Raw genomic sequence first — 70,753 nt, 5'->3', positions numbered from 1 at the left:
TTGACAAAGCGTCGTTACCAGGATTGTTACTGCCGTACACGTTTACAGCTTATCGTAACCTGCTAAGCTAAATCTCGCTGTCCTGGTGGTGTCCGTGATCCTTCTAAAGAAAGAAGGTCTATCACTGGTCATCAGGCTAGAAATAAAAAAAAATATTATGAGTCTGTAGCTGGTGTCAGGAGACAAAGCATCAACAACCTACCAACTAATCGATTACATTTCACTAGCATAAGAATGCACTCAGAGGAGCTACTGCAGATTGTGAAGTACCTGTGATGTGCATATTGGAGGCCAAAGAAGCTAAACTGGCGAGGTAGCCAGACGTGGTTTTGATAGCAGCATCTTACATATATGTTGATTATGAATGATTGATTTATGGGCCTTAAGGTTAAAAAAAATCCACAAGGGCCATGAGTGGTAGAAGGCTCTTTGACCATGTGCGGTTTTTAACGTGTACCCAATGCTTGGTAGACGAGTGTCTTTGGGTTCTACTCGCACTGGAATGCGGCAGGCCACAACCAAGAACTGAACTCGAGACATTGCGCTCAGCAGCAGAACGCCATAACCACTGAGCCACGACAGCGGGCATATTGATAATACAGTAAGTGTAATGAAGCAGATGTGCATGCTTACGTTTACTCGCAAGTAATGTAGTAGACTGTTATTTCATAGACAAATAAATTGACAGAATCACAATCTACCTTGTGCAGGAGACCCCATTGTCCAGTTTGTAAACTCGTGCAAGCAAACCATCACCAAGGAGCGCTGGGCCATCCGGACAGGCCCAGAGGGTAGGTGCCATGTGCGACGACAGCTCCCGCTGCGCCATGCTTGGGCCATGTCCATTCATAAGTCTCAGGGCCTGACGCTTGACTTTGCTGAGCTGACACTAGGTCGTGTCTTTGAGGCGGGTCAAGCTTATGTCGCTCTCTCGAGGGTGGCCACGCTGGAAGGGTTGAGGGTTCTAGACTTCAGGAAAGACTGTGTCCGGGCTGATCCTCGCGTGCTTTCTTTCTATCGAGACCTTGGTGCTTGCTGATATTTTTAAAAAGCTTGTGGGTGAAAAGTGGTGTTGGGCCAGGTACTGGAAATTAGCATTATTGTTGCCTGAGCTACCGAATGTGTTGTCTCCACTTCAGGAATTTTTGATGAAAGTCGGAAATATTTGGTAGTTTTTATTGTAGTGTGCTGTACATGTGCCAGACATGCCATATCTTAGTCATTGCACACTTCTTGACCTTCTGTCTCGCCATCCTTCATCATCAGTCATAAAGAACTGGTCAGACTCTTAGCTAAACATGCAGTTTTCAGCCAAAAGGAGCAGCAACTGAAAGTTCACTCTAGTAAACATGGGAAAGTTCCACATTTGGTAGGCCATCTCATTTTTGTATAACTCATCTCAGTCTGAGGAAGTAACAATGTATGTAGCTTGCTATAGTAGTACGTTTCATTTCTACTGTGTTTGTGTCACTATACCAAATCTTGCCTCACTTTTGTGTTCTTTGTTCGCCGTTTATACTATTTATTATTATTCATGAACGAATAAGAACAAATTATGAATATGCCTTGCTCCAAGGCCTTGTCCATTTCACTCAGAATGAAATGCCTATCTGTGATGTCTGAATGTTACATCAGTAAGTGAGGGTAGATATTGTCCTGACCTTCAGCTTTGAAACAGCCAGGCCTGCAAGGCATTTGCATGCAAGTTGTAAGAGGCATCCTCATAACCAGACTGCGTGATGTTAAAGATTAAACCAGTTTGGTCACAGCCGATAATGGTGGAGTGGTCACAATGGTTAGTTTGTAAAAGTACATTGGACTGTTTTCTTATTAAACAATTTGCTGTTTGTTAATTTTGAAAAGCTGTTTCAAAGCAACTGTCGATGAAACAGTTATGACCCACTTGTATTCCCTTTTTGACCCAGTTGTGTTCATTTTTGGGTGTAAACTGAAAGCCTTGCTGTTGGCACAAGGTCGTTTTAATCTGCATCAAAGAATCGGGAAGGCCGGACATGAAAAGTATGCTAGAAGTATACTCTGCACTCTGGAGGCATCAGCATGAGCTCTGTTTCTGTTTTTATTATTATTATTATTATTGTGGTGTATAAAAGGGAGGTTAATTTTTCACATGAGAACCATCAATTTGTTAAACGCTTTTATTATAACTTTTTACATGAGGTGAGATCTCTGTGATGGTGAACATTGTCAAAAAATGGCTCTGCGAATGTGGGCATGCACGTGACCTTGTGTTGTTGGGTATTTATTTGTAGAAGGAAGTACGTTGGGCTGATAGATCATGTAGTCATGCATCTTTCAGTTTCCTAAATGATCTGATTTGTTCTAAAAAATAATTTTGTACTGTCATGATGACGAGTTCCTTAGCTCATGCCCTTATTGTGATTTTAGCTGAAGGGTGCTAACTGAATATTTCCTCTCGTGTGATTTTAGGCAGCTAGTTTCATCCTGAGCAGATTGTTTCTAAATAAAGATGTGCTTCAATGCTATTTGAGAGTTTTCCCATTTTTTTAGGCTACACTTGGGATACTGAACAACTTGTGGACTGTTACATTGCTCTGTCTAGGTTGGCATATACACTGCATGTTTAATAAGGGTTTTACAGGGTGCATTTTCGAAAAACTTGGTGCCAAATTTTTCAATCGCCATCGGCTTCTTAGCAAGAAATTTCTGTTAAGAAATTCGGTCCCAATTGGGCTTGATCATGATCAAGAACACACCGTGTGGACACCCGTATGTATGAGATAAAGTTGACTTACTATTGTTCAATAAATAATTAGCCGTTTGCCTTATGTTCATTGAGTGAGTGTTGTTTGTGTGCTACATTCTTTGTAGCCTGCAGTTTTGTTTTGTTGCTAACAACTACAATCGATGACAGACTAAGAATTTAACATGAGCTCCCCTAACAAAGCTACACGGCGTCCGCCTTTGTGCCTCCACGCTCTAAACTACAGTTCCCAAGAGGCACCGATACTGAAAGAAATTTACCTCCGCCGTGGCGTAGCTGAAATGAATCTACGTAATTGGCAGGCACATCTACACAAGTTAATTTGGAGTTCGACAATGGTGTATTCGCCACTGCATTCTTGGGTAGTCACCAACTATAGTAATGCTGCTAGCAGGACAGCAGTTTCTCCTGGTAAAAGTTGAGATGTCGTAACATTTTGTCTGAATTCCTTCAGACAAAATGTTACAACATCTGCATGCATGCATGCTTGGCCATTGCTGGGAAATATTTATGCTGACTTGCAGACCGTACTCGCTATATGCAGGCAGAGCGCCGTGTCGCTGCTATCCGTGCTATTTTGTGCACCATGTTCCAAAAGATGATGACACCAGTTCATTCGCGGCTCTAAAGCCTGTTTCACATGTTGAGATACAGCAATGCGAAACGCTCTGGCGAGTGGCGACACGCCGCTTTCGCGAAATGTTTGTTTTACGTGTTCTGTGTTTTACGTGTAGCCAGACACTCCTGGAACGACCAAGTCAGAGCCCCTAACCATGCCCAGTAGGGCATTTTTTTTGCACACTTGTAAGGTGCTGTCCAGCAGAGAGCGTTTTACTGCAAGAAGTTCCTAAAAGGGCTTTTAAAAAAATGGAATGCAAATGTTGTAAAGTTAGCTATTCTTCCTGCAGCAAATGCCCTCCCAAAGCAGCGGTTCCTCCGCTTTCTCCCATATATCGGAACCAGGAGCACGTCACGTTTATGTCATGAGCTCCGCCTCCATTATTCATTTTCTCTTCTTTGCTGCGACACGCATTTGCGACGGCGATTTTGCACTTGGGCAGTACCCCGAGTGCCCGTGTTCGCGTTGCAGCTGGCTTGCTGTGTGCTGCAATGCTCGCCCGTGTCTATTACTGTGTCCGTGTTTAGTTTGCGCATAACCATTTTCTTTTGCAAGTATGAACCAACTCGCCAAGCAGAAAGTTTTACTGCTGCGATGTGTCTGACGTTGGAAGCGGTACCTGTGATGTCTCTGCTGACGAGAAGACCGGCTGGGAGAACAAAGGCACACAGGTTTTCGTTCCAATTTTCGACTGTTTACGTGGAGTACGTAGGTTCAGCAGTTTGCAGACGATATCGTCGCCGCGTGATCTACGCAACTGACTTGATTGTTTGTTTGTTTGCAATGTCCAAACTTGGCACGAAGCCCTTTAGCAAAACGCGGCCATGATGACACGTAGCTTTCTTTTCTTTTTTTTTTGTGCAAGATGCTACAATGCTTATTGTTGTCTTTGATGTAGCTATGTTTGCAGTACATTCACAGTTCCTTTACCTAGCAGCAGCGGCGTCGCCAGGATATTGTGCCGGGGGGGGGGGGTGGCAGTGGGGGAACTCGTACTTGAGGGGGCTGGCAGGAAGGTGTCACACGAAATTTATGCCAGACATCCCTGGTGCACAATTTTTTTTTTTGGAGGGGGGGGGGGGGTCCGTGCGTTCTCCCGGTAATTTTTGTTTACACATTGAGCGGCCGCAGTCGTAATCGTTATGGAACGCGAACGGACTTCGCCGTCACAGACCACGTGCTTGCTGGTAGAGTGGCGTTACAATCAATTGTATAGAACAAAATATAATAAAAAAAAGTTACAGCCCTTCCACTAATTTGAAGATGGAAGCCAGCGAAGCTGTGACTATGGTGGGTCTGCAGTAGTGAATATTGCTATAGTAAATTTATGTATTATCATAATTGATTATATTCAGCGTCTTCGGCATGTTCCTCAAAGAGCAAGGACACCAGCGTCTTGTTTTCGCCCGGCGCGATGGCCAAGTAGTGCGTTTGCTGCGCCATGTCCGCCCCATCGTCATAGACTAGCGCATGAGCCACAGCGTTCATAGCCGCGGCACACTGCACGGCAGGGGTTTGTCCAGAATTTCGATTTTCGGGGGGGGGGGGGGGGGGAGAGGTTCAAGAGGCTCGCGCTCTGTTTACCATGTTTTATTTACTTACGGCTGAAAGCTTTTTATTGCGATATCAATTATATGGACACTCCAAAGCGGATTTCTGCCGTCGCCGTGAGGTTCCGTATGACGTCAACGGCGAAGAAATGGTCGCCGCGCTCCGGACGCTGTATGCGCGAGTGAAAGCGCGCGAGGGAGGGAACGAACGCACGTCGGAGAGCAAACGCGCGTTCTGCGCCGGGAGGCGACGTTTAGCTGCGGCACCAAATGCCTATTTATATAAAAACGTCACAGTTTCGCCCTAAGGGCGAAGCAATGAATGCCATAGCAACACAGCAATGTCATACGAAGTAAGGTGAGCGGCTTTGGTAGCAATATGAATTGTAGTAAACATGAGCTGATTAAGTAAGCAGGTGTGCTGCAGCGTAAGTAGACCGACATGAAGAGAGACTCGAGACTCGATGACCACCACAAGGCGCGTGTGAAACGGTGGTGTTGATGAGAAGCGCTTCCCGTGGGCAGCGCGTGCGAAGGGACACACCTGTAGCGCTGCACTGCCGATTCGGGCAGCATTGCATGTGTAGCGTGTGTTGGAAAATGTGGCCCGACTATTACTAACTGAATGAACAAGCGTGGTGTGAGCGCGCACAAACAAACATGAATAGATCACACTGAATGACTGCAGACAACGACTGTCAAAACGCTGGCAGCGAGCGCATACGCCGCCGCGGGCGAAGGTACGTGCGGTCTATCGCTTCAACGGAAACTGAGCGGCGAATGCATGGCGCATAAAGGTCAGAGCCGTGTGGAGATAAGAGACGGTGCGGGCGAGCGAGCGACGAGCGCGGTTGTTGGCAGAGTAGAAGTGCGCCCCCCCCCCCCCCCCCCCCCCCCCCGCGCGCTCCCTCCGGCGCTGGCTTCCCGCTTCCTTGCTTGCGCGTGGGTGATTGAGTGCGTTCGCTCTCCGTGATAGCGCGCGTCCCCGCACGCTTCCGCTCGGGCATACGGCGCGCGGCGAAGATTTTATCTATAGGGAACCTCACGGCGACGGCAGAAATCCGGTTGAAGTGTCCATATAATTGCTATCGCAATAAAACGTTGTGAGGCGAGAAGGTGGTAAAGACTTCCGACGCTGCTCGACGAGTGTCCCGTTCTGATCTCGTCGAAAACCTCCGAGTCGCCCCCAAAGGCTCCAGCAACAGTCCCCAACGCCGCGCGTGTTTTGTGCGAACGCGGGCAAAACGCCGACGGCGTCGACAACAGTTCTGTGTGTTGCCGGTGCTGCTGCATGTCCAAGTTTGTACAGCTGATAAAACTACTATACTTACTCCGTATAGCTCTTTACAAATTTGCTATCGCAATTGATGGTTCGCCTTTCGGATGAAACTGCGACATTTTTTTTAATATAAGTACGCCGCGCGCGTTCAGTGCGAACGCGGGCAAAACGCCGACGGCGTCCACAACAGTTCTGCGCGTTGCTGGTGCTGCTGAATGTCCAAGTTTATACAGCTGATAAAACTACTATCCTTACTCCGTATAGCTCTCTACTAATTTGCTATCGCAATTGGTGCTTCGACTTTCGGGTGAAACTGCGACAACTATTTTAAACAAATGGAGACGGGACAGCTGCTAATTAGAGAAGGGCACTAATTAACCATTTAAGCAAGCATATTCAACCACATGTTACAAGGGAGTTCGTCCTTGTCGCGCTGATGATGTTCCGCAAAAAAATATAACGAAGGTAAGGACAGGCGGGCACGAACAAACGCCGTATAGACGGCCAAAATGTGTGCCTCATTTTGTGGGATTATAAATTCAATACTATATTTAAACACCCACGGTATTCTGTCACCACGTTTGAAAAGAACGTATGGGCAACCGCAACCTAGCTTGCTTGCTTGTTCCTCACTTGTGGCACACTTACCCACTACGGGGGATTGGCCAAGAAGCCGGCGCTTAATTTGTGTTCTTCAAGGCACGTGACGGTGCTGCCGAAGAAAACGAAGCTCCACCGTCTCGCGTGTTGCTCGCGCGTCACGAGCTATCCCTTCGGCGGTTGGAGACTGGGCGGGCCTGACGTTCGTCTCCGCTGGCGTCCGAGTTGGCCCCGTGGGAGGCGGCGCCCGCAGCTGTCCCCCGTCGACGCATGAGCTAGGCCCGTCTCGAGGACGTCGGGAGGGCCGCCCAAATTGCCTGACGCGAGAGTGAGTCGGCCTCGCTGCACGTTCTCCTTCAGAGTCTCGGTTTTCTAGGCATAGCTGAACCTCGCCTGAGCGTCGCTACGGCGATCTCGCCGAAATCACCGTGGCCTCCAAGGCGTACGGGAGGGACCGCTTAGACAACAGTTAAACTGCAACGAAATTTCGCTTTGGCTAAATTGGTCATGCATGAGTAGTATGTGAATGCTACGGAAGCAATCTTGGCGTAACTGCGGAACTGGTGATTGTCTAGTGTTCTTATTAGCAGCTTTTGAATAACGCCTCAGATGACGAAGCGCGCACCTGATGGTTAAGGGATGTGACGTACAATCCCAGCACGTCGCCTCCGATATTTTTCGGCGCTTTGCTGGTTAGCCGTGGGCACCACGCCGTCTTAGAGTCTGGCGGCGCGCCATAGGCCGAGGAGCCACGCAAGCCTAGACAACGCCACCTAGACTTCTAGTCTAGGTGGTGTTGGCCTAGAGCGCGTTAGTTCTCTATGTTCTGAGTCATACGTCACATCCGGCGAGTGGTAATATAGACGTTTTTTTTCTTCTTTTCGTTTTATTTTTTTTTCAGTTGCGCTATTGAGGACTTTTACTTTCTCTCTTTTTTGCGCTCTTTTCGTGACGCATCCACACGTATTTCACACGTAAAAGTTCGCACTTGGACTGCTCTATATACGTATAACTAAACTATCTGCAACTAGGCCCTTTATGCGGTCTGAAATTCCATTGCACTTGACATTTAAAAGCGTTTGCAGACGGCGTTCAACCGGGATTTTTAGGCGTTGCGTGACGGCATCTGTATGGAAACTTTACGATATTGAAATTACTGTTGTATTTATCTTATGCTGTCCTAGATCTCTCTGCCATGCTACCACGGGACACAGTAGAAGCATGTGAAATATCGCATCGCGGCCCCATTCTTGCCTTCGTAGTGCGACAAGATTTTGGTGTATACTATACTAAACGCTGAAAATGTGTTGTTTGACGGCGCGAAGCATCTGGGCCAGTATCAAGAGCGTTGGCCAGTAAGCTAACGACCAGATTACGAGATCGCTAGCCAACTAGGCGAGCGGTTCGTGCACTCGACATATATCGCCCGATTCTCAGATCAGTCGTCCACCAGTCACGTGATGGGATGTCTTAGCGAATTCGGCGCTTTCAAGTCACGCCGGCTCCCCGAATCAGAGGCACCACAGAGGCGCCGAGCATACCGCAGCCTTTAGAAACGGGGGACCTAAAATTAGAGGAGGCTACAGGCTACCGGTTCTGCGTGCTGAACTTAAAGAAAAAAAAAAAGATAAGCTCGGCGCTGTGCCGCTAGCGCTATTTATTCGGTTGTGCAAGGTCGTTACGTATACGGCTGTTTCTAAAACTCTTTACTGATTGTGATGCACACTGGGCAACACCTCTGTCCAAGTGGTAAAGCGCCGCTTATGGACCCGTTGTGGTGTCCGCCAGCATTAAGTGGTTGGCATGGCATGGCGAAGTGGAAATGGTTCAACTCCGGTTCGGTACTCGTGGCATGGCGAAGTGGAAATTTTCCAACTCCGGTTCGATACTAATTCAATTACTGACTTGCGGACAATCCTTCTTGGACGGTACCACTGGTTCGGGGTGGCGAGGTTAACCCGTGTACTTAGATTTAGGTGCACGTTAAAGAACCCCAGGTGGTCAAAATTTCCGGAGTCCCCCACTACGGCGTGCCTCATAATCAGAAAGTGGTTTTGGCACGTAAAACCCCATAATTTTTTAACCTTTAATCTTACTGGCTTACATATTGCTCTGTCAATACGGCAAAGGAAGTAGTAGAGAATCCGCTGCTGACACTTAGTGGCTGGGGCTTTGTGCTCCAGTGATCGAGATCGCTGGTTCGATCCCGGCCGTGGCGGCCGCATTTTGGTAAGGTCGAAATGCAAAGAAAAAAAAAAAGCTCGTGTACTTTGGTTTAGGTTCACGTTAAAAACCCCAGGTGGTCAAAATTAATCTGGAGCCCCCACTATTGAGCGTGCCTCATAATGATATCGTGGTTTTGGCACGTGTATATATAGACTCCCAGAATTTAATTCAATTAATCACGAACAGACTGAACATTTATTATTTACTGCCGGAAGCGCGGCCTTTTTCCTCGGGACGGGGCGCTAACACACATCGCATACACGTCCGCTGTAGAGACACGGAGTCTGTTTCCCAGTGCTCGCACGGACATGAACAAGACGATTTAATAAATTTGAAAACCTCACTTGGTTCTTTCTCCATGTACATGGGCTTGAGCCTTTGAATACAAGCTGTTCCGTAGAAGCCCACACGAATGATAGAAATGCTTCTTTAACCGACGTGATCAACTGTGGTATAACAGGAAATGTGGCCGAAGCCAATGTTTCGACAGAAGGACTTGTCTTCGTCAGGACGAAAAGAAGTGGCCTTGTCGATGCTCGCCTCTAGAGGCATCCTTTCTTCAACCGCTGTTGATCGCTTCAAGCATTCATCTCCGTGTGTATATACTTCTGACTTGTTTTGTCGATGTATGACCAAATGCGGTCCTGAAAAACTTAGGAGACGCTTAAGCTTCGCCTTTAAGAGTAGAACGCGATATCATTCAAAAGTCCCTGACTGCTTGTCCCGCTTCCCGGCAACTGCAGCTTATGCAACCGTAATCTTGCTTATGCATTAGAAAGCTATGCACGAAAGCGAGCTTTCTGGTTGTTTTTTTTTCTTTCCCCCGCACGGCCGGCGCAGCGGATGCGCGGAGGCGGGCGCCATCTGGCGGTGCTGCAAGGAACCAAGCGGCGCGCGCCGCTCTGTGATTGGTAGAAATTTTTCGCTCACGGTCAACGCCAGATTTCTGCGTGACGGGGCCCTTAAAGCTGTCGCTTTAATATAAGGTGGCTCTATAGCGACTCCCGAGCGACGCCTGTCCGCTTGAAAACACGAATAATGGTGGCCAAATTCTTAAACACGAACGGAGTGCCCGGAGATTTGTGGCGAGGCCTCACTTGTCGTCAGGAAGTGAAGGCGTCTTCTAAACACTAGAGATCAAACGACGTCCATAAGCCCATCTTATTCTCTGTTGTCGAGTATACCGAGGAGCTCTGCTGGCAAGCGAGCCGTGGTGGTGGCTGGGAAGCCAGTTAAGCGCCGGTCGTTAACTACATTAATATAGCATATGTAATTGGGTGCGAGAATTTGAGTTGCCATGTTGAGTTGTCGAACTATCATAGAGACTACGTATGTACTTGTACATACTCCTGACACACCTTGTACATTATATTGCACATTGCCGTCAGTTTTTTTTCTTCAGAATTAACTGGGAAGAGATAACGTAAAATATTTAGCCCGGTTATAACGTCCAGCTCATACCAATCAATCAATAAATCAATCAATCAATTTTATTTACCAGAAACAAAAGGAACTGGAGGGACACCTGGGCAAAAAGCTGTCGTAGCAGCTTGACGGAGGCCCAGGGTCCCCTACATGGCAGTAGTACTCACATGACATATACAGAGAAGGCTTTATACACAACACTTTCATGAAAGGTTTCATACACAACAAGCATTACACATCGCAGGTATGCATAAACAATGACATTTTACACTTGAATGCAATATACTGATCGGTACGTCGCTATAAAGAAAGAAAGTAGTCACGCAAACCATCTTTGTTTAGCGTAGCTGTGTGCCTATATTTGTTTAGTACAGTCGGTATATTATGTGTTAAAGACTGTAGGCTGTAATTGTTTCGAGACCATGGTACCTTCCATACCTCGGGGTTTCGTGTAGCATGTTTTGTGTGAGTGCAGAGTTCTAGCTGAGCAAGGGATGTCAAATAATTCTTAACATATTCGGATGAGAAGTAAATCGTGTCTAGTAATCTATGTTCGTATAATTTATCTACGCGGTTTAGTCTGTATTTAAGAAATATATTTTCTGTTGGTGAAAGTCGATTAACGTTCTCTATATACCGAGCGATTTTCTTTTGAAGTATTACCAGCTTTTGCAAGTTAGATTTAGATGTTGTAGCCCAGACAAGGTAAGAGTAATTTATATACGATAAGAAGAGACTATAGTATATTTGAAGTTTTGCTCTCGTAGGTAGAAATGTGCGGCAAATGGCCTAATTTATAGTTCTGTTGAAATTCATGGAAACCAAGCTGTAAACAAGCTTGGCCAGACCCATAACAAGACTGGAGAGTAATGCAAACGTGTCGATAAATTGATTATCGATAGTATAGTTTTTGAAGTTATCTGTAGTGTAAAAAAGACTGTCGGGCAATACGTATACATTACTATCGTTAGTATTGCGGTAGTTCGCTACTGATATGCTGATGGTCGATAGTTTTGCAATTTCTGGCTAATATTCCGAGAAGTTTTGCGATAACTGACCCTCATCAGTAACTCAGTTCATACAGCTGGAAACAGGGAAACGATGTCAAGTTTGTTTCAACGTTTACGTGGGATACGTCGCGTGATTTTACATTATTGATAGTGTGCACGATAGTACTGTATATTATTACTGCGCTCTCGACGGTAGTCCTACAAATGACTCGGGCACGACTCCGCATGTGTTCAGAATAAACGAAAATGGCCACGAGGTCATCAGAATAATGGACAGTGAAATGCAAATCGTGTGCTGCATCGTGGGAACTCCCACAGGCGGACATCGCCACACACAAAAACTGCCACTATCGGTGATGGCCTGGTTCGCAGCGTAAGTGCTGTCAAACGTCTGTCTGTGTCACCATTGAAGTAGTCAATGTGGCTCTGATGCGCACGTTCGATCGCGCCATCGTGTCTGCCTCAAGCAAAAAGTCGGCCATCTTGTTTGTCGAACGAGACGTGCAACGCAGCCTGCATGCTTGGCGGGATTTCGCATTAAGTCAATTGGACGCACTCGCGCGGCACTGCAGGTGCCAAGCGTAAAACTCAATTTCTATTGCGGCAAGCAGATAGTATCACAAGAGACGCGTATATAGTGAAATCCAGGTTGGGACCTGTTGGAAGTTGGTAGCTCGAGCTTGACGTGTTTGATTTGGACAACCTGCAAAAGAGAGTAGAACGGCTGAAATTGAAGTTAGCAGGGTTCGTGTTACCGTAGACAGGCGTGCGCACACGAACCCAAGTAGGAACGAAAAGGACCACACAAACGCCGACTAGCCACATAGCTATCCAAAGCTTTGTGGCCGTCGCTTGGCAAGGAGCAGAGACGCTTTGCTAACAGATACCATTTACACGTTTCCAGTTTCTAGTCCTCCAATGAGCTTCCGCGTTATGCACCATCCTTTTATTCGCTCTCCTAGGTCGGTCGCTGCAAGCAAATTGGGAGGGGATCGTGCCAAGGACTGTCCCGAAACCTACGTGCCTCGGGCTTGCTATGTGTGGCGCTCCGACTCTGGAGCAGCAGAAACGACCTGAGTTCGCAACAGGCACCGCTCTCTGAGTGAGCAAAATCAGCCCGCCGCTCTTTCGACCACCGCCCAACCTTCAAGATGGCCGACGCTGCGCCCCCCGCGGCCGCTCCCGCCGAAGCCGGGAGCGCTACACCCCCTGAGGCCGCAGGCGCTGCGCCACCGCCTCCGCCCCCTCCCCCGGGTGACGCAGCTCCTCCCCCAGCCGACGCAGCTGGTGCCGAGCCAGCCCCACCAGCTGCCCCAACTGCACCTTCGCCCAGCCAAACCCCGCCGCAAGGTGTCGCACAACCAGCTGCTGCCCCACCAGCTGCTGCCCCACCAGCTGCACCAACTGCACCTTCGCCCAGCCAAACCCCGCCGCAAGGTATCGCCGCACCAGCTGCCGCCCCACCAGCTGCACCAACTGCACCTTTGCCCAGCCAAACCCCGCCGCAAGGTATCGCCCCGCCAGTTGCCGCCCCACCAGCTGCACCAATGCCGCCAGCCGCCGCACCGGCGCCTCCTGCACCGCAAGCTTTCACACCCCAGCCTGCCGCGCCGCCGAGGCCACCGCAACAGCCGCCTCCTGCGGCACCAAAGCAGTACACCGTCCAGACACCTTGCCAGGTGCCTGGGACGTGCGCCGTGGCGACGGTCAAGAGCGCACCTTCAGAATCGCTCAAGAGGGAGTACGTTACAGCAGTGAAGGCGTACGAGCAGCAAGTGGGCGCCAACATCGTGCGCGGCAAGATGTTTATTGAGAGCTTACCCACCTCGGACCGGGCAGCGAGCCGCAGCGTTTCCCCTACAGGAATGCTACCCGGGATGGTTCCGGGAATGGTTCCGGGCATGGCACCGGGCATGGTACCGGGCATGGTACCGGGCATGGCACAGCCGGGAATGGAGTGCGGCTACAACATGGCAATGGGCATGGGACCCGGTGGTCCCTGCGGATACGGCCAGCAGATGCCTATGGGTGGTGGCTACGGCGCCTCGCCGTTGGGCGTACAGCGAAGCCGCGATGAGTTCAAGAATATGATGAACACTGGCACGGGAGTGGATTTCGCCCGGTTGGCTGACATGGGACCCGAAGTTCGGAGGCTGCTGGATATGGGCACTCAGATTGACCAGATCATGGAAGTCGCCCGGAAGGCCGAAGGGTCCCCGATAATCATGACTTCGGGTCCCCCAGGAGGGTATGACGGCCCCGCACCGGGCTTCGGAGGGCCACAACCAATGATGGTGGGTGGCGGTTATGATAGGCCCATGCCTGGCGGCTTCGGTGGCCCTATGATGCCGCCCTACAACGCGCCGATGCCTGGCATGGCGAGCGCCTACAGCTCGGAACGTTTCCCGCGGGATTACGGCAGGCCTGACATGGGCCCGCGGATGGCGGGTTCCGCTGGATGGCCGAGGGATGACCCGAGGGACTACGGAAGGCGAGCCATGTCGAGAGAGAATACCAGATCTCACAGGGACGACTACACCGAGGACAGCAAACCGACGACCAAACGATCTATGAGCAGGGCTTCAGACCTGTTACATAAGATAAAGGAGGACATCGACGAACATTGCGCCGAGACAGTGTTGGAGAAGATTCGCCGAGACGTCGTGGCCATGGACGTCGACGATGACGGAGGCCGTCCGACAGCCAGGAGGAACAGTCTGCCGCCGGAGAGGAGGATGACGCCGTCGCGCACCATTCAAAGGCAGTACGACGACCACCACGACGGCGAGGAGAGGCGGTCGCCGAGGCCGAGGCGAAGACAGTCCCGACACCACAAGTCCTCGTCGTCTTCGTCTTCGTCCTCTTCCTCTCACGGCAAGCCTCACAAAAGGCGGTCGCACAAGTCCAAGGACAGCAAAGGCAAGCACCACAAGTCGAAAGGAAAGAAGAGGAGGGGATCTCTGCCAGCAAAGAACGGTTCGTCGTCGTCCTCTTCGTCTTCTTCTTCTTCGTCCTCGGGACGTCGCTCGCCCAGGAACAAAGGCGGCAAGTCTATAGAGTTCGTCAGGAATATCACCGAGCGGCTCAGCTCGGAGTCCGCCGAGGGAGACCCGACGGCGGGTCTGGACGAGTTTCGCCAGAAGTACATGATGATCGCGAGACCCGGAAGCCGCGTGATGATGAACGAGCCCGGTGTCGGCAGGTCGGGATGTCCCGTCCTCAATGCGATGGGCGTTGGCTCCCGAGAGAAAGGAGTGCTGCGGAGCCAGTCGAGGTCGTTCGGAGGCAGTGTCTACAAGTACGGCCCGCCGCCCGTAGATGAGGGCGTAAAGCATCGGATGTCGTCGGGTGGCGCGGTGTACCGATACGAGAGCCAGCCGTCGGGTTTCAAGCGGGAGTAAAAATGTTTGGACACTCGGACGATCCCCCAGATTTGTCCCGATTGGACGACAGAATCGCCAGCTGCCTCTGTGATCGTATCTTCCCTGACTCCAAGAACAAATTCAAAGGCGAGTATTTGTCTCTAGTTTAGTATGCACCATTACACGACTTTGTGTGGCAATGAAGCGAAGGCTACAGGGGTGCACCTCTCCTACACACGTGTTACTGCCTCAAGTAGGCCAGCAGAGTTTGACGGCGATATAGCAGCGTTTTCGGTTTCTTGGACGAGGCACTGAATCGGCGTAGCTCCCATGTGGGGCGGTTTCGCATTTGTCAAAACGCGGAAAAGAAAGCAAGGAAAAAAGAAAGGCAGCAACTCGTATTTCTAACTCCGTATGACCATACGGAGTTATATGACCATATAAGAAGCCAACAGACAGACACCAAGGACAACATAGGGGAAATAACTTGTACTGACTAATTGCATTAAAAATAATAAATTAATGGAAATGAAAGTGGATGAAAAAACTTGCCGCAGGTGGGGAACGATCCCACGTCTTCGCATTACGCGTGCGATGCTCTTATACCATTGAGCTACCGCGGCGCCGTTTTCCAATCCACTTTTTGGGCTATTTGTGTTTTTACTACTAGAACTAACTCTGGGAGTGTTAGCCAGCGCCACCACTCAAAAACCTTTGTTTGTTGGCTTCTTATGATTAATAAATATCGGGCCCCTCGGTTCCCTTTCTTCTAGCTCCGTATGGTGTGCGTTTTCTTATTTTATATAAATGCGCTTTAGTAAATAAGATGTTTCTTTTATGTTCCCCAGCTTAACCTTACGCGAATGAGACTTAAAAACTAATTTGACGTAATATTTAACTTATTTGCGGTTGCACGTTCGGTGAGCTTTGCCTGCGTAGCTTTCTTTTCATTGCCACAGGAAGTTGACCAGTACAGGTATACCTGTACTGGTATACTGGTACTGGTACTGGTATCATGGAGGAAGGAAAAAGATAGGAGGGAGCCTACCGCAACGCGATTGACGCCAACTGTGGTGGCCCAACACGTGGTGAAAACGTCAGAGCATGGAGGATACGTCAGAGCGCGCGGTAGGTTTTAGTACTACCGGTTGATCTTATTTTTCAATACCCATTCGAAACTATTTGAAACTCTTGAAATAAACAAAAGCAAAACCAAGGAACAAAATTCGAAACAAGGAAAAATATCTTTTTCCTTCCTGTATGTGAGCAGCTGCCGGCCGAGCGCGCACCGAATAACAAGTGCCGGTAACCAAACGTCTCGGCAAATTTCGATTCTCCGTGATCTCGACGCAAGATGTCATGTGTTGGGCCACCACTGCTGGCTACACGAAGCGTTCGCTTGCCAAAGCTGGCTGCGTGACGTAATGCTCCCTCCTATATTTTTCCTTCCTCCATGCGTTGTAGCATTTACAAATACGAGATGCCTAGCGTACGACAGCGGTCTCGCGGGTTCGCCACGGGTATCTTTAGCTGCAGTCCAGAGTGTTAACGCGTAGCGCAAGCAACCTTGCAAAGCGAAGACCGCTCTCAATTGCATTAATTTTGTTCATCGTAGGACTCATGCGGGCACAATGACAATGGCCGGGTGTCAGCAATGGAGCGAGACGGCGAGCGTCGGAGCCGACGCCATGCGTCCACCGTCTAGACGCGGATACCAGCGTCTACTTCCTCGTTGAAGTAGCGCATACTTGGGCAATACGGGTTTTTCGGCGCTTGCTGCTCACTTGAAACATGCATGTTGAAGAAAAAATACAAAATTTTCTCTCTCCTTACGGCTACTGCGTTGAGTGCCTATTGTTGGGGGGGGGGGGGGGGGGGGCAAAGCAGACTTCATGTACAGTTTTTATCAGATGGGTATTGATTTTACCAGAAATTAGTTTGCGCTCTTGACAGAGTGTGGACTGCATGTGGCCGGGCGTAACTTATAAGAAACTCCACTTTATAGAACAAGACAAGAGGAGGCGAAGTTTGCGAGGAGGCGTTATCGTCTCCACTTGTCCTGCGGAAAGGCACCGTTTCATCGCGCATGCTTCCTGTGTGACTTATCGTGGAAAACTCCAGCGACTTCGAAACCGCGCAGCGCCGCTTATTCATTTCGGTCACTTTCAAGCTTTTCGCTACAGCTTTTCGTAACAGCTTTTCGTAACAGCTTTTCGCCTTGCATGCTACGACCAACAAAGGGCCGGGAATGAACTTGACATGGTGGGTCTGGAGGATCTCGCCGCATTATTACTTTTTTTTTACCGGCTTTAACGTACCTCTGTGCGCGGACTCGTGGTGATGCAGGAGCGTGATTAGAACCTCGCTGTGCAGCAACATGGCGCTCTAATCGGGCTCCTGCATCGCCACGAGTCCTAGGGATCGAGGCTCTGCAGACAGCGGCCTGCACCCCCACCATTTCGCAAAAAGTCTTTATTTTGGCCACGAGAGTAAGAGGGAATGGAATACTAGCCATTTATATCGCGGTATAACGAGGAAAAGCTTACGTTGTTTAAACGTGGTGCACCTGCAGCACTTATCATGTTTTTCAAACCGCTATATTCGTTCATTTCACAGTAAAATTGTTATTAGAAGAGAAAATGAAGGTCCAAGTTCCATTTCCTTTTTTCTAATTTAGCGTCGAAACGCCACGAGCACTCGGGTTAACAAGCCCGGCGCTGGTCAGTGTGAAGTCGCGAATTCGCACGCAATTTGCCAAGTCCAGTCTCTGGCTGCTTATAGGCATGGCTACAATGCAGTCCATGCCGATAACTATAGGCCCTAGCAGACGCCGTCAAAATCGATGGCGATAAAACGAGCTGGCCACCCACCTTCGTCTCGGCGTCTTGGCCAAGCCTTTTCTCTCGGTAAGAGTGGCTTTGAAAGCGACAGCTTTCCTTAGCGACTTCGGACGCTTTAGATCTCACACTGTTAACAGGGCCACATACCTAGTGGCCCTTTCAACGCCCGATTAATGACCGATCCCCCAGAGTGGGTTGCGCCATTTCACCGAGGAACAAGCAGTGAACAAAGTTGTGTGTACTAGCTTGGCCCAATATGTATATTGGTATGTGGTGGCTGCTGTCTGGCTGCAAGAATCCCATCAAATCACGTGGACGCCGGGCCACGCGGGACTGGAGAGGAACGAAAGGGCGAACGGGGCCTTAGCTCGAGCGCTAATCAACCAAGTGGGGCAAAACCAATCGTCTCATCAATCCCCACCAGAGGCGTACCAACTATTTCTCGAGTTGGGGGGGCAAAGCGCAGATCTCTCTCTCTCTCTCTCTCTCTCTCTCTCTCTCTATATATATATATATATATATATATATATATATATATATATATATATATATTAACTACTATTATAATAAGTCACAAAGCGTGGAAATACATCTGTCAGGTATTTTTATTTGTAACAATAGACCTATTTCTCAATAACACATGGTGAGCCATCGAGGTTCGAAAAATTATATGAATTTGCACTTATTTCTTGTCGCTATAAAATCGAGTATGTGAAACAGGGACAAATGGCATTGAGTGCCTAGAGGTCCCTGGTCCAACCCAGTAGCAGCAGTGCAGCTCACAAAAAAATTTAAAAAATGCACATTTGTTGCAGTCAATTTTACTAATTAAACAAAGAATTTTACTTGGTGTTTAAGTCTACAGCATAAGTGTATCGCTAGTTAAGGTAATAGTACTGTCGAGGTTATACAGAACGAAGTACAATCAACATAAATTACTCTCAATACTAAAAAGAAAAAGACGGCAGAGGTGTGCGAACTTTGTGAATTACAACCCGATTTTTAGTGAAGCAGTTTTTTTTTTTCGGACAGTTGCACTAAATGTTTCAGTTTCCTGTAATTACATCGCATACTTTGAAAAGTTACCCGTATATTAGTGTTCCGTTTTAAACCTTGTCCCCATGTAATGCTTTGAAGCACTTCTTGCTAGAAATTTTAAAAAGCAGAAATTCATCAATACACATCTTACTTCGTCAGAAAATTTCATTATCCCCAGATATAAACAAGATGCCTTGTTTAGCTCATCGAGGACACCGGAGAAGCAACCTATACGCGTTCCGTATGGTGTACGGGAACAAATGGGAAAGCAAGAGTTTAGTAATTATCTGCAACACTTGCATTTAGAACAGAAAAGTGAGATTTTCGCAACGCATTGCGCTTAGAATTCTCCCTATTTTCATGGAATTTCAAGTCCATATTTCATGCAATTGTTTTAGGAGTCGGGGAAAGCGGTGGTATGGCACCCTGGAACACTTCAATATGTAACTTTCTACAAAGGCTTGCAATGAACCTACACTGAAGAAAACATTTATCGCTCGTCACTCAGGATATTGTTTCGTACTTCGAATAAATATTAACACCGTGCCCCGCATAGTTTACCGAGGATACCGGGATCAACAACTAAATGCCGTGTATAAAGCATAAAAACTGGGGGAGAGCGAGTATTCAGTATCGGTTTTTCGAGTATGTAAGCAACCACCGCAGTTCAAATTTTCGGAAAATGTCACAATATCTGCTGTTCTTGCTCCTGCCGGCAAACAAGTAGTAGGGTAGCCCTTATTCAAAAACGGCCTTAAAATGAAATCGATAAAAGCATAAGTGATACAGGCCTTTAGAAAAAATTCAGTCAAGTATACTATTGGCACTGAAATGGCTCTGCACGTTCGACCGAGTTCAATTTCACCAACATATCACCTCGCAGACCCTCATGTAATGTCCCGTTCTGGGACCTTTGAGGTATGAATAAATGAACTTGCATATAAAACCCTAATCCGTTCTAAACTAGAATATGCCAGTGCTATCTATGACAACCACCACGTTAAAAGGATTAATTCCATTGAATCGGTTCAGAACCGTGCTGCCAGGTTCATTCTCTCTGACTACTCCTATAATACAAGTGACTCAGCCTTAAAATCCGGGTTGTGTCTTCCCTCGCTCACCTCCCGCCGCAAAAGGGCTAGTCTTTCTTATTTTTTAGGTTCTTTCATTCGCTGCCCGCAGGTAACCAAATCATCATTCCAGCGCACCGTTTCTCCCGTTATACGCATCCCAATGCTGTGTATCTACCACTCCACCACGTATCAGCATTCTTTTTTTCTGCACACAGCCCGAGAATGGAATACCCTTCCTTCTGACATCGCCCTCATCACCGACATTTCCCGTTTCAAAGCTGCTATTGAAGACCATCTTTCAAGTCACGCCACCTAACCTTTCCCGCCATTTTTCTACGTGCCCACCCCTCATGTAATGTCCCGTTCTGGGACCTTTGAGGTATCATGAATAAATGAATAAATAAGTAAATATACGATAAGTCTTGAAGAAATTCGGCAGTTAGACCTGTAAGTGGTTTGATTAGATTTTTGATGGTGATAAGATATATATTTATACTGCAACGCTACGTAGACTATCTCTGGACGGAGATTCAGTAGTTCCGGCATTTGATAATCCAACCATTTCATGCAGTATGGCACACCCATCGTTGGGAGCGGCTGATTAAAATACTTTATCCAGACCTCTCCCCTCACCCGAAGGTAAAATATATCAAGCCGATTGTTTTGTTTTTTCAAGTATGGTTAGGCGGTAATTTGTAACTGCGGGAACTGTCCAGCGCCAGGACTTCTGCGCAATGCAAGCGTGTATGGCGAATCTCGCCCGTCGCCCGCTACAGCGCGTCACGAGGAGGCACAATACTCGCTGCCCACACCGGGGATACGTAATAAAGAAAAGCATTACTAACGCGGTGAGTCTATTACGCAAAAAAAAAAAAAATTAGCTTCAGCTGTAGTTTAGTTTGACTTTCCAGTGTGTAGCCGAAAGTGCCCGCTTTCGAAAGTGGGGGGAGGGGGGGGGGGCAAGTGCCCCCCATGCCCCCCCCGGTAGATACGCCTATGATCCCCACCCTTTACCTTCGTGCCCCTGCCATCCAGTTACTGCGACCGACTCGAGATCCAGCGACTCAGCCGCAGGATTTACCCTCCCCCTCATAATAAGCTCAGCACTGAAGAGGCAATAGCCCAACTGCCATAGAATCTAATGGGCACGCTCCCGAGTAAGCCGATGTGATTTTGACGTCACCGCTTTCGTCACGCCGGGCTTGGCAATGTAAATTTCGGTCCAAGTAGCATGACGTCATAAAGAAGAGTGCATAGGCCTGCTATCTATAGGAGGGCGAACGCCTTAGCGCGCCAGGTGTTGCGTGAGGAGAGAGGGAATCGCCGCGACGGCACGTCACCCTCGCTCTCTCTCTCGGAAGCCTGTCGGCGAAAGCTCTCGACTGCGTTTTGACTATAGGGTGCAGTGACTATACGACAAATACCACAATACTGCCGTGGTATTATTCGGCATTGTGGTTGGCAGCGAGATTGCCGCTTCGTGTGTGTGCTGATGTGTCCATAAAGTTTAGTGAATCACGCATGGCAGGGGGACGTGCCGCAGGTTACAGAAGGAAGCTATCGCTGACTTTGACAGTCATCTTCGATTGTTTCAGCCACATTTTTTTATCCGGTAATGTAGAAGTGTACTAATGCAGCACAGCTTATTAATGTGAAAGCATTATATGCCCCATGGAGCGGAAAATCCGGTGTTGGCGGCGTAACCAAAACATGGTAGAAAAGGGCTGCGATCCCTCGACCTTTGGTGGGAGTCGAACCAACGACCTTGCGTTGTGCGCACCTTGTGACGAACACCGTTGCTCTCATTGGTTCTGCTGACGTGGCCGTTGGTTCGACTCCCAGTGATTGCTTGTTTTATAAGACAGTTTCAGTACTGAGTACGTGCGTACGTTAGGTTGCTGCGTTCTGCAGAGTGCGCATGTGCAGAACGCAACACGAACGCTACGCGATGCGTACGCAGCAGCTGAGTATGCACGCATCCAATTCTTGCGCACGTACGCGGGGAGCCCCACGTGCTGCTCTCGTGGTTCTAGTTTGTTCGGGAGAGCGCGAGACAAAAGAGTAAAAAAAGAGTGCAGTAGGTTTACGTACGTAGGCGTTTCCTTGTACTAAAAGCGCTGTCGTGACACGCGCTGCCACGTTCCGCAACGCGCTTGCGTGCTGCGTACGTATCATCGCGCCGCAGTACTAAAGCTTTCTATTAATGCGAAAGCATCATACGCTCCATTACGCGGAAAGCCGGCGGCGGCGTGACCGAGCGTTGGCATACCAAAAGTGGCCGACGATGCAAAGAGTAAAAACACGTCAACAATGCTTGGGTTGACGTCGAATTTATCAGGGAGGTTCCTGTAAACAAAGTAAATTACTGGCTTTGAAAAGAAAATTTGGAACGTTTCTATCTTGGTGGGAATAGAGCCCGGGCCTCGGAGGTGCGAGACGAGCACGCTTACACGACGCCACGGCGGCTCCATGGTCTGACTAAAAGTGTACCTCACGTGCGTCATCGCACAATTCACGTCGCAACCATCTGGCTGACTAAAGGTTTCACCAAAGGGACTATAATGCTTTCGCATTCCTACACGTAAGCAGTCTTAAGCGTCTCTGCCGAATTTTGTGTTAAATCTCATGGGTGTATACGGTTTGGTACGCACTCGTATACGTAACAGCTTGAAATGACGAGACAAACGGAACAGACCTGGAAGACGCCGTTCTATGGTTGCAGTGGTGTCGCACGGTATGCATTTGTTTATTTCTGATGGTCGGGAAAGACCCACAGGCATATAAGTAAGGGACAGATGAATTAAACTAGAGCGGGCAAGCCGGCAGCAGTTCCAAAGTCTAGGAAGCCCCGGGCGTAGGCGTTTGAGCCTATCCAGGTTCGGTAGGCTTCTGGGTTTGCTGCCCGTATGCCCGCCAGGGAAAGACACCGCTCGCGCTTACGGACAGGTCCGGGTAAGGTGGCGGATATTCACCGATTTCACCGGGCCCTAGCAATGAGGGCATGCTTTAGAGTTTCGGTTGCGCTTTACACTGCAGGATGCGAGGACTGCCGGAGTGACAGACAATACACCCTGTCTGCATGTGCCGCAGCGTCACTTTTCCGAAGCCGGGGAAAACCAAGGGGAACCCAGACGGCGTACAGTATCGCGTGCTTGCCCAGATCATTGCCTTCAGGGCCAGGCGTGTTGCCAGTGTGTCCATATGGGGAGGACGCGACACCGCAAGCAATCAGACTGGCTTGCCTGCTTATCTGATTCATGGGAAGTCATATGTTTCTTAGAGCAAAGCCGTGACCCTGAGCCAGTGGATTATCAGGATTATTGATGTGGCGGGGAATTCGTTCCGCAGCGCGTGATTCTGCCGATCGATGTCCATGGCGTGTTTGGTCTGTTTAAGAGAGAAATCAGATCATTCTCGATCTGTGGAGCTTCGCATGCAAGGCCACAATAGCACGACGTACTTAACACTCTGAGACCGTATCTCTCTGCGCGCAGGCCAAAACTCCGTCACTCTTGAATAAATTTATCGTCTCTTTTCTCTGGTGATTTTTTTTCTTTTTCTTACATGATAAACATGCTATCGAGTATATCACTGTATACGAGAACTACACAAGCGTTTGCCTACACATCTCACATCGATGGTCTGAAAAGAACCTATAGATAGGACACAGAGACCAAGCTGCCCACCTGACTATACCATCTGTGGATCTGCACCATGTTCTGCACCATAGGTCCCTCAGCAGTATACATGTACGCAGGGTGAGAAACTACCATCCACCAAATGAACCACATCGATCACACATCAAAATGCCTCACTTCAACAGTATATACGATCGATGCGCTTTATTGACTAAATTTAGTGGACTTTAGCCATCGCTGTGCGCATGTCTGAAAGTCGGGAGCGTGTACATATTTTGAAATGATGTTTTCCAATAAAATCAATTGAGTAATTGAGAACACTTCCTGTGTCCTTCACTTAGTCTCCGATTTCGTGCTTGTTTTTATTTCCAAGTAGTCGAAGTACTTATATTCTACTACTTTTTCGGTGTAATATAGACTTAAGGTACTGCTTAAGCGTTCGTATAGATCGCAAGTTGGCAAGACCTGCAGAGTTCGAAAAATGACAGCATAGCCCATCGATGTCACGATGAACGCTGACAATAATGCAATGAACATTGAATCCGTGTAGCGAAACACCGTATTGACAAATACTTCACATGTGTGTAGCCGACTTTTTCAGTTTTCTGTTAGTCATCATCGCTTCTCTGTAGCTCGACGTTGTGGTTGTTGCGGTTGTCCCTCAATGACCTGGCCCAACCCACTGTGGGGGATTGGCCATGAATCAACAGTCCTCGCTCAATGCAGGCTGTTGCTGTTGTTGCCTCAAAGCATGACTCGTACGCACAAGGGGACTGACCACACTGGATTGGTTGAAAAATACACCCAACAAAATGCCAAAAGGGGTAAAGGCAAACATTTAAAACGAAGCATTAGGCAACTAAATGATACCGCAAACTTCGAGAGGAACTATACACAAACTTAGGGGAAAAAATATGTCCCACGTCGCTACGCCCTAAGCGCGTCCTGCAGGACCCAAATAAAGTTTGTCCAGTCCAGTCGGTACCCTAGCAGTGATACTTCTGACTTCTAACAATGATACTTCTGACTGCACAATATAGAAGAAAATGAGGCACGCTGCTCGTGCAACTATAGGTGCACGTTTTAGTCGCGGAGGAGGAACGGACGAAGAAGAGGACGCCGCAGCGGCGCGCGACAAGCGCAGTTCGCGCGGCGAAGACGACAAGGACTGGGCGGGCCTGCGCGCCATTGGCGTGTGCTACCATCGCGCGTGGCGAGGCCCGCAGCTGTTCGGAGACCAATGGGCCCTCCCTGACTGCGGCATTCCGAGGAAAAATTTGCGCTCTTCTCGAAGGGGTAAGCGACCGCCGCCACTCTCCTCTTCTGCGACGCGGTCGCGAGCGACCGCGCATTTGGCCGAGCCGTCGGTCCACTCGGGCCGAGATCCTGACGCGGCCGATGATGGCACCCAACGGCCGCCGGCGTTCGCTCGGCCGATCGGAAGGGTCGACTGAATCTCCCGCGTATCGTTCTTAGCGCCTGCGCTGCCAACGTGGTCAACCTTTAATTTGGCTGCGTAGACGTCCGTAAAACCTTCTCGATTTTCTTTTTATTCCTTTGGAGAATTTGCTGCCCCAGTATCGCGGCCGGCACCGGTACTGTAGCGCAGCCTTTTCCGATGCCTATTTCTTTTCGCGCTTTTTCACGCTTCGTCAGTTGTAAGAGCGACGCTCCACTCGCGTTATCAGTGGAATCAACCGGCCGTGAACGCTGCCTCGCTGTGAACGCGTGGCGTAGAATCGAGCGGAAGGAATCGCAACAAAATGGCCGATCCAGGTACGTACGTGAGCCTAAAGGGCTATCGAGAAGTATGTGCGTAATGAACATTTTATTGCGATAGCAATTATATGGACACTTCAACCGGATTTATGCCGTCGCCGTGAGGTTCCCTATAGATAAAATCTTCGCCGCGCGCCGTATGCCCGAGCGGTAGCGTGCGGGGACGCGCGCTATCACGGAGAGCGAACGCACTCAATCACCCACGCGCAAGCAAGGAAGCGGGAAGCCAGCGCCGGAGGGAGCGTGGAGGGGGGGGGGGGGGGGCACTTATACTCTGCCAACAACCGCGCTCGTCGCTCGCTCGCCCGCACCGTCTCTTATCTCCACACGGCTCTGACCTTTATGCGCCGTGCATTCGCCGCTCAGTTTCCGTTGAAGCGAAAGACCGCACGTACCTTCGCCCGCGGCGGCGTATGCGCTCACTGCCAGCGTTTTGACAGTTGTCTCCAGTCATTCAGTGTGATCTATTCATGTTTGTTTGTGCGCGCTCACACCACGCTTGTTCATTCAGTTAGTAATAGTCGGGCCACATTTTCCAACGCACGCTACACATGCAATGCTGCCCGGATCGGCAGTGCAGCACTACAGGTGTGTCCCTTCGCACGCGCTGCCCACGGGAAGCGCTTCTCATCAACACCACCGTTTCACACGCGCCTTCTCGTGGTCATCGAGTCTCTCTTCATGTCGGTCTACTTACGCCGCAACACACCTGCTTACTTAATCAGCTCATGTTTACTAGAATTCATATTGCTACCAAAGCCGCTCACCTTACTTCTTCGTATGACATTGCTGTGTTGCTATCGCATTCATTGCTTCGCCCTTAGGGCGAAACTGTGACATTTTTTAACACTATTATGAGTGTATGAAGGATATATGCTGCGTTTGTGCAATGGCTTAGGTCGAATTGCCAATGGGGCCAAATGTTATTTTCGTTTTTTAGCTACTTTTGTGGAGTACAAGAAAAGGGGGGGGGGGGGGTGTCCGGGAGGCAGAAAAATAAAAGCAGGACAGAAGGGATAACTATGAAAAGCATTGACAAACGGAGTGTGAGGGTTTCCTTCACCTTAATGGGCCCCTCACCAAGCCACATAGAACATTTCGGTTATACGCAGGAAGTTGTTACGCGCCCCCTAGGGAGCGCTCTACCACAACAATTTTAAAATTGGTTCATTAGTAGCCGAGATAGAAATAATTCAGGGCCGCGAACCCATAATTTATGGAGGCGAGCTTCACCGCCAACATAGACACTCTCTCCACAGTCCCTCAATTGTCTCGCCTCCGCAAGCGAAATTCCTTCCCTGCGTTCTCCCATACCGGAGCTCGAGGATCGCGTGACGCATACGCCGCGGGCCCCGACATCGTATATTTTATTTTTATTTTCCCCTCGCTTATTTATTATTATTATTTATTTATTTTTTTATGTTCTTTTTTTTTTCTGCGCGGCGCACTTCCGCTGGCGGTGCGCGCGCGAGCCGTTGCATTTGTCTCGTTTCGCGCAGCGCACAATTTCGCGCGCTGTGCACGAGAACCCCCGACTAGCGGTATAAGTCAGTGCTACACGAACACTGAGGCAGACACAAGCGGATCACAGAGCATGATCGCGCGACTGCACGACGTGGGAACAAGCAGACGAAATGGGAGTATGCATCTCTCTTGCTGCGGTGCGAAGTAAAACGAAAACACGCAAACATTCGGTTTGTGTGTTTTATTTCTACAAACATTTAATTCGTGTGTTTAAGTAACAGATTACACAAATAGCAGATGTTGCCTTGATTATTTCTCGGAGTCACGTGCCACTATGAGCGACGTCACAGCACAGACAGATTACACAAATAGCAGATGCTGCCTTGAGTAATTCTCGAAGTCACGTGCCACTATGAGTGACGTCACAGCACAGACATGTACGTAGGCGCACTTACCCATGTACGTCAACTCTCCGGCTGGGAGCGCGGCGCCCGCGAGGTGAAGGGCAAACGGCGTTCGGTTTGAAATTTCAGCTCTAGCGATGTAATACTTAGCAGACACGATCATTAGCGCGCATTGTATGCACTGCGCTCAATAGGCTAGACCTGGTGAGGGGTCCTTTAAAGCGACTGACAGCGTGTCCGGTTTCCGTAGTGTCTGTGAACAACATGGCCGTCCTGCCTTGCAGGTCGACACCCGACTCGCAGTTCCATTCGGGGCGGTATCGCGCGCGGGCCCCTCCTGTTGACACTTTACATCAACCGAGTGCCGCTCTTGCGTAGAATGAGGGTGGCCCCTTCACAGCAGCGGCAGAAGTCACGCGTGCAGTGATCCCCGGGTCTTCTCCCTCGCTACCTCACTTGCTTCCGCGGCAGCGACGATGGCCGCACCCCCACCTACTGGGGCTTCGCCCGGCGGTGGATCTCCCGGCCGCGGTGTGCCGCCTGGCATGGGTGTACCTCGAGGTATTCCGGGTAACGCACCTCAGCAGGTCGCGCCTGGGGCGCCGCCTGGGGCGCCGCCTGGGGCTCCGCCTGGGGCTCCGCCTGGGGCTCCGCCTGGGCCGACAACTTGCCTCCACCACCCCCACCCATCGCAGAGATGGGCGAGGTGCAGGATGCCGCAGATCAGCCGGGGGATGCCATTCAACCGGCGCCAGGCACTTTTGTGACGACCACGGCAGCGGACGCGCCTGTAGCGCAGGTAATATCACAGCATATAATTTTAGCCCATCCGCAAACGTATTTCAGTTCTCAGAATTTGGGCTTGTCCGTACACTTCTGACCATTTTAACGGTTTACCGGGTTATGGGAGCCATAAAGGGAAAATAGCAAAGGTGGTAGTGACATTGTGACGCGTTGTCCGACGACAGTGCGTTTGATAAAAGGTTCTGTCGGGTGAGCCTTCTCGTCGAAGGAACGTCATGAGGACTGTATGTTAAAGGGATACGGACACAAAATCTGAAAATTTTACGGAAATGCTGCAAATGAATACTCAGTGTGCGATTACACCGAAAAGAAGTAGTCACTTAGCTCATTTTTCAGCCGATGACTTTATTTTTGGCGTTTTCGTGAGCGCGCCACGCCGCCCGACCCGCGCAAGTTGGAAAGCGTGACGTCACAACACCCTCGTCGGATAACCAGCCGGCCGGCCGCGGTCAATCGAAGCGCGCCGACGCCGCCATCGCGAGCACGTATTCGAGCTCAGGTGCCTCTACCAGCGATGAGTACGCGTCTGAAGACGAGGACCATTCCAACTTGGCAAGAAATATAACCGCTTACGGTTACGAGCCTTCCGCGTCAAGCAACGAAGAAGAGCAGGTGGCCGTGGACGTGCCGGTCAGGTTTTCGCGAACCGTAGCGCGAAGATTTCGCTTTGCACCAGACACTTGTGCAAGAATTGTAATTTCCACTCTACACTTGCAAGAGCTCACGCAGGCGAGGCAGCTGCGGGGTATTTCAACACTGCGTGGATGACTGAATAGTAGTTTATGCCGTCGGCGTGAGCAACTGCACAAGAAGGCTGCAAGTGAGCGAAAACAGCACCGACCTCTTTTCGCCTCCGCTTTTCAAACGCGCCGCCGATCCTTTCTGCCTTGAGAAGACCGAGAGCACAGCGTCAGGCTTTAGGCGTTTCCGAGACGTTTCAGTCCAACCGGGCTGGTCATATAATCATCGTCGACGAAGTGGTCCGCGCAAATGAAGTCATTTTTTAGAGGTCTCCAGGCTGGGCGTGATGGCTGACAGGCACGTATCCAAAGTTTACGCACCTTCTCATCTCTAGAAAAAGTGTGCGACCGCGTGTCACGACCGACGATGCCGTTATAACAGCCTTGGGGGCAGCAATATCTGGGCATATTTCTTTCCGCCGCGACGAACGCGGGAAGGCACATGTAAGATGCACCACCTGCGTGGAGCGCCGACGGGGATAATGTTTCAGACGGACCACGTGCGAAGATCGCCGACGGGGATAAACGCTGCTAGGGGCTGACACCCCCGAAAGACTGCGACGGCTGTGGGCGACCTTGACCGCACGTGGGTGTTATGACGTCAAAATGAAGCTTCTGCCGGCGGCCGCTTGGAAGCAAGGTGCAATAGAAAATCGCAAAAAAAAAAGATGTTTCGCGTTCTTTTTTTCAAAGCAGCTTGTATTCGTCATATTCGACAGTTCAACTTTTGTTCCGACGCAAAAAATCACGCAAACTTTTGTGTCCGTATCCCTTTAACGATTATGTCACTATACCGATGCTTTGCACCAGCAGTTCAATGTAGAATAGGGTACGTTGCTGAAGTATTCGTTTTGTGCGCCCTCTGGGTAAACTTTGTGTCACAAGATGTCCCTACCGCCGCGTTGCTGTCGTACACCACTCCGGTAACCCGGTATTCCCCAAAAGCTTTAGAGATAAGCTAAAACTCTCTAATCGGGTTACCGAAGATTTTTGCCTGAACGGTCGCAGAGTTTAACCAAAGAGGACACAGAACTATTATTGCACTGACCAACCATACTCTAGTTAGCAGCAGTGTAGAGAGTCGGAAACCACGTAATCGTTAACGTGCAGTCTTCTGTTTTTTCCTTCGACAAGGTCATCCAAGTAGCAAAAAAAAAAAAAAAACAACAACAACAAAAGACAAAATCTAACGCGTTGAGGTTGGAAGAAACTACACGATATGTTGCTACCATAGTTGCTACTGCCGTCTACAGCTCTCGTATTTCGTAAACCGTCACAATTACGGTGTCAGTATACGTAAACCGACACCACCCTGGAGGTGTTGCAATAGCCACAATGACAAAAACGCGAAGATATATCCGCAGCTAATATACTATATGGCGTGTCGCATGCATCGCATATGAATATCATATGAATAGCATATGAATAGCATATGAATATGAACATTCACATAAACTCAATAAACTAAGAAATATTCGTGGGCGTAGCATATGAATTGCTACATTCACATACACTCAACCAACAAGCAATTCCACATTCAAATAGATTTATAAATACAAATTCACTTGAAGGCAAGCACGGCTTATATACTATAACAGAAAATTGCTAAGGGACAGAAATGCGACAATATCGTTTTTAAAAGCTTGTATATACAAACTGATGCTTAACTATACTTTCGTTAGTTCTCATACTGAAATTTCTTTGTCCACTCTCGTTTCCATTTACCTTATTTATACATTTCAATTAAACATAATTATCTTCCCTCGGGATTTATCCGGCTTTATTGTCGGTTACATTGTATGATTATAACTTTTCGGTGGAGTTAGTTACTCTGACTATGCCCCAGAGAGAATTAACGCATTCAAATTAATCAGTGGTACAAGAACACTCGCAAGTGTAGTTTAATGCTGGACATATATACTCCTTTTATCATTAGTTTGCAGTCAAGTGGATGGCACGTATTTAGTGTTCTTTGAAACTACCTCAATCCCATGAACTTGGAAAGGATTTGCTGAATGAATGACATTGGTCAGGCGTATAATATCTGCCTGAGTGCTGTAGCTATTGACATTGGATCTGTCGTTATTATTCAGCTAGAAAAATGAACTGAAACTGAACGTGTTTTTCAGTCTATAGAACAAGAAGAAGGTGAAAAAAATCGAAAATGCAACGTAGAGTAAGCCTGTAAAAAGCAGTACGTCTAGCTCTCCTCCTTGGTATTTAGTAGGGGTGCATGGATCTTAGAATTTTCGAGTACGAATTGAATTTGTCTTTTCCGAATCGAAGTGTCAGACGCGAGAATTCGATATTCTATTTCTTCGAATGATCGACTGTGGCATAATATACGGGGTTGCAATGAATATTGGAAATTTCATATCATAGACAAGGGCCGATATACATGGGCATAGGCCAATTCCACTTGTAAGCCAGCCTGGGAATGTGGGTATGGTTTAGAACTTACAAGCTGTCCTATTGAACCGACTTGCATATAGCAATACACGCATTGAAGAACCTTGATTTTGAGAAGCAGGAACATTATTCTATGTGATATTCGAAGCCCGTAATTCTCACGCTCGTGTTCGATTAGAAACTATTCGAACACCTACACTTAGCTTTATGAAAAGTGTTAAATTTCGCGAAAGGCAAGCGTTGCAACACTTTCACAATTTTTCACTGCACTCTTAGGTGATGACCGGTGCGAAGCAGGAAGGGCCCAAGAAGGAATACATGGCGGCCGTCAAGTCGTACGAGGAGCTTGTCGGCGAAAACGTGGTTCGCGGCAAGATGTACGTGGAGAGTAAGCCGCAGTACGAGGCGGGACCCATGCAGGGTGCAGGATTCGGTGGTATGGGAGGCGGCTTCGGGGGACTACCCATGGGAGGCGGGTATCCCCAAATGATGGGAGGCTACGACAGGCCTCCGATGGGATACGACAGACCACCGATGGGAGGAGGAGGTGGCTACGGGGGTTACGACAGGCCGCCCATGGGAGGAGGCTACGACAGGCCACCAGACATGTACGGACCTCCGAGGGACAGGTACTCGCCAGATCGGGGCAGGTACCCGCCGCCCGACTATGATCGCCCTCCGATGCGGGAACGACCGCGGAGCCGTCGGGAAGATGACTACTACTACGACGAGCTGCCCAGAGGAGCACCGTCCGAGACCAAGTTGCCCGTGACGAAGGAGTCCGGGAGTCGAGCTGAGCGCATCATCCAGAAGATACGTCAGGACATCGAGGCCTTCGACAAAGACGATGTTGCACCGGAAGACGTGGCGAACGTTCCGAGCAGCAAACCCAGCGGAAGCTTGGAAAGGAGGCCGCGAGCGGGACCCCTGCGCGCCCTGAGGAGGGCAACGGACGACTACGAGGACGACCCGGACGTGCGACGCAGTCCGCGCCAGAGGTCGTCCTCGCACCGGTCGCGGGAGGACAGCGACGACTACGACAGACGTGGTGGCCGGAGGAAACGGTCGAAGACGCGGTACGAAGACGAGGACAAGCAGCACCATCACAAGTCCCGCAGGGACCAGTCGTCCTCCTCTTCCTCCTCTTCGTCTTCATCGTCAGATGACCGTCGACAGCACAAGAAGCGGCACGGTTCGAGCGACCACGGCCGCAAGCGCAGCGGTTCTAAGCGACGGAGCCGGACGCGGTCGAAGCGAAGGGACGAAGACGAGAGATCTGCATCGCGTCGTTCCCGCAAGAAGGGCCAAGGTAGGGAGGACGAGATGTTTGTGCCTCGGCCCACGACTGACCGCAACTTTATGGATGCCGGCATGCTGTACCGATACGAGAGCCAGCCGTTAATGCTTGTCAAGGGAGATGTCTACAAAAAGGAGGAAGGCGCGGCGGCGGATGCGCCAGAACAGGACGCCCCGAGGAACCCCGAAGAAGGAGCGCCTCAACAAGCGAGGTTCCTGCCGCCCGACCAGTACCAGGACTTCCTTCTGGACGTCCGGGCTGGTAGGAAACGCCCGGGATACCCTGTTCGTGCGACACCTTCGAATGTGGCTCAGGAACTTGGCAGGTACCATGACTTCCTTTGCAGCGTCTTACCGGAGGGTACCGCTCCTAATGCTCTAGCGGCCGAGGTTGGGAAGTACCACCAGTTCATCCTGGGAACAAAGAGCCCCGCGGCCGACAAATACGAGTTTCTTATGGCTACTAACAAGGGCGTCGCGAAAGTTGTCAAGCCTTCTGCGGCTTCATCGGCGGACAACCTCAAGAAGACCCCTGGCGGATACCAGTCATTCACGGTACAAGCGAAACCGCAAGCACTGAGCAAAGAGGAGGCAAACCAGTACCACGGATTCGCCGTCCAAGCGCTGCCTGCCGAGCCGCCTAAGGAATCCCCTAGCGACAACGCGTTCACGATGCAGACCATGCCTCGCAGAACTCCCAGCCGGCCGAAGGGCGAGCGCTACGAACACATGGAAGACACGCCGCAGCTCAAGACAGAGTGGTGGAGCCGCACAGCGGGCGTCTTTGACGGCACCGGCAGGCCCGCATCCCGGAGCAGGTCGATGAGGGGCCGCCGCGGGCTGGCGAGGTCCGCGTCCCCCCGCATGATTTCCCCACAGCGACGCAAGGAGTACGACGACGAAAACGCCGAGGCGTACCAAGTGACGAACGTCGAGATGGAGGGCCCCATGGGACAGCAGTACGCCCAGGTGCGCATGTCGAGGCGTTCCGGAGACGCGGGCAGGATGTACTCGATGAACCGAAAGCTGTCTCCCACCGCTGTCGGCTACGGAAGCCCGCCTCGTGTTGCGTCGCCAGAGATGCTCGCAATGCAGATGCAGGGGATGCAGATGGGAGGAATGCAGGGGATGCAGATGCAGGGCGTACCGATGCAGGCGATGCCCATGCAAGGGATGCCCATGCAAGCGATGCCAATGCAAGGGATGCCAATGCAGGGGATGCCGATGATGGGGATGCCGATGCAGCCCATGGCCATGCCGACGATGGCCATGCAGGGAATGCCCGTGCAGTACGACCCTCGCTCCGGGCGCGTCCCGATGCGCATGGATCGCAGGATTCACCAGATTCTCACTCAGCAGCAGGGAGGAGGAGGGCGCCACAACGCCCCCACTACTGTGCAGGCGCAGATAGACGGCGTGGAAGGCGTCACGTTCAAGTACCAGATTCAAAACGAAAGCAGGCAGCGTCAAGCGGACGACGGAGACACCAAGACCAAAGACGTGTTCATCGAGACGTCGAAGGAGCCCTCAGTGGAGCGAGTCATGAGCAACGTGCAAGTGCAGGTCGACGAGAAAAAAGTGTCCAAGGCGACCAACGCCCGCGTCAAAACCCGCGCGTCATCGGCGGCGACGCACGACGCGGGGTCCAGGAAAAACGCCGAAGCTCAGGCAGAGATCGAAGAAATGCCTCACGTTAGCTTCACGAGGAACCCCAACTTCGACGCCCCCCCACCCGGGTATCCGTTTCCCATGATGCCGCAGCCCCCTTCGCCTCCGCCGTCACAGGTCATCTCGACGACTACTGTGCACACGCATCAGCACCACCACCACTATCACGACCAGCAGAAGAACTACAAGATCGCCTACTTGCTCCCAAAGAGTGGCGACATCAGGAGGGACAGGTCCATCCAAGCCCACGACCGCTACGAGGACCAAGAGCCTCTGGGTGCCGCCGTGGGCGTGCAGTGCCTGTCTCTGTATGAGAGGTTTATGAACTGGATCTACCCGGACACGAAGCAGACCGAGGATGTGAGTATAATGACGGACGCTGAGGAACTCACCGAGGACAAGAAAAAATCCGTCAAGAAGGGCAAGAAGGGCGCCAAGAAGGACGCCGAGGGCAAGTTGGAGGACGGCAAGAAAGACGATAAGAAGGGCGTCGGCAGTGAGCCGGAAGCTGAGGCGAAGGGCAAGTCCGCCGAGGCCATCGAGAAAGGCGAGGGCAAAGACAAGGAAAAGCAGGAAGAGAAGAAAGAAGAGGAGAAGAAGAAAGTGCCTCCTGGTCCTCCGATACCGGTTAACCTGCCGTGGCAGGGACACGAGTACGAGTACGAAGAGCAGATCAAGCCCGACGGCACACGCGTCGGCACATACCGCTACAAGGGTCTGGGCGGCGCGCCAAAGTATCCCGATGACCAAGGTGCATCCAAGGGATCGCTCAGGTTCCCCGACGACCAGGCTTCCAAGGAGCCCGTGGCCTTCGAGTCCACCACTACTCGCATGGAGGTGGACGGGCAGCAGTTCTGGCAGCGCGAGATTCGCCCCATACCGGACAGTGCGCGTGCGGCACCGATGGCGCCCATGTCGCGAGAGGTGTTCCAGAGGCGCGAGAGAGAGCAGCCGTCGGCGCGGTCCGTGTCGACCCCGCAACACGTGCGCGTCAACACCCAGACGAGGGCGCGCGCCGTGGAACGAGGTGGAAACAATCGTCCCGACAACTTCGTGCCCGACGTCCAAATTCGGCTGGACTTCGGCGACACTTCGGACAACAGCGGCTCGCGCGACTCGAAGAACAAGTCGTCCAGCGCGGGCGCTTCGTGGCAGCCCGCCGACATGGTGGTCTCGTACGCGCACAAGAACTTTGACGACAAGAACATGGTGGACGATGACGAGGACGACGACGACATGCTGCCGTCCGGACACGTCTACGGAGGTCACGGCTCCACTAAGAAGCTCATTAGGAGGTAAGCGACATTCTGTGTAGTTAACCGTCGATGGCACTATGCGGATTGTAAGCTACTTGCGCACTCAATATGAGCTGCGACGGGTTAGCGCGTGCAAGGTAAAGTGTTCGCGCGTTGTAGCTCACACTGAGCGCGATAGTATAGTCGGGTGTCTTTACTTTCTGGTATAGCCAAAAAATTCCCGCGGAATTATGGGCTGGAAGCGGGCACATCAATATACGCGTGGTGCTGTGCTATACTGCATGATGCTACCAAATGGGGCGCAACATGGGTATATCGTGAGGGTCCTGCTGTGGCGGGTACATTGTATACGGAAAAATGATGAATGAATGTGAACTGTACGCGTTGGTGCTTCACTTTCTCTCAGCTATTCGTAGTCTGTCACAGCCTGCAGAATATAGTTTGGAGGGCCGGCACCCTTTTTGCTAATAAACGTTTATTTGTGGACGTTATATTACGTTATATTACGTTTATTTGTAGACGAATATTACCATCGGGCTTAAGTCGCTTTCTGCCCCGTCACTGTCGGTAGCTAAAGGAATGGAGGCGGGTTCAGCCGGGTTTCTGCGCTCTTTGCTCCGAGATGCTCTTAGGCGAGTATGTACAATCCCGCCGACTAGACGGAGTAATTACCGTTTCGACGTATTTCGCATCATTAACGTAAGGATGCTGTCATATCAAATAGCGGGGCTACTGCACTGCGAGACAGGAATGAAATTGTTGTGTGGTCATTTGGGAGGCTTCGAAACGGTATATTTTATATTGAGAACTCGGAATTTACTTTATTCTTAGAAAGCCACGCGTGCGAAACTAGTTTCTAAATGCCTAGTTTGCTGAGCCAGTTAGTAATTCGCTTTCCTTATAATTCTCACTTTTGGCTGGAATCTCGTGTTACATGTCATGTTACGTCTTTCCTGGCGCTGCAATAAGTTGCCGTAGAATATCAAATCCGATTGTCAATTACTTCCGTGTCAAAACTACGTAGCTATCGGATTCGTGGAGCCAATAAAACAGCAGCTGTTTGTGGACCTAGCTCGTCGAAGTGTAGGGTATGCTATTTGGTATTACAATTCAACCCGGCTATATCGAACCCATATACAACGAATTATTGTGAATAACGAACAGCAGTAAAATCGCCTTGAAAATTTGTGTTCAATTTTTATTTTATATATCGAATTACCTATATATCGAATTTTTTTGTGATCCGCTTCAGATTCGATATATCCGGATTCGACAGTAGTAACTTTCAAGTACTTCGCACGCCCTTACCGGGCTTACCATTTCTTAGGACATTTCTTACGAAACCAAGTTCGATTAAGTTTACTTGAGGTACCTAAATTATGTGCCGACTTTTGGAAGTCGACAAAACTGAAAAATTAGAGAGGCTCTATATAACTGCGCATTCAAAACATATATCGCAGAGCTGTGAATTGCATAAATTAATGCAAAGCGTAACAATGAATCTACTAGCGTAACTCTGTAATGTATTATTTATTAATCGAACTTTTGCAAAACAATGTACTGCTTGCGCGTAAGCCCTAAACCATTAAATGCATTATTCTTGTTCATTTTAGACACACTCAATGACGGCGTGCAGGATCTCGATACGTATTTTACCAGCCTTACGCTTCAATTTGGCTTTGAAGCTAACCAAATTTCAGGAATAAATAAATAAAAGCTTGCGAGCTGTGCCAACTCTACTTCCAACAATCAGCAGAAGATAAATTTCTCCCTGAAATGCAACAAATGACATTAAGAGTGCTTCAGGGAAAGCCTCTCCGCGTCGCTCCTATATGTGAATTGGGAAATCGGTGTTTGCGCCGAGAGCCAGTGCTTTCTCTTATCCTAGTCGTATACCTTGTGCTTCTCTCAGGGGCCGCAAGGTGCGCGGCATGCCGAACAAGGAGCTGATGGCGTACTCCATGGTGGTCGTCGTGGCCGTCGTAGGCCTTGCGCTGCTCATCACCATGAGCGGCCACAGGACTCAGTCGAGGCAGCGTGAGTAAAATCGAGTGTGTGGAAAGGAATGCCGCGAATCAGGCGACGGATTAAAGACTACTTGCCATCGAAATTTGAGGTCGTGTAACGAAACTAAGTTTCAGATAGTGTAGGTGTCGAGCAGCATCCGTGCAACATTTTATTTCTGAAATGCGAGAGGATAAGTCGCGAAAGGCTCACAGCAAGACCAATATGTTCATCATCATCATCGGCCTATATTTATGTCCACTGCAGGACATATCTCCAATTACCCCTGTCTTGCGCTAGCTGATTCGAACTTGCGCCTGAAAATTTCCTACTTCATCACCCCACCTAGTTTTCTGCCGTCCTCGGCACCAACCGATATTTATGGTGCTTAATTAAAGTTCAAGCTACCGATTACCATTCAGCCATTCTAGGTTCCATGTTCTAGGAATAACAATGTTCTAGAAACCACATCGTGGTAATAGCCGCCGCAGAAAAAAAGCCCAAATGAGTGTTAGAGATCTGATTGGCATCAACTCTGAGTAGGCAATTTGTCTTGGCTTGGTGTAATAGACGACCGCGGACGGCGCCGCAATTATCGGAGACGGTATTGAGAGGTTCTGAATGGTGCAAGGTTCTGAAATGGTGCGACAAATTAACATGCACGAGTGATCCTGATACGCAGTGCCATAGACGTTATTTGGTGCTGCGGAGCATTGTGGTGCGGGCCGATAGTTTACCGAAGCGGGTAGGAAGCCCTCTCACAACGGAGGACGTGAAGCCAGGTGTACCACTTGCGCTTCAGTATATTTGTAGAGAACGCATACAGTCAAAGGTCTATAGCGAAGTGCTTGGGACCTCCAATTCTTCGTTATACAGGTCACTTCGTTAAAAGAACGCACACCGAACTGCGCGCAATAGGGCAGGTTTAGCACGTACAGCAATTAGAGCCTTTATTTGGCACGAACTCAAGAGAGGACTTGGTGAAATAAGTCGCATAAGTTGCAATAAGAGAACTCTAATTAGCGCTGGCGCACAGCGCTAAAGCTTTACACAGCGCAGCTCAGTGGCGCCTGCGGCGGGCAGTGGCGCCACCGTTACGCGGCGTTCGTTGTAAAGCAACAAATCAGCCGTTGGGGTCACCGAGATTCCTTCGTTGCACAGGCAAATTCGTTGTTGTGGATTTCATTGTAGAGGTGTTCACATTGCGTACGAAGGATAGGGATTTGGACGGGACCTAATCAATGCTTCATTATACAGGTCCTTTCGTTGGAGAGGCGTTCGAATTGCCAAGTTTAGTACCAATTTTTGAGCCGCTGTAACTCTTTCTTCGCTGCCGTTGAGTTCCCGGACGCTCTTAATCGGCTCAATCGGTCCATTGCGGCAAGCGGGAAGCCCCCGCAAATTTGCTTTTCTAGCTGCTCCTTCGCCACAGCTTGATTCATAAGGCACGAATCTGTGGTTGCTGTTGCCTTTCGCGTCGTTCAAAGTCTTCAGTGAAAAAAAAAGAAAAAAAGTAGTAGGGTTTATGATTATTTTCTTTTGCTTTTGATTTGGTTTCTATCTTACTGTGACGCGCGTTCGGGTTTCAGCTTTTGGACTCGATCGCCACCTCGTCCTGAATGCTTCCAAGTTCAAGGGAGTCCAGGCAGGCCCAGGTAAGGCTCTTGAGACTGCTGGCTTCGCGTTGCGAAAAAGAAAAAGAAAAAAAAAGCTGGTTTTGTCGACTTATACCTTTTCGCTTTGCGTTTAATTTTGTTTTCCAGCCAACGGTGGCTTCTGGAATGCTGCGCCCCCAGTATGCAGAGATGCTCGATGCTTGACCAGAGGTAGGAAACGCGTTGCCGACGCCTACGTTCCCTCTCAGGCATGAGTTTTCTACAAAAACTGCTAGAGAAAACTCGAACGCTATAGTGCCTATACACTCTAAAAATGTTTACACCCTTATGGGTGTTTGCTTGTCACACGGGTAACACCCCTACCGTTGTTAGGGCCTTACAAAAATGTATAGAGGACGACAACGAAGTTCTAACTAGACGCGCGGTGACAAAATACGTAGTTGAATACTATGTAATCATTCTGATAGCCTTGAGCGCACATAAATATCCGACCGGAGAAATTCACATTGATAGATATGAAACTTTATTTGATGCACTTTTTGTGTCACCTGTCGCAACTGTCATAATTTGCAAGAAGTCGGCAAACAAGATGCCATCATTGGTTCCCACAAACAATTTGATCTTTCCCCTTAAGGGAAACGTGAGGGTGTTGGCCGTGCGACCACCTAACACTCTTTTTACACCCATAAAGGTGCAAAATGTTAGTGTGTACGGGTCCTGCAAGCAAAGGTTGTTCAGCCATTTTGGGAATGATGGTTTGTACACGGATTTGCCTAAACTTTGTCCTTCTGTCTTCGAACGGTTTTGTGACTGCAAATTGGTTATTTTTGAAGAAATGCTGCGTTACAAAGCCAACAATTCGCAATGATTTGCTGCGGCTGAGTTCCCTCTAGTAATTTTTGTAGGAAACTCTATGGTTTGAGCAATATGCTAGAGAGAAGCTAATTCTTCAGAATTCTTGGTGCAGTTTGGACATAGCGCACATGTAGCGGCTAAACGATGGCAAAACTTTTTGTCGTTGTGCTAAAGCAGCAAGCTTTAGCAGCCATTGAAATGATGGTAGAGGTGTTGTCGAAGCCGTAGCGGTATACTATTATAATTAAGTGGCTTATAGCAGTTTAAGCAGCACATAGCAACAGTAGGGTATCACAGGTGCGACCGTAAAAGAACAACATTTAGGCTATATTTCTTTTATTCCCTTATTCTTGATGTTAATTGACTGCTTTATTCGAGAGTTCCACTATGGTTGGAAGGCTACCGTACGATATTTCATTTAACCGTGCTCGACGGGCGGTTGATGAGTGACAGATAACGACGCATGGTTTAACAGTCGCGTCATTTATTTCTTCCGACAAGGACGAGAGGTCCTACGCGTGCAATTTCAACTATTCAACTAAATTGCCGTCAGAGGCGTCAATATAGGAGTTGATCAAACATGCGCAATAATTTTAAAGAAAAGTTTACTTCCTTTGGAGCTTAACTTGTCCACAAACAATAATAATCTATTGCGTGCATATTTTGTTTAACACCCTGCGCTGTCGATACTTTCAGGTCACGAACGGCATGCGTTTATCAGCGTTACAGAGCGTTCCTGGCAGGAAAGTAGTCGTCGCGGAGCGTTAAATAAAAGGATGTGTAATCAAGATTCGTGGCGATCGTTGTTGGGAAACAAGATACACAGCTCAATTGGTGTAAATACTTTTTAGAGTGTAAGCAGAAACTGACTCATGAAAGGAGCTGTGGACCGACACACTGTCTTATAACAACTTGCTTGACCGCTTCACCGCTTCACCTTTTCATTTTTTTCTTCTTTTTCACCCGGATTTAGGATCAGCGGCTGTCAAACATCTTACCAAGGACTACTTGAAGACCGCTTGCACGGATTTCTATCAGTTCGTGTGCGCCCACCGAGACGTGACGGAGTCGCCTCGCGTCATTGCCCACCGTGCCCTCGAAGACGGCGTGCTCAACGTGATCAAGTGTACGCATTTCTCCCCTCGGCAATCCACTCTTGTCGGCGTGAAAACGGGCTTTTCCGAACCCTAGCTACACTGTCTACTAGAAGTTGAATTGCGCAACATTTTGACGGGACACACAGAAGTGAAACACACACAGCAGAACGCTCTGTTGTGTATGTCTCTTCTTTGTGTCCCGTCAAAATGTTGTACAATCCAATTTCTAGTATGCTATACTAACACGCCCAGTTTTCAACCTTAGCTAGCTACACGGACGCGCTAGCCACGAATACGGCCAACAGCAGCCTTGCTTATAGAATGTATCGAAAAACCTGATCGCAGCTACTCTGCAAAGTGTTTTTACTGCTTATATAAACGTTGCTATAGGTTTTCCCTGTGAGCATAACTACCATGGGCTGCAGGTGCTCACCCGAACAGCAGTTAGCGGGCTCTAGTATCTCGGTATTAAACGGCGATAACACCAGTGAGCAAGCACGTACGCACTAATTATAATTGCGCATACGTTTGTATGTGTAAAGGTGTTTACATGGCAGTGGCTGTAACGAGTGGACATACTTAAGGCACGACCTTTTGTTCAAATAACAAAGTGCGTTTGGTCGCTGTCGCGTTGCAACGTGCACGAGAGCATGCAGCAGAAGGCATCCGACCTTTAACCGTGGTCCATGTGTATCTAATAATGGGCACCCCAAAATCTTGTCATCGCGAGATCGCGTCCAATGTCATTGTGGCGAGATTCGCATCTAAAAAAGTACGCGAGCTTCGTTCGTCGCGGCAGTGGTGTCAAGTCTAACTGTGTGTATTGCTTGCGCTCAAAGCCCAGGAGAAATACCCGGAGCTGATGACCGCCAGGCACCTGTACAAGGAGTGCTTGAACAAAGGTAAGCTCGGTGTTACATAGTGTGCAAATTTAGTGCGCACGTTTGCACGGCGACATTAACAGAAGCTCGCATCAGCAGAACCTTTGTGCAGAATTGAGCTTGACACCAACGCTCATCCACTGCACTCTTGAATGACAAAGTGAGGCGCCCGCCGCCGTAGAGTCCTAGATGCCGGAACAGTTGCAGGATCAGCGAGGAACTTCGAAAGCGAAGAAAATAAACCCATAGGTCTTCGCTTTGCTCAGAGCGCATGCCATCGATGGAAAGTGCTGACAGCACAAAGTTGATTGGGCAAATACTGTCTACGTCATACGAAATTCGCGAGTGGGAGAGAGCGTCGGGATCGGTGTGCTTGCGTCCAGAGCAGTACACGACCCGGATGTCGTACTCGGATTGTGTTCATTCATTCCATTACATTCCATTCCTTTCGTTAATTCGCTCTTGCAGAGGCAATCAGCGAGCGCGGCTGGGACCCACTGGCCGAGCTGCAGGAGTCCACCGACCTGTCTGGCTGGCCCTTCACCGACCCCGTGCAGCAGCCGCTCATCTGGCGCGCCGCGGCCCGACTGCTGCGCCGGTTCAACTTGCCCGCACTGCTCTCCGTCGGGGTGGAGAAGCACCCGCACAAGCGCGGCGCCAACATACTCTCGGTGAGACTATCTGCAGCTATCTACAGTAGCACATTGCACTCGCCGTAGTGCGTGTATTCGCAAACGACGGCGGCACGGTTTCGAAAGGTACCTAAAGCGACACTGAAGGGAAGTTCATACATACGTATGAACTTAGTTAAGCCTAACAGCACGGAGAAGACTTGAGGCAAGCGACACAGCTCAAGCTAAGGCGAGTTGAACTCAAGACGCGCAGAACAAAAGGAAGACAAGACAAGGACGTCGCTGAACTAGAAATGTCCTTATTATCCTGTCCCCGTTTCGTGCCGTGTCTTCAGTTCAGCTGTTAAAAAAAGGAAGCTTTGACTCGGGGCCAGTTGCGATTTTCCGATATTATAATACACGCTAAACGCTGAAATGATTTCTTCAGACTACCGTTGGACCGATTGGAATGAAATTAGTTCCATTTAAGAAAGCTGAATTCTATGCCGACCAATAGAAAGCATAATATTTATGTAGGGCCTCATAGTTTTTAGATCGAGTGCTGGAAATCAGTTTAAAAAATGAAGCACACCGTTTTCAAACTATTCACCAGAAACAGATATCACAGTTCTGTAAACTGCACCAGTTAGAGCTTCTCAAGCGAACAAACTTGATGTTCGCCTACATGGAATTGTTACAATGCTTACACTAAAAAAAAGTTTACACCATTTGGAACGCAGCTTGTCCCACAACAATAGCCATCTGTATTGCTTGCGTTTCCCCCTTTTTTTGATAACCCGGCTGTTGCTACTTCCCTGTCAAAGAAAGGTATGTCACCCTGATAACGAGCATGCCCTTTCTGACCTGGAAGTACCTAGCGAGCATCCTTGAAAGAACGGAAGACCACTCGAGATAGAAGACCATTATTGTATGGGCACAAGAGCCCGAAAGGGTGCAACAGTTTTTTACCGCGTACAACGGTTCTGAAACTCCAGCTCACAAATTAGTAGTACTTTTCAGAGTAGTGTGTAATACATAAATTTTGTCCGCTTTGTGTGTTTCAGTGGGTGCTGTAAACAAGACAGTTATGCTCTTTTGTTAGTGAGTTAGGGTAAGATGCGAGGCACCAACTTGTCCAATTTATAAGCTATACATTGTTAAATCGCTATATCGAAAGCGCGGAAATAAATTACTACGCACGTGGCAACGCCTGGTTGAAGCTCTTGCACTTGAACTCCGTGACGTTGCAGACGTCAGATTTCCACAACGTCTGGTCGAGGCTGGTTAACCTCGCAGCCCTCGGAAGAGTAAAAGAAAGCTGAACATGGGCATCGTTTGCCGACTTGCATTGTGCAAGAGAAATCCAGGCACGCGTATAGCGTGACATCAGTGACGTCAGATGATGTCATTGGTCGCGTGGTCAGGACGCGATCAAAAAATGCCCAGTTTTCACTCTTTCTCTGCTAAAAAGCAACCCTTTTCTGGCAAAGCTATGCAGTGGGTGCAAATGCTTGGCAGCGAACAGTCCAATACGAAGAAGCCACCTGAAGTATACAGTTATTGCTAGAATTCGAAACTATAGGCATGTGTTGCTCCTGCTTCTCCGCTTCCGTATTTACCTTCCTGTGTAGATGAGCAGTGGCGACGAGAGTTTTTAATAACTGGTTGTGGTCCCATCAACTGTGACCAACATTTGGGAAGGTGGCGCCGTCTAATTCAACCGTTGACTTTATCGCGACATCGGTGGCATTGTAAAAGACGGGAACCCGCCGGGGTGGCTCAGTCAGCTAAGGCGTTGCGCTGCTGTGCACGAGGTCGCGGGATCGAATCCCGGCCGCGGCGGCCGAATTTCGATGGAGGCGAAATGCAAAAACGCCCGTGCGCTTGCGTTGTAGTGCACGTGGTCAAAATTAATCCGGAGCCCCTCTACTACGGCGTGCCTCATAATCAGAACTGGTTTTGGCACGTAAAACCCCAGAGAGAAGAAGAAAGTAGACGGGCGATAACCTCGAGCAATCATTTTTGGATGTACAATCATTTTCGCGAGATGTCGCCTGAAACCGCACCGGACGCGTCGGCGTATGCGGCCGACAGCGTTTCTGGCGCTGTTTCAAGCCTCGGTATCTTCTTTGCGCAGCAGTGCCTTTCGAAAAACGTAAGGCCCGTGTCTTTTTTTTTTTTTTTTCATCCCATTCCAACCCGATCCCGCCACATTGTTACCTCCGTCGCAGATTGGCCATCCCGAACTGCTGCTGCCTTCGCGGGTGGGCAACCGGTCGGTGAAGTGGTACTACGGCGCCGTGATGCACGCGCTGTCTCCGTTCCGCGAGCGCCTCGTCACCCCGGTGCTCGCCGTCGAAGTGTCCGCATTCGAGAGCCGCCTGGCCAACATGCTGCGCCCCCAGCCCAGGATGGCCGTCAAGAAGCTCGCCGAACACCCAGAACTGACCGAGGCGAGTGCCATTTCCATTCCCATTTTTTTTTCTCCCCAGACCCATGGATGGACGGCCAGAGTTACGTGGTGCTATTGTGGACATTATGAAGTTCGCCATCTGCCTGTCGGCTCTGATTGGTTCTCACGACGACGCTTAACGGAAGCGTTGGATCGATCTAGAGTGTTAATATTAAGGTGACAGCCTTACATGGCTCATGGGTCGAACATTTGACCGTCCGGAAAATTCAATGGCACCAAAATTCAGTGGCGCGAAAATTGGGGCTCGTACCCGCGGGTGGGAGTCGGGCCCACGACCTTTGGTGCTAATTACGGCACAGTTAAGACACGGGTAATTAATACAGAGTTAAGGCACTCGAACCCACGACCTTTTGTGGAAGTCGAACTATCGACCTTTGGTGAGAATCGAATCCACGACATTTGGTGCTAATTAAGGCGAAGTTTATGTTCTGAACATAGAGTTAATTAAAACACTCAAGCCCACCACCTTTGGTGAGAGTCGAATTCACAACCTTCGGTGCTGATTACAGCGAAGTTAATGAAGGCACAGTTAATTAAGGTTGAGTTAATTAGGGCACTCGAACCCAAGACATTTGGTGGGAGAAAACAAGTAATAGGAAGTAACAAGGAATGAGAATGTCACGTAATTTAATTAATGTCACGTGAACGCGCAGGCTTTCGCCTTCATCCTCTTTGGCGTATGCTAAAGTTACTGTCAACTTTTTTTTTTTCATTTGAGAAACCTCGCAGGTTTCTTTTTGTGCCAAAGAATGAGTTCGGCAAATCAGTTCTGCGGAAACCCATGCGGCTTTGTAGTACGATTCTATAAGCATAATAAAATAAATCTGGCCAAGCACCATTTATTTCATGATAAAATGCAATGTGCAATGCAACCCCTGCATTATTGATGATTGTCTAAAACCTACCAATTAATGAGTCATGTCACATCATAGGAGCAGGTACAGCATGCATTTTCGCAATGGCGTTGCCTATATTTTCGTGGGTTTACGTTACTTTTAGGGGTGTGCGAATATCAAATTTTTCGAATACGAATCGAATGCGAATACTTAGCTTCGAATATCGAATCGAATATCGAATAATGATATGCACATGCGTTTATTAACAAGTTGGGTTAATATGTTATATCGGGACACTGCAATTACATTGTCGATGTTAAAAAACTAGTAAGCCGCTTTACTAAAACTTTATGTATTTGGCTCATGTTAACTTGGACAATGTATTAATTCCAACTAGCTGTCTTCGCCAGCCTGTGCTTTATTATATCGCATCAAATGGCCGTAATCTCGGAGGAATTTGACCCTGGGCCAGTGGTCACTCATCGCACTTGCTGTCAAGCAATAAGTTCAGAATTGGGAATTGGGGGAGGGGGTGGAAGGCACTCTTGTTGTCCGCCATTGAATTTTGCTGCCATTGAATTCTCCGGACGGTCAAATTTTCGACCCATGAGATATCTAAGGCTTTCGCCATAATATAACACTCCAGCCCGTGCCCCTTGCTAGTGAGAGGCTGGCTTTCCCGCAAAAGTTTCGACGTTGAGTGGCTAAGTGTGCTTTACAAGCGAAATTTAGTTCAGCACGAAATCTCCCCAATATTCTTAGATTAGATATAAACAAATGCTTATAACCGTGTTTGCTCCCGTGCAGCCAGCAATATATTCGATTTAATTTGAATATTCGTATCCAACCGAATAATCGAACATTTTCGAATATCTATTTTTCGAATCGAATACGATATTAAAAATATGACTGCATTCGGAAATCGTTAAATTATTCCGGCCGAGTGGTGGCGTATGATCGACGTGACTCACGGGGCCGTCTCCTTGATGGCCCTGTGCTGAATTTTGGGATTTCGTGCTGCTAACTAAATTTCGCCTGTAAAGCACACTTAGCCACTAAATGTCTAAACTTTTGCGAGGAAAGCCAGCCTCTCACTAGCAAGGGGTATGGGCTGGAGTGTTATATTAAGGCGAATGCGATATTAAAAGTAATATTCGAACTTTTTGATATTCGCACACCCCTAGTTATCTTTTTCTTACGGAAGCTCTTCTGTCGACAAATGTGACGCTTTGGACAGCTTGAGGAGCACTAAGCTGACACTTTAGCTTGTCTTGATATATGCTAGCATTGATGTGTGGTGTTTAATGGCGCAAGGGCCAGGATATGACCAGAGAGTGCCGTGACACGTGATGTGTCAATGCATTTTGAATGAAGTGGAAAATGTAGTGTGTTACATGGCTGTAAAAACGCCTAAAATATCTCGCAGTAAATGGCGTAAAATATGTAGCTATTAAAGTAATGGCAATGATTAGTGTGCGCTGTGACAAATAGAATTTCATTAAGAATAGATTATGCAATAAAACATAATAGGTGGCAGTAGCAACAGTGCTCCAAAAGGGCGCTTAAAGGCAAGGGCTGATAGGCACGTGCTACATACATTTTTGCATTCAGTTCACCTTTAAAGCCCACCGTTCTCTTCCTGCAGTTTCTTAGCATGGCCCTCGAGAACATCACCCACGTGACCAAGTACACCGAGTTCCTGGTCAAGGACGTCGAGTTTGTCAACGAGCTCGTCACCGCCATCAAGGAGACTGCCCCGTGAGTCACGCCGATCATACGCCACCACTCGGCCGGAATAATTTAACGATTTCCGAATGCAGTCATTTAAACAAATTTTTTTTTTGCGCGCTAAGCGCGAGTATCTTGCCTGTGTTATTACCACAATCGGCCTCTTCGGAGCAGTCGGTAAGAATGGAATGGTGGCGAAGGAATCGTTGCACTGTGCTGGTTCTGTGGCTCATGCCTAGGCGAGAGCTGTCCCAGCTAGCAACGTTACCGACTGTTATACGGTAATTGTGCCGGAGAGTCAGCCCCAGAAGCAACCCCTCCTGGTGGCATAGTAGCGGCATCAATGGCGTTATGACTCGTAACTCCAGTACTGCAGGTGATCAGTCGTTGCAGGTATCTGGCCAAGCGACCACGTGTCTGCGAGCCCTTCCCCTGGTCTGCAGATTGCGAAACTGCTGTGTCATGGTGACAGAGCATAGCTCCGCGTTCGTGAATAGCCACATTCGCCCTGTGCTGGCACTCTAGCGCGCCATGAACTAAGCCCCCGCTGACTGCGAACGCAGTGTGGAAAGTTCCAGCCTATGTACACGCATTAAACGTGTTTGTCGCTTTGCCGGGATAAGGACACACACGCGGAGAGCCGAGAAGCTAGCGACACCTGGAGAAAGTGCTTTTGAAGCGTCTTGCTTTCTTTAGAAAATAACCGCGATTTTTTGTTAGTGTCTAACCGTTTTCGTGGGCTGATCTCGGAGATAGGGATGTCTAACACAGCGGTAAAAACCGCACGGCGCTAAGGAATCGCCGTGTGGTGGTACCAGCTGTATACCAGCACCGCTTCCAGCGGTACCGATGGGAGCGTTCTTGCATTCTTCCTTCGTCACAGCTACTGTTTCGAAATGTTTTGAAAGGCGGTCGCAAACGTTGCGCGGCGTTCCGAACTAGTCCTTGGTGAAATGGCGCTGGAAGCAACCGGTTGGCTCCCGCGTACGGATAAGGCACGGTGGTAAGGAGAGCGCCACCCATAACACTTAGTGCCGACATAGTACCACAAATAACCACCTTCCAAAGCTTACTAAAGGCATTCTTGGATAAAAAACTGCGTTGATTCTTCATTTGTTTTTGTTTATACGTATGAGGTTTTTATTGCAATGTATTTTGCTTGTGTAATGAGCTATCCTTGATGTAACCTTCATAGATCTGCTTTTTCTCACGTTCTCCTCAACTTATCTATAATAGTTGAATAAATCTAGGCGTTGCTATCAGCGTGGCTACCTCCCTCTACCTGACGATAACAGATTACATCTGGCTGGGCTACAGTTGGTGAATCTTTCGTTAAGACACTCGCTTCGCAATTTAACACTACAGGTACAGACACGCACATGGGACGATTGCAGCTATATATATCTCGCTATCACAGTATAGCACGACAAACTATACTCTTAAACGACTAGACTGTTTAATTACGGAGGGTACAAAGAATCTCGCATTCACGTATGCACTACCCGGCGTCACGTGACCGGGGGCTCGCAGGCACATCGTGCTCAACTACTTGGGCTTCCGGGAAGTGGTGGTGGCGTCGCCTTTCCTGCCTTCCAAGCTGCAGGCCCTGAGCGCGCTGGGCAGGTCACCGGCCCTGCGCAAGGAGATCTGCCTGAGCGCGATCGCAGAGTCGCTCCCGGTCATGACCCTCTACGCCGGATTCAACGCCTTCAGGCAGGGACTGCACGACTTCAAGGTCCGTGCCACGCGCTCCTTGTTACTTGGGATTGCGTCGGGGCTGGTTGGAATAGCATTGTTGGGGAGGTAGCGCTGAAAAGGCTTACGGTGCACATATTAGGAACATGGACGAGAAAGCGCTTCTACAATGTGGTTTATTTTATGAAATCGCAAAATAAACTAGTTATCAGGACCGCTTTCTCGTTCATGTTCGTGATCATATTGTATGTTTCGTAAACCTTCGCAGCGCTGTTTTCCAATAACTGCTTTTACTGACTTTATCAATTTTGAGTTAAACTACCTGGAATCGTATGCTGGAATTCCTGCCCCTGCACTGCTCAGTCATATTGGCTGAAGCTCCAGAAGCGGAGAAGCTCGTTTCAACTGCGATGGTAATTGCGAGATGGTGGGTCCGCAGTCACAGAACGTGACCTAAATGTAAATTATTCAATGTTAGCTACCTATTGAGTATTAGTGAATAGATTAACTAATACGTGATTATTTCACATCTTGTCATGCGCCCGTCACTAGCAATGCGTCGCCGAAAATGACGACGTCGTCACGGCAGTGTCATAAAAAATCTGGTATTGCATATTATAATGTGTTAGATTCTGGTATTACAGCATTCTGACAACTTGGCATTAAAGGTTGACATTTGAGCGATAGAAGGAAACGGAACTTTCATTGAGGAGACATGTAGCTTCTACTGATCACCTGATTTGCTGTACTGCTGCTCAATACTGTACGTGCTGGACCGAAGTGTGTAAACGTGTCCTTGTTTTAGGCGTGATTGTGGGCTATATCCTAGGTCGAAAGCCAGCCTAGGTCGTGGTTATATAGAATAACGTCTCAATTTGGCCTAGGATAGTACTTTTTTGTTCATTATTGACCTTTCTTTCTTATTTTCCTTCCTGATCGAGTTCCAATTACGGTTGACGTCAGAATACAGATTGGCTGGTTATACGCGGCGAGTATGATTTAGACGGTTGTTTATCGCTTCTTTGATCAGGCTGCAAACGTCACTGGAGCCACAAAAGACACTGTGTCGTCCTTCGTGAAGAAAATAAGCTGGATGGATGACGCGACGAAGGCCAAGGTCTCAAAGAAGGTAAGGAACAAAATTTTCGACTTAAGTAAATTTGGACAGGGCTGCAACTACGTGAGGCTTTAACGTACCGCTGTTTTGCATTCCAGATGCTGAGTAGCCATGTAAGAACCTTCCATCCTGGCTGGATAACGGACAAGTTCAAGGTTTTCGCCCAACACGAAAACGTAAGTGCGTTGGTTAATCATAAGTTCGGGCGCCGTTATTCGCAATTAGAACTGTCCTCGCGACAGTAATGAGCGTTTACTATTACCCAAATGAACTTGTAGATGAGCGAATGGCTAGTTTCTGTAGTCCTTTGAATTTAGGTAAATTCATAGGGAGCCTTATAATTTGCGAAGATTTTAATTTCAAATGAAACACTGAAGTTGACGTAAGCTATTCCGGCCCTTTACATAAAATTGTCGTTGTTAGTTCGTGCTGCGTCGTAAAGGTAGGGGTGTGGCGGCGAGTATTAGAAAATTTGAATACGAATCGAATAAACTTTTCTGTTCGATTCGCACTTTTTTCGAGGATTCGCTTTTGTTTCTGTCTTCATATTTGTTTCTGTTCGAACAACAACAGGACTACTTCGAATGATTCTGGTGTAGAAAAGCCGCTGTTATTCCGCAGGTTCCTGAGCGAACACATTGGGCTAATCACTTCTACTCAGTAATTTAGTAATTGATAATTTCGTAATTCAATAAGGATGCCTCGCTTTTAGGCAGCAATGTATATTTTTAGGCCAGTGTCAGCATTCATACTCCCCTTTAAAGTGTGCGTAGCTGTAGTAATCACACTTATTTCTTTCAACGAACACGTGGATCTGATGGCGTGCTGTTCGTTTGTCTCACTACTGTAATTTTTCCCGGTGCACCCGGCGGCCGCATTTCGACGGAGGCGAAATGCAAGACCGCCCGTGTACTTGCCTTGTAGTGCATGTTAAAGAACCCCAGGCGGTCAAAATTGGTCAAGTCCAATCCGCACCCCTCCACTACGGCGTGCCTCATAATCAGAACTGGTTTTGGCACGTAAAACTCATGAAAGAAGAAGCACCAGATAATTGAATGCAGTCGTTACTCTTGCAAGCTTCTCGGTTGACCGGACGCCCAGTTGCGAATGACATTACATGGATTCATCTAATCATTTAGATTAAGCCTTCTTTTATCTTAACCAAACGGACTCCGCGCGCACTTTACATTTCATTTTGTTTGGAAATGAGAATTTGATATTGGATTTGATATCTGGCGTTCGTTCCTATCGAATTCATTTCGTATTCTATTCGATTCGCAAATTTCACCATTCGAACATTTCAAGAGCAAATGCGGCGGGGTTGAGATCTTTATAGGAACTAAGACGTCCTGTGACGACGCTCCAACGCGGTCATTGTTTGTGTCAGAGTTCTTTTGACTACTTGTCGAAATATGTGGATGGACGTTTGGCTCCTAACGTATATAGTGTCAATCTGTTCTCCCTTTAACGATTAAATTTTGTATCCATCACCCTGTGAAAGATTAAAAAAAAGTTTATCCGTAGAAAGTAATGCCTAGTTTGCATGCGCGAAGTTTGTGAATGTCCTAAATAATGTGCGCAGCGGCATTGTTTTTCTCTCGCCACCGCGCAGCAACTGCTGCTTCTGTATCGTTGTGCAAGTCAAGATCGGTTGAGGTTCGGCGTTTGTCATGTGTATCTCGCTGTGTTCCGTCTAGATTTGCACAGTTAAACCACGTTCTATAATACGACTGTTTTGATTCATTTTGAGCCTTACTTTGGAATTGTTTGACTCAAATTGTTGTCCCAATGCGCTGTTTGTCCCCGAAGACGGTATAGCACAGTTCATAATGTTCCGTTTTTTTTTTTTCAAAGCTGTTCCTAATGTCACAAACGGGTGAACTCGTAGAGTGTCGCCTTTATGGCGCTGCGTGCAATGTTTGGAAATTACGCTATAGCTGTGTAAAAATTTGTCCTTTATGTTGGCCACTAAATTTGCGCATTAAGCGACGCCATGAGAAATAATGTCCAAGAATGTTGTTTTGACAGTGCGTGACCTTTCAATTCATTGCGTTGTATACCAGAGAGAACACATGCACTAGATTGCGATGTGCTAATAAAGACCATGTCGTGTTAGGATGAATATGAGATAGGCGCTGCTATAGGTGACACGTACCCATAGAAGTTGGCCAAATGGCCATAGACGCAAAGGTATAAGCGTCTTTTAAACAGCGTGAAACTTAAGTATGCTCATTCAGTCGCGTTTTGTTAGTGGCATTTATCACCTTGGCATTGTTTGAAGATATTTCTTTCTAAATTTATTAGTGTTTCATGGATTCTTGGGCCGATTGGTTCCATAGGCCACGTTTACAGTAAACGCCCTTATCACGCTGATGATTTTCAATTTGTAGACACGGCAAATGTGGCCATGCCTCCAGATAGAGAATCACCGACGTTAAGGCACGGTTGTAGTGGTGATTGACTCACTGAGTGCACTAAAGTCAGCTTTTTGGACCCACATGACATTGCGTTTTGCGGAACCTTAAAAATTGGAGGATTTCGGAGTTTAAAGAATGGCGTCTGTTTTTCTTTGATCAGGTGCCGATGGTGACTGAAAACGAGGGTCTCCGTTCGTACGCGACCATTCGGAAGGCGCTCTTCGAGAACACGTTGAAAACAGAAGCAGCCCACATCGACGAAAGGTAAGGCTGGGCTGCCATTGTGATAATAAAATGTAATAATATAATAAAGATGTTTCAACTAGAATATTTGTACTTGCATATTTACTCCAAAACAAATAAGAGTATGTTGTTCAGCAGTTGGTCTATAAGCAAAACGGGAGCAATTCAATCCTAAAATCATCATCACCATCTTCATTGTCTAACTGTTCTTTTGTTACGGTTACCTTTTTTTTTACCTCGTCTAGTAGTGCTGGGATTTGTGTTCTGTGAAAACCAATCACGTTTGCGAAACCTCACCCTTAGTAATGGCAGCGCGAACTGCTTCGCACTACCACTGGCGGCGCACAATTCCTGGAGTTACAAAACGACATCTTGCTCAATTTATATCTGTTTTACCCCTTAGCAGAAGTTTGGGTAGCTAAAATATAGGTGATTCAGTAAGATTGTGCAGCTTCAGGACAAATGAGTAACAGAGCATTTACTTTGCTGAGCTGATGGACTACAAAGCTTTCTTGACTTCCAGGTGGCTGGGCACCATCCTTGACCCGGAGTGTTCCTCTGACGCCCAAGGAACAAACATCTGTGAGTTCACGTATAAACTCTTCGTTCTTTCTTAGCCAAGGAGCTTATAAACTTTTGGAGTGCTAATGACGTCCCGAAAGTGAAGCCGGGCTGCCACCATCTTAGGAGGGGCGTGATTACACATTAGCTTATAGTGAAGAAAAAGAAGCTCCTTACTCTCATTCCCCACTATTTAAAATAGCCAATTTTGCCCTACCGATACTTGCTCGATGTGTATCTTTGTGTTAACGGTTTTAGGATGGAGCCTGGGCGTATTTTATTAGCGATCCCGTCAATACTCAGCCGAAGGTATACTTTCACCGTGAACAACCAGCTGTTTTCTAATTAGCCTATAACTTAAGTTAACAAAGCGAAGTCACTTTATCTGTAAGTATGCTCCAGCCGACAAAGCTGTATTTCAGAGGTATAGCAGGAGAAAGTGCTGGCTTCACGTGAACTCTGATAAGAAGCTGCAGGAGCTTCCACTCAGGAGCTTCCCGAACCACTGAAGTTTTTTTAAACCTCCTTAATTTTAGAGCTAATGGTTGACAATTGTTTTGCTTTCGCAGATGCTCCGGTATCCTTCTGGAACGTCTCGTATCCGTCTCACGACAACTTCCTGTGCGTATCTTTGCGTTGTGCAACATAGTTTATACGATAATTAATTTACCTGCTGTATTTCTTTAATGTAACTAAGGTGTTAAATTCCGTTCCGTGTTGTAGGATGATGCACATGCCGGACACTCTGCCCAAGATCTCTCGTTGCTTGGTGGCTCAGCTTCTGCGAGAAGGTATGGGCTTGACTTGATTGAAGGGTTTACCTTAATTTACCTGAAATTTTACCTGAATGGAACATCGAAGACAAACGTTGAATCATATTAGATCGGTATGTCAATAGTTAAAAACTTCTTTTTTCCTTTCACTGTTGCAAAAAAGTGATCGATTATAAGCGGAGGAAAGGAAAACCAAACTTACCTTCGAATTTTGCGCCCTATTTAGAGTTATCAGGGACGTCAGTGTGACTCCACGAATTTGATGGCATTTTTGAGCACTTGGGTCAGCTCTTTATGCAGAAGGCGTCGACAGAAGTTGCTGTGTCGAGTTGTTGCTTTTCGTCATTCATTCATTCATTCATTCATTCATTCATTCATTCATTCATTCATTCATTCATTCATTCATTCATTCATTCATTCATTGTAAAGCTAGCACCGAGTGGAGGCTGTCAATATCTGAGAGAAAGACCTGTTGCGATCATCGCGCGCTACTGCAGATTCACTGCACTGCAGGGTTGTTATTGCTCTGGTAAAAAAAAAAAAAAAAAAGAACGGGACAGGAACAGTAAAATGACGGAGAGAGGGGATAGCAGAGATGTAACAGAAGGGAGCCATTTACCAATATGTAAAAGAGCGGCGTAGACAGCCATTGCCGGATGACTTTAAAAAAAATCATTTGAATCTTTTGCACGGGAGTTACGATAGTCTCTGCAAATAAACGAAGTAGAGCGCGTGCACTCTTGTCGTTTCTCCTCCCTGTGCTGTACGCAGAGGCGCATTCAATACGCTTCAAGTTCGTTAACTACTTTTACACTGTTCTCCCACTGCGACAGGGGCCGGCGACCATGCGAGCCCTTACTCGCAGCCCACGTGGTCAGACGCCACCAAGAAGCACTTCAGGAACATGCGCCAGTGTTTCACCAAGCAGCTCTCCGAGACCGCCAGCCAGAACGCTTCGAAGACGGTATCGTATCCGATTATCATAGTAATCGTCTGTGACGCGTATTGCTCACTGGTTTCGCAGTAATGCGGCGCCTTCGACCAGTCGTTTTGTAGTGATCTCTGAAGTGCTCCCAAGGGCTTTTTATCTATTTACACACTATCTTTCTTTATCTTATCTTTCTTCCAAGACATGGCGTGAGCAGGTGCATAATGAAATATCATGTACAAGGTTAAATAACTGAAATAAGTACAACGAAATAGCAACAAGAGCAACACTTACGCAGAACGTAGCACATATGGCTATTATCAAAGTATCCGTTTACTAAAATTCAAGTTACAGAGAAAAAAAAAATAACGCGACAAAACAGCAACACAGCAATACTCGCACATAAATATGGCTAGGTATCATAACGCTTCATTTAGCAGGTTGCACAGTGTTGTTGCTCTGAGGGGGGGGGGGGATGCAGGCGGGATATAAACAGTACAATGTCTAAAGGGTTAGTGCGTCGCGCATGACGGGCAGCGTGAGTGATCAGAGTGATAGGCGCTTGAATTTGACGTCTTTGTCTTTTTTGCAACACGCAGGAGCTCCTTTCAGTGGTAGCAGACGCCGCTGCAATCAGCCCAAGCTTCAAGGTATTTCAGTCCGAGCACTGCCGGGGGGGAGGGGGAGGGGGGTTCCTGGGCGAACTATACCAACGCCTCCTAGACAGCAGACCTGTGCACTCAGAGCTCGGCGTGACGAAAGCGGTGACGTCAAAATCACCACCGCTTACTCGGGAGCGTCCCTATTAGATTATATGGCAGTCGGGCAAGGAAACATGACGTCATGGATCGAAGTGCACAGGCCCTGTGGTATCTAGGAGGCGTTGACTGTATCCACTGGAAAGATTTGCGAAATTTTGTCTGAGCGCTAACACGTTGTGCCTAGAAATTTTTGGTCCAATGCGCACTTAGCCGTGCGGCTATGACACAGCGGGCCGGATGTCCATATTCGTAAAAGGATCCTACATTAGAATCGTTCGTAAGATAAAATTTCAGCCAATCCCGATGCCTGACATTAACCGACCAGTGGCAAAGCGCACTATTTCTAGAACGTAAATCTTTGAGAATTCGACCCCAGAATTCCAGGCTTTTAAGGCTTAATTGGGCAACCAACACGATAGAAAAAGTTTTCTTTGCCGTTTCCATGCTCCGAAAACAGTTGCGGTTTGGAGTACGTTTCATAACGCCCCACTGTTCTCTTGCGACAGATCTACAAGCACTTTGTCAACCAGAAGAACATCGACGGCAAGAGCTTCGAGAAGGCCTTCAACATGAATGTCGACCAGTTCTTCTTCGTTTCCTACGCATCGGTGAGTGGCGCCGGAGTTGCGTTGGGTGCGCTTCTGGGATGCAGTTGCGATCAGAGGTGCGGGAGAGACGGGTGGAATGAGCTGAAGGAAACTGTGGCCTCAGAGATCACAATGACAAGGCGCGATGATCTCGGAGGCAATGTAAAACCTGCAGCGCCTCCCCCTGAGCCATATCGCCTGCCCTCACCACCGCACCCCTTTAGGAGAACGATGTTGACAGATCAGCACGTCTTTCGCTCATATTACTTGACTTTTTGGCGCGAACACATATTTTGTGTCGGGCAGAAAAAAACTGTTAATGTGTGGGGGCGCTCAAAAATAAATTGACGAGACTTCGTCTCCAGTGAGAGATTGACTATTTCTAAGCTAATTCTAAAGAACGAGATAAGTCGTACACATGCAGTTACATTGCGCAATAAATAACCACATTAGTTGTTTGAAGGAACGAATGAATGGAGAAATATAAAGTTATTGTTCACCCAATAGCATGACGACATTGTGACGTGCCGTTAATGGAATAATTGGAGTGAAAGAAATCTACGGTTTCTTGTGCCATGACATGCCAGTATCAGCAGCATATTGCAGATGCGTAGTGTTCACGAAATCTACGGGGTGGTAATTGTAAAGTTTTCTTACGTAATTAAAAAAAAAATCTCCTGTGGCAGATAGCATATTTCTTGTCCTTGAGCTGGATTACTCGAAGGGGTGGACATTACCAGCACGAGAAATCGAAACACATATTCTACGAATTAACAAAAATTGTTACCGGTTACTTTGCAAGACGTATCCACTTAAATTGAATCTCCTGGATGACACCAGTTTTGAGATGTTCCCCAAAGTGTGGCACGGAACACATGGGCGTTCCAAGTTACTTTTGTGCTTCAATGCATAAAAGGGCATTTGTTAAATAAGTAGGTGGAACAACAGTGCATATTATAGCGAGTTTGACAAACCTCACCGGCTACAAATCGTAAATTACAATATGTGCAGTAAAGTAACTAATTGAGAAGTTAATTAGTGAATATTTGTTAATTAATCCAACTGGAGGACTAGAATTGTTACCTGCACCAAGCGATTTTTAAAAATCCCGTAACACTTTCAAATGATCGCCCCGTACAACATTGCGGTTTAGTATCATAAATTTTATACATATTTAACGTCGATGCCACCTGTAATTCATGAGAAGTATCAATCTCAACTTCTCATCTCAACTTCTCATCTCAACTCAATTTATTGATGTCTGCATCACGGAAAAGCGAGACAGTCAGTGAACAAAACAGGAATAGATGCTGGTGTCCGTGGCAACACAAGTTTGCTTAAATGGATTCGAATTTGCCGCTATGTGGCGCATACATTAGTTTCCTGTCTAATTAAACGATTTAATTTCTTTCCTCTCTGGTGCAGAGCTACTGCGGGAGCTCTCCGCCTGTGAAGCCTTCCCACCATAGCGAGGTGACCAACCGTGACAGGCACGTGATCTGTTTAATGTCTTCTTTTCTCTGCACAATCTCTTTCAGTGAAGCATGCGTGCGTGTCGTGGGACAGTAATCCCTAAAGAACGAGGAATCGCCTTGCCTAAAAGCTTTTAGCGAAACCCTTAGAATGGATTGTCTGTGAATTCTAAGTTTAAATCATAGTTCACCTAGCGGAAAGCATGGCACTAGCGTGTGTGCGGGTTTTCGCAGTTATACTTGAACGAGCATGAGAATCACGGGAAGATCGCTTATACCGACTCGTCCTGGCTTTTGGCATTGTCTTGATAATCTTGTAATGAAACGAGACCGACAATATGTATCGAAACAGTACATGTTAGGCCCTCTATACAAACGTATCGCACAAATTAAAGCAAAGTGAAGTTGCAAGGTTAACTCGTAAACTGTGTTATTCTCGCTGCACCATCATGCCCAAGCATAACGGCGCAAATGATTATTTATAGCCAAGTATCGCTTCTGTCCCGCGTACATGTGGTTTCTTTGCCACGCGCCTTCTAACGCTAAAGTCGCTTTGGGCACTGCATAACCAGCTGGTTCTGAACAGTAATACCATTTTCGTGTGTGCCTACTTTACGTTTTCGTGTGTAATGGTATTGTCCAAGGACGGAGACCAGCGATCGCGTGGATTACAACAAGAACAACGAAAAACGTGGTTTTTACTTTGCGGCCCCGTTCAAAAGAGGTTCCCTTCGCCGGCGCACAGGGTGAACACTGCACTGAAGAACAGCCCCGAGTTCCACGCCGCCTTCCGGTGCCCTGCGAAGCGCGCCATGAACCCCGCTCACCGCTGCCAGCTGTGGCACACATCGTGAACACCACGACCGCCACTTTCTTCCGCATCCGAACCGCCAACAGACGCACGAGAGAAAGCCGGGATTCGAAGCGAAATCTCCAAAAGAAGTTTTGTTTTTTCTGAACTGGGACCCATTGTGCCTGGACATCAACAAAAAGTGCCGTGTCGACAAAGTGTTCTGTTATATAAATTTTTTTTTCAGATGCCGGCCGCAACCCTGTCTCGCAACCGACTTGTTCTTTGTTGCGTTGTTGCAAATTTTGCTGTATGTTCAGACAAGGCCTAAGAAATAGCAGGACGAAAGAACTTAATGCTAATTGTACACAAAAATCCCGCATACATGAGCGCGAGAACAGCTCCACTCGAGTTAAGAGCCATTGAATGCGATAGCATTTAATGACCCTGCATTTTTCTTACGTAACTGCACATGCGCAGGCCGGGCGCTGAAACGTGATTGAGGCACGCCGTACGTAGTGGGGATTTCCGATTAACTTAGGCCACCTGGGATTCCTTAATGCGAGTTCAATGCACGGTAGGTAGGCGTTTTTGCATTTCCCCCATATCGAAATGCGGCCGCCGCGGCCGGGATTTAATCCCGTGTCCCTGGCTTAGCAGCGCAACGCCAAAGCCAGTATACGCCACCACAGCGAGTAAATACAAGCCATTCAAAGCGGCGCACAGGGTGAATATTGGTCTTTGATGTGGCTCTACATTTCCTACATTTCTACAATCGCGCATGCACCAGACAAGCTCTGAAAGTAAAGAAGGAAGTGGGTGAACTGATACAATCTTAGAGGATGCTTAAACTTCGCCTTTAAGAGTGGAACGCGGTAGGATTCTAGGATCCCTTCCCGGCAACTGCAGCTTATGTGACCGTAAGGTTTACCGGGAAACGCTGGCGGCGAACGCTATGCACGACGGCGAGCTGTCTAGTAGAAACGCGGCCTCTTGCGTGCTCCGATCCCGAAGGTAGTGCACAGCCGCGCCAAGAAATGACATTTCCAGGTTTGTTATTGTTTCGCAGTTTTAATATTTCGGTCTGAGAAGAGCGAGAGAAAACATTTATTTGAACCATCGAGGTCGAGTGGGCGGTGTCCTCATTCCAGGACTCCACTGTCCATGGCAGCTCGACGAACTTCCTGGACGAGTGCTGCTTGGCCCACCAGGGTATCGGCTGTCCAATGACGCGCTCCCACCGCTCAAATGGCGTGCTAGGCGCCTTTAATGTTGAGATGTCATCTTGTCTTCCTAGTTGTCCTCGTCAGGTTTGTGGTCTAGCAGCTTTGTGATCCGCTACTGCTGCTTCCTCACTAACTCTAACAACCTTGGCTTTATTTAGACTTGAAGTTTGCGTTGAATTGGCGTGCTTCCTCCCCCCCCCCCTTTTTTTTTTGATGATTAAGCAGCTTTTCACCATTAGCTTTACAGGAAGGAGTGTGCTCTTGCGTTGACTTTTGCCGTTCTTGAAGCGATACGAAAACACGAAACACGAAACTTTTAGAAATAGCGTTTTTATTGTGAAATAGCCATTTGATTCCGAACTGCTCTGATTGGAACTGTAGATTCTGACGTCCTTATGTCGAACCTCTATGCGCAGCCCTCGTAGTGCACCGAAGATGTCATACTAGGGCTCCCTTAGTTAGTTCCAGTGGAAATAATAAGCGTTGTTTCGTCCTGCACCTCCCTGTGTATAGGCGCGTTTACTTCTAGTCCTGCGAAACGACTCACTAGGCTTGTGCAGAATTTCATATTACCTATACTGAACTTGATGCGCGCTGACATTTTGGCCAAGTAAGAACCCCGTTTCCTAGTCTGGCGAGTGCCAGTCATAACTGATACTGAAAGCTGTCCGTACAACAGCATCACCTCAATATTTAGTGAAGACGGGAACTGCTCGTCAACAAGCACACTGACCATAATGTAAATTAATACAAAATAAAAACAAGTTGGTTATTTTCAACGTCTCCCGCGCTGAAAACAGCCCATAAAACGCTCTCAACATATTCAAAATAGCTGCCATTGAAGCGTTCCGCCGGTTCCATTTGGCTCCCGGTTTTGACGGCGCTCAGTTCTTGGGGACCTTGAAGGACTTGCTCTTCTTGGAAGGCTTAGCCGTAGTAGCTGGCTCCGTGGTAGTCGTGTCGGTTTCGTTGGGAGGGTTGATCCGGAGCTGTGAACGAGAAAAAGAATTGCGCTCTGGCCACATACCGTGACACCCGAAAAAGCTGAGGTATTGCTAACTTTATTTTGAGCTACCTGATGCCACATCTAGCACAAAAAACCTTTCCTATACCGAGAAGAAGCCGCCGTGGCGACAACTACAAACTAGTTCATTCCCCTGTCTCTCTACCCGTCACTACTTCCTCTCCACGCAATGTATGTGTCTTCCTAGTGTCGCTTCTGTGGAGCAAAGCCCACGGTATATCGCTGCACCTTGGAATGCTTCCACCACGAGGACAAGCACCCCCCAATGTCTTCACCCTCAGCTTCCACCTGTAAGACTGCGCTGACCAGCTCGGACCCGCAGGAGCAGCGACAGCTGATCCAGCGAGTCCGAGCGTTGAAGGAAAATGTTGGTCTTGGATGCGACATTCTTACAAATAAAACTGCGTCGAACTTCAGACTGTAGAAAATGATGGCGGAAAGAGCAGTGTTGAGAATACAGGAACGACGCAAGACACAGTCACACAGCTGACGTCATCCAACGACGAGCCAGAATAAATCCAGCTGTGCAACTGGGTTTTAGGAAACTATATTTTCGATTTCATGAAACCAAACTGACTTTGACGAAATTTTCAAGGACAATTACGGAACGTAAGGCGGACGGACGGATCCGAGGATGGTAGCCACAACAACCATACGGTGGCAACTTTGTCACCGTATGGCCTGCGCTGAAATGCGTACCACGTCTTCGAAACGTACACACTTGTACTAAAGTTTGTTTATTTTGATTTCCTGAAACGATATCGTGTACGGTGCGAACGACACCAAACAAAACATATGTCAGAAAAGGTAACACGCCGATGTATAAGCACGATGACATCGCGTGTTCATCTGCAGACAGACTTTGAAACTGCCTCCTGAAATTGTTCACGTCCAGCTCCTAATTTATTCGGAAATTCAGTCCTGCCTTCATGATGCCATGCAGTTGAAGCTTCAAAATTTGTTGCCCAGATATACGGTGGAGGAAGACATAGTCAAAACGAATCATTTTATCTTCACCGGTTTGCTAAAATACAAGAAATGCGCCTTGCGCCGTGAGCCAGGTACGTGCCGATTCGTGTATACTTTACGCCAGGATTAATTTACATCGAGATCAGTTAAGCAAAGCTGGCTAAGTTTTGCGCCAGTTTTTCCATGAGGCGCCTCATAATGACATACTGCCGCGACGTTTCATCTTTCTCTCTCTTGTCTGCCAATTTTAGCGGGCTGTATTTAGACGGAGAAGCCTTCGGGGCTCCCTGTTTGCAAACAGCTTGCTATCTTTCTCCTTCCGGCCGCGTTATCGCGGTCGTCTCGGTTCCGCTTCTGCAAGATGTGCTCTTTATGATTTTTTTTTTTTTTTTTTTTTTTTTTGTAGCGCTGTTGTTGGAAGAGTCTCTAGATTGCGTGAGATGCATGTACAGCAAGCTGTCGAATTGCCACCCGCTGACCTGTTAAACGCGATAACGTCTTAAGGGGGTCTGATCACTGGCCGGTGTTTCTTTCTCTCCCCCCCCCCCCCCCCCCCCAACGAACACCGAACGTGCTCGCAATTGATGTCGTAGCCGACTTGTTGAAGCTCTAGAGTTGTATTTCAATTCACTGCCCCACTAGGTTCGTCAGGATAAACAGTTTCGTTGTTCAGCGTCTTGTCTTCCGCGTGGCGGCCTATTATAATACAGTCGAACCCGGATATATTGAATCTGAAGGGGGTCACAAAAAAGTTCGATATATAGGTAATTCGATATATAAAATAAAAATTCTATACAAAAGTTTTCAAGGGGATTTTACTGCTCTTCGTTATACGAAATATTTCGTTATATGTGGGTTCGGTATATCCGGGTTCGATTGTATATACGTGCCGCCAACTGCACGTGACACCAGAAAGGGGACGTATAGCTCATGCAAGATGCATGTCTTTGATTCAGTTGTGACGCAAGAAGCGATGGAGGGACGCTCACCAGGATGCGCTGCTTTTCGGCGCATGCGTACTCGGACTCATCGACGTCGTTGTAGCAGTCGGACTTGTAGCCCTTGGGCAGGCCCTTGCCCTCGAACTCGCACAGCTTCTCGACGGGTCTCGCCTTGACGATCATCTTGTCCAGGGCGCGCGGCTTCTCTTGCGGGCAGTAGAACACCTTGGGCGTGCTGGCGTCGAACACGATGCTCTTGCGCATCATGTCGCCCAGCGCCACGCATGCCACCTGCGTATACGCGTGGGGCGTCACGTGAAGCGGGAAACCTGGCCGGATCTGTTACAGCATGGCCTCTGAGCTCAGAGCTTATGCTGTATACATGGCCTCCGAGATCTAGCAGCGCCAAATCTCAGAGGTCATGTATACAGCATGATCTCAGAGCTCAGAGGCCATGCTGTAAGTGGCCTCTGAGATTTGGCGCTGCTGGATCTCGGAGGCCATGGTTAGAACATTAGCTTCCTAGAACCCTCGCCTTGCGATCAAATTATGGTTAGGACATGGATGGTTAGTACAGTAGCGCCACAGCCGCTGCTTAGCAAATGCAACAGAAGCTGCCACACATTGTGACACGTATATATTTTTTCGGCGCCAAACCAGTTAGTAGCAGGTATCCACTCTGTTGTATTCGTATTTCTCTGTCCCATACTTAGCGGAGACGTCACTAACGCTTGACAATGGGCGCGGCTGTCTAGGATTTCTGTTTTTGATCCGAAAGAGCGATGAAATGAGGGTCCCAGCCTTCCTGCAGCGGTGAAATAATCTGACGATTTCTGAGCACTCTGTAGGGACTTATTTAGGAGGCTACATGTAGCGTCAGGTCTCCACCAAAGTTACGTAATCGTACTCCGGCACCAGGGTGTTATTTATTTCTTTTTTTTTTCTTGAACTAGCACTGAGGCTTCTTGAGACTTTGCCGTACTTGACGATCGAAAAAAATCAGTAGATATATTTCCGCGAATACAAGCCAATTGGGAAATAGCTTCGCACAACGGCTAAACAATTATCTTAAAGCAGACTCCTAAAGCAGAAGTCGTGATGTATCCATGCCAATTGGCGCGAGTGACAGTGCGATTGAATGATTTTATTCTCTCTTGGGAAGTCCTTTGTTAGCCTTCGTATGTGCTCACGCCCGAGAAAAAATAAATAAAAGAACAAATAAGACACCCGGAGGACTGTAAGCAGATCGCCGTCAGCTGTCGTCATATGTAGCAGGTATTCCTCTATAAACACACATACCGCACGAGTTACTCGCATTTCGCTCGTTCGTTCGGTGAGATGTTCATTCCTTCACCCGTTCCTTTAACAATTCACAAGCAACTTCAATCTTTTTCACTCGCGCTATGGGGAATCAGTGCTGCTACGGCAACTTCAAGTGTACAACTAAAGTATGCTGAGGACGTCCGGTATGGAGGCCACGAAAACGGCACGACATTTTGAACGATAACAGACGCGCCGCCTGTATCATCGTTTGCTTTAACCCAATGTGTTCAGTCACGCGCTGTTCATGTCCAAGCGCGTAGCGAAAAGGCATGCGCTCCTGCTATGTAGCACACCGGTGCTCGGTTAGGCCAGAAGCTGGAAACATGCAGTACTTTAAGATGAGCGATGAATTTGCTGCCGCGACATCACAGCATGCGCTGCTGGGCCGGCATTTTGCAGCGATGCCTTATGCTTTATTCTATACTAGTCTTAACGTCCACCGCTCACGGGCGGCTGATCCCGTTGATAACGTGAGCGGACCGTCGCTCTGACCAGTGACCAAGCGCGAAAAGGCATTAGCATCGGAAAGGCATGGCTACAAAATACCGGCCCTGGAAGCTGTCTCCTCCGCTCACTATAGCATAGAGAAAGAAATTCCTTTCTTTGTGGCTGTAGGCCGTCTTTTAAACGGATCGCTTAATCAGTACGCAGGCAATTGTCACGTGGCTGAGCTGCAACCAGTCGTGCCGCAAGCAGCTCGTCCGTGGCTTTCTTCCGTGGGGCGTGACTCGGCGGCACTGTGCCACGTCATGCTCGTCCGCCGATTGAACCGGCGATCCCGTAGTGTGAACAAAGCTTTAGCAACACCTTCTATAGATAAAACTGAAAAAAAAAAAATGCCTGCTTGCTTTCCGCGTGACGTCACGCGCGTCTCTTTTCGTATAGTCCGCCGGCAGTAGGCGACGAGCCGCCGGCTTGTGAGCGCGTGTTTTTGTGATCGTGGCATGTCGTGCTACCTCGGCGCTCGGCGTGTGCGCTGGATGTTGCGGTCACTGTGTGCTCGTGCTACTGATTTGTGAAACGTGAGAGAGACCACTGGTCATGCCATTTAAGTGTTGTGTGCAAGGGTTCTGTGCAAGGCTTAAGCTACCCCAACGAGCCGCAGTTGCCCTTGTTCTCCTTCTCGAAGGAAGAAAGCCGCCGTCATAAGTTGTTACCGGCGATACCGAGGAAGGAATAAGAAGTCATGCTTCACAGGTAGGTGAAGTTATTTCTGACGACTCTTCGATAAGTGAAGATCCAATTACATTGGAAAAAGAAATATTATGCATGCCGCTGTACGCGAACCGCACCCCCACCTTTTCTCGACAGCGTTTCTCTCGCAAGTTTCTCAAATAAATAAATAAATAAATAAATAAATAAATAAATAAATAAATAAATAAATAAATAAATAAATAAAGAGTGGTGTTTCTCTTTGTTCCATCTTTCTGACCACTGCCTGAACGCAGCGTTCCAAAAGATGCGCTACCAAGAACTATGCATTGTTTGGTCGAGCGTCGGAAGTGTACTACCGTTTGAAATGAATATGTTGTTTGTGTTCAGCTGAATGTATTTATCTTTCTATAATTAGATCGTGGTTTTGCCATGTAAAATCCAATATTTGTAATTTTTTTAAAAATTTCTTTGTCGTAGAACAACCAACGCTATCGCATTACAAATGTCAGGAAACAATTACCCGATTATAATAAGCATTGTATAGGCATTTGTAGCGTGTCATGTGCACTCACAAATACGTTCTTTATCCTATATTCTTAGTGGCAGCGTAGCCAAGATTCAAAAGTTCGATACGCCCGTTGTATCTCTTTCTTTTTTTCTTTTATTTAATCGCGTGTAAGTTCCCAACATCCGCTCGTGAAAACAATGACGTAGAATGCCACATGTAAACTCGGATATTTTGGTACTTTGTTTTCAATGGGATGCAATTCTACGATAAAAAAGAGAAAAATGCATTGAACAAAGTTCTTTCGTAAAGCGAAACAAATAAAGCCACGCATTAGCATGTTAGATTAACATCTATGCCTAGAGCCATTCATTCAAATCGTGAGAACAATTCGGAGGGGCTTACTCATATACTCGAGCGGATAATGCACATAGAACGTGTGCTGCGTGCGTCATCACTTAACTTAGTCGGCTGTTCTTGCAACTTAACCTATTTGAACCTATCAGCTTGGCGTATCTGTTTGGCTCGCCGCTACATTTAGTGGAACACCTTTCTGCCCGAAATGCTGCAAGATTGAATCATCCAACGAATATTTGTTGAAATTGCCTTAGGATCCACGTAAAGGAGAGAAAAGAAAAAAAAAAAGGGGGGGGGGGGAGAAGGTAGTCGATGTAGGCAGCGATAAATCTAAGTATCCGGTATTGCTTCACTGACTGGAATTTAAAAACGATGCATGTTCAGCCTTATCGTCGGCGTTTTAGTATGCTTGACGTGCATTAGATACAGCTTATTTCTGGCATCTATTGCATAAACTGCTTTTAAGAAAACAGTTATCCATTTTGCATTTCTCGTGGCGGTCCCACACCCTCCTTGAAGCGACCGGGCGCTCTGCCCACGCGGATCTTGGCAGTAGTCCACTGAGCCACGGCACGCCATCACGTTTCTCAACAACGAATTGCTGTTTTCCAGGACGGTCGACAGCCAAATGCGGCCGCGGCTTCCTTCAGCTGGTTTTTGTCGCTTGCCCAAGACAGCGATGAGAGCAGTCTTCGACATTGCGCTTCTCTTTGGCGATTTCTTGCGCTTGTGCCATTTTAAGCACCACATATCAATCAACCAATATTGTGCTTAAATTTAGCGGCTTTCCTTTCACAGAAGAGTCGTCTTAACAGAAAAACGGAATTTTAATTATCAGATTTATACACGTAAAAAACGCCCACAGAGAGACGGCACAGAAGGAGCCAGCTGGCAACTATACCACGAGTGGGGACACAACGCCTGCCAGCTCTAGAAGAAGTACACAGAAAACAGAAAGTAGGGCAGAGATGAAGACGGAGAGGACATTTTCAGTGAAGAATAGGAGAGATTAAAAAAGGGTGGATATATACAAAAATGGACGGTTTCTCCCGCAGGCGAAGCATTGAGTGTGATAGCAAGGTTCTTTAGCGTTGCCCTCGAGCTCCTCGAACGGTGTTCTAAACAATACAAGGAACTGACGTGGCTCAGCAGAAACAGCGCCGTGGCAGATAACCTGCAGGCTTCTACCAACGCTGGCGCGATGATGAACGCCGGCGGCGACGTTAAGGGCGTCGCCGCCGGCGTGGTGCACAAGATGAGACCGACGGTTTTGAGACCGACGGCAAACCGTCGGCGTTTGTCAGCGTCCAGTGAAATTCTTGACGTTTACCGCTCAGATAAATGTATGCACTGCGAGGTGATATGCACAGCTGCTCAGGAACGTCGTTTTTGCAGCAAAACGCGCTGCGTGTCTCCGGAGTGAAAACCTCCAAGCGCAGGCCGCGCATGAATCGTCGATGCCAGAACAGCACGACGACGACGACGGCGCGATCGTGCCTTGAGCGTCTTTTTTATTAGCTATCACAGTAAACAAAAAAAAAAAAAAATGAAATTGGCCGACCGTATAACAACACGCTAACGAGACACGCATCTGCGTCTCAGACATCAGTACGGCCCTCGACGTCCAGCAGATGCCATGGTCCACAAGTTAACACGAGGTTAGACCGCATCGCTGATTCGTGTTTTGATTTCGAATGACAATTAGTGCAAGAAATAGTGACCGAGCACTTTGTTCAATATCACCAGGATGCAGTACTCACCATTGATAGGGTGGCTATCACCAGGAGTTTATCTGAGACAGAGAAACAAGGTAAAAAGAGAAAGCTGAGTATGGACAACACTTTAACGACAAGCACATTAACAAAACTCTTACGATTACATCTTACACCTGCAAAACATTTCTCCAGATATGAGAAACGCAGTATAAGCTCCGGATTGATATTGGTCTGAAGTTCCATAACTTGCGTTGAATTTACAGCTTTAGGTCGTTTACGCGGTTCGCGATCCGATGCAGCTCTACCGGGATTCGAACCTACGCTTTCGGGGTCGGTATAGGAGAAAGCCAGAGCCGCTGCGCAAACGGCGAATACTGCGAGGATTGGCTCGATTGAGTCAAAGCTGGGCCATTAGTTTTTCTTTTTGCTTTATTAGAGCACGCCCGAACCAGTTCAGTGTCTATTTGTCACTTCACGTATACCTCTCAAGTCAAAAGGAGCCTGAAGCATCACGTAATTACACGCTTTGATCGTGCCTGTAGCGTCGAATTGTGTCAAGGCCACGTCGAATATTTGTCTAGCGTAACGAGCGGCGTTACAAACGCAACGTTACGATTGACCTATTCCGAACGGTTCATTCTAACATTTGCGAAGTGCTAATTTTTTATGTCCATTGTCGTAGACACTAAGCCACACTTCGCAAAGAGTTTACGCAGTAATTGAACAGGTACATTCACGTATCGTCTGCTGCACAAGGTGCTGGCAGCCAGCATCGCAAGTAGCCCAGTGCAGCCAGGTGTACCTACGCACAACTCAGTGGCGAATGCTGCTTTAATGTCATTTTTGTTTTGCCTATGAACATTCAAACATTCGCCCAGAATTAGCTTGGCAAGAACGTGTTGCCTTTAGGCCTATGTTACGGTATCGTAATCCCGCGCGTAAGGCGCAGTCCTCCCTCAAGAACACACGAAGTACACTACTGAAGGCGCTGGATCATATTGTGAGCTACGTTTAGCGCAGATTCCATCTAGAAATCATGTCGGAGAGGCAAGTTTCATTCGCTTGTCTTGAACCTATAGTGACGACGTCTATAACAAACGCTCGAACGACAAGGAGCTTCGACGTTATTGACAAGCACAGTGTGCGGAGTGACTTTCAACAGGTCATCTCGTGGGTACAACTTCTATCGCGCACTCTGATTACTGAAGAACGTTTTCACTCACTCATCTTGGATCCTGGGGCAGACGTCGTTATCAATCACTTACAGAAGACGAGCTCTTCGCAGCGGTACGCAGCTCTGTATGGACGCGGGCAACAATCCGAAAAAGGCTTTGCGCTGGCCGCGGGTGACGTGTGTTGTGGTGGGGGGCCGACAAACGGCTGGCCCGTCCCGCCTGGATGGCCGTCTCACCCGCGTTGAGGGAGGTCAGCCTCCTTGCCCGAAACCTGTTTCGGAGTCGGGGGAGGTCCTCGCGGAATGCCCGTGCAGCAGGAAACGAAGAGTTGCGCGAGATGCCGTGCGAAGTCGCTTGCATGCAGGTTTTGCTCCATGGGGGCCGTGCGAGTCAGTCGCTCGCTGCCTATTCGCGCGGACTTCCTGGCGTTGGCTACGTTCGCGGTCGCGCACAGCACGCTGCGCGGAACGTGATCGCATCTTTGCCTCGCCGTCGTGGCATCTCGTCTCGTCGTCGGGCGGACAAGAAGGTTCAAGTGCAACAACCAGTTTTGTTTTGTTGTCGCTTTGCGCGGTTCGTTGTGCATTTGCTTTGCTTATTTAAGTTGTTTCTGTTTTCAGTCTGTCCGTGTATAAGCGGAAGACAGCGAGCCGTCTCGTAATCTTCTTGTTTCCGTACGGGACGTCACTTGTCAGATGGGATCTGCCCCCTTTCGTAGCGGATGGATGTGCGGTGGCTTTTCAGTCGCCCCCAGTGTATCGAATGAAGAGGATAAGGACGTATAAAAAAACCAAATATAGCATAAAAGTATATGATCATCATCATCATCATCGGTGGCATATAGTACATGTCTTGCGGTCCGGCACATTCATAGAGAGATTAACTCTAGCAATGTGTGTCAGCATTGAAGGACTCGTACTCCAGTAATACAAATAAAAAAAATAGAAAAACTAATACTTATTTTTAGAGTAAAACTCATAAGCAAATATATAATTAAAAAAAATTATTGTGCGCAAATAAACAAGGACGAAGAAAAGGAGCAACACAAGGACGAGTGCTTTGTCCTTGTTTATTTGCGCGCAATAAGTTTTCAAAATGAATATGTGTGAACTAAGCCGACTGGCAATTATTCTGAAAAAAAAAAAAAATGAAATCGCACTTTTGATTTACTTTCCAATCGGTATATAGCACTATGGGCGACCTACTGCCACGTGGGCCTGTGGCGCAACGGATAACGCGTCTGACTACGGATCAGAAGATTCCAGGTTCGAATCCTGGCAGGCTCGTAGCTTTTTTTTCTTACTGACGTTCAACAATATTTTTTTTTTCTTTTGCCTTCTGAATATATTTGAGTTTTGTGTACTTTCTCATATTACATACATGAGGCACAGATGAAAACGCAGACTTTTGAAATGCTGCTCAGCTTTGTTTGACCACAAAGTCTAGAGCTTGATGTTAATGTCCGCCGGTATTAAACTGTATAATATAATTCGCTAAAAAAGGTGTTTCAAACGAAGCTAAAATTAGCCGAACGAACGGCACGTTTAAACGTTACTTAGTGCGAGATTAAAAGAAACGTATACTGCATTATTTATTTTTTTTGAAATACCCGCGGACCGAGCAAGGCGGTGCTCCCAGGCATCCCTCTGTGCGGCGGCGTTCCGCGTCGCGCGCTGGCAACCCCTGTCGTAATTT

The 70,753-nt window shown here is 48.1% G+C and overlaps 4 protein-coding genes and 1 non-coding gene across 5 annotated transcripts in view; 4 read left to right on the top strand and 1 right to left on the bottom strand.

The window, feature by feature from the left end:
* The window catches only part of LOC119433774 (ATP-dependent DNA helicase PIF1-like), a 13,653-nt gene extending 10,871 nt beyond the window's left edge, over positions 1 to 2,782 (top strand). Inside the window, exon 6 of the mRNA XM_037701021.2 lies at positions 711 to 2,782. Coding sequence (XP_037556949.1) covers positions 711 to 1,039 — 329 coding nt within the window. The 3' untranslated portion in view covers positions 1,040 to 2,782. The remainder of the gene's footprint in view (positions 1 to 710) is intronic.
* Positions 2,783 to 6,943: 4,161 nt separating this feature from the next.
* LOC119433772 (basic proline-rich protein) lies at positions 6,944 to 16,636 on the top strand. Its single transcript, XM_037701020.2, has 3 exons — positions 6,944 to 7,119; positions 12,415 to 14,961; positions 16,430 to 16,636. The coding sequence occupies exon 2, from the start codon at positions 12,604 to 12,606 to the stop codon at positions 14,851 to 14,853; it is 2,250 nt and encodes a 749-aa protein (XP_037556948.2). The 5' UTR covers positions 6,944 to 7,119; positions 12,415 to 12,603; the 3' UTR covers positions 14,854 to 14,961; positions 16,430 to 16,636.
* Positions 16,637 to 24,505: 7,869 nt separating this feature from the next.
* LOC119433584 (uncharacterized) lies at positions 24,506 to 58,920 on the top strand. Its single transcript, XM_049658576.1, has 23 exons — positions 24,506 to 24,699; positions 27,335 to 27,849; positions 31,280 to 35,262; positions 37,136 to 37,260; positions 38,817 to 38,882; positions 38,991 to 39,053; positions 40,672 to 40,824; positions 41,635 to 41,697; positions 42,145 to 42,347; positions 44,519 to 44,740; positions 47,242 to 47,354; positions 48,855 to 49,059; positions 50,050 to 50,148; positions 50,235 to 50,312; positions 52,714 to 52,817; positions 53,320 to 53,378; positions 53,927 to 53,978; positions 54,081 to 54,148; positions 54,964 to 55,094; positions 55,658 to 55,708; positions 56,326 to 56,427; positions 57,832 to 57,896; positions 58,624 to 58,920. Exons 2-23 carry the CDS (start codon positions 27,748 to 27,750, stop codon positions 58,730 to 58,732), a joined length of 6,216 nt encoding a protein of 2,071 aa, XP_049514533.1. The 5' UTR covers positions 24,506 to 24,699; positions 27,335 to 27,747; the 3' UTR covers positions 58,733 to 58,920.
* A 1,288-nt stretch (positions 58,921 to 60,208) lies between these two features.
* Positions 60,209 to 69,401, bottom strand: LOC119433585 (uncharacterized). Its single transcript, XM_037700841.2, has 4 exons — positions 69,107 to 69,401; positions 67,929 to 67,960; positions 62,877 to 63,119; positions 60,209 to 60,883 (listed from the first exon to the last, which is right to left on the bottom strand). The coding sequence occupies exons 1-4, from the start codon at positions 69,108 to 69,110 to the stop codon at positions 60,779 to 60,781; spliced, it is 384 nt and encodes a 127-aa protein (XP_037556769.1). The 5' UTR covers positions 69,111 to 69,401; the 3' UTR covers positions 60,209 to 60,778.
* An 870-nt stretch (positions 69,402 to 70,271) lies between these two features.
* On the top strand, positions 70,272 to 70,344 carry Trnar-acg (transfer RNA arginine (anticodon ACG)). The gene has a single exon. It is a non-coding gene; the product is annotated as a tRNA-Arg (tRNA).
* The last annotated feature ends 409 nt before the right edge of the window (positions 70,345 to 70,753 follow it).

Source organism: Dermacentor silvarum, chromosome 11, assembly GCF_013339745.2.
Source record: "Dermacentor silvarum isolate Dsil-2018 chromosome 11, BIME_Dsil_1.4, whole genome shotgun sequence".
In the NCBI taxonomy this organism is placed as follows: Eukaryota; Metazoa; Arthropoda; class Arachnida; order Ixodida; family Ixodidae; genus Dermacentor; species Dermacentor silvarum.
The sequence above is the reverse complement of the archived record's forward strand: the minus strand, read 5'-3'. Positions and strand labels throughout refer to the sequence as shown.

Coding starts and splice junctions, on each gene's coding strand:
- LOC119433772 (XM_037701020.2), top strand. CDS start 12,604: ATGGCCGACGCTGCGCCCCCCGCGGCCGCTCCCGCCGAAGCCGGGAGC.
- LOC119433584 (XM_049658576.1), top strand. CDS start 27,748: ATGGGCGAGGTGCAGGATGCCGCAGATCAGCCGGGGGATGCCATTCAA. Junction 50,313..52,713: donor TTTTCGCCCAACACGAAAAC/GTAAGTGCGTTG, acceptor TTCTTTGATCAG/GTGCCGATGGTGACTGAAAA. Junction 55,095..55,657: donor GCCAGAACGCTTCGAAGACG/GTATCGTATCCG, acceptor TGCAACACGCAG/GAGCTCCTTTCAGTGGTAGC.
- LOC119433585 (XM_037700841.2), bottom strand. Junction 63,120..67,928: donor TGATAGCCACCCTATCAATG/GTGAGTACTGCA, acceptor GCGTATACGCAG/GTGGCATGCGTGGCGCTGGG. Junction 60,884..62,876: donor CCGAAAAGCAGCGCATCCTG/GTGAGCGTCCCT, acceptor TCTCGTTCACAG/CTCCGGATCAACCCTCCCAA.